Source organism: Psammomys obesus, unplaced genomic scaffold (genome assembly GCF_907164565.1).
Source record: "Psammomys obesus unplaced genomic scaffold, mPsaObe1.curated_primary_1811, whole genome shotgun sequence".
Classification (NCBI taxonomy): Eukaryota; Metazoa; Chordata; class Mammalia; order Rodentia; family Muridae; genus Psammomys; species Psammomys obesus.
Genome location: NW_026594311.1, coordinates 128,193 through 198,816, shown reverse-complemented (window position 1 = coordinate 198,816; position 70,624 = coordinate 128,193). Strand labels below are relative to the sequence as shown.

Sequence of the window (70,624 nt, the reverse complement as noted above, 5' to 3'; positions counted from 1 at the left end):
TTGTACTATTGCTTGTAGGAAGTCTAAATTCATAGCTGCTGTCAGCACTGTAGGCCCGTACGTGGCAGCACATTCTGCCCATCACACGCATAAACCAGAAATTGAATCTTTTAGCAGTATTCTACACAGAGAGCCAGGAATATGAGAAGATAATGGCTTCGTGTCCTAAAGCCCTATCTCCCATCTCCTCTTTAGCCAGAAGATTTTATAGGGAGGGAAAACAGAAGCAGCCAGTCAGTCCTCCCAGGGTTTGGCCACCTCTGTGGTCAGGTGGCCAGTCTTGTCTGTTTTTTTCTTCTCTTCTCCCTGGAGGAGGGGAAGGTTCATAAACACCGTTGAATCTTGAATTCCTCTTGAGCCAGTCATTCAGATGCCATCTAGATGAAAGGTTAAGGCAGAGCAAACAAACATCAGCAGTGTGTACTCACAGATTCCTTGTTAGGGAACAAAGTTCAAATGCATTATGTAATTTGTTGTACCCTTATCATTGTGTCTCTATCCTACCTGTTACCCTGTTGAACCAAAGACTCATAAGTCAAAGCTGAGGACTGGAGAGTTGGGCTCCCTGGTTAAAAGTGTATGCTGATGGAGATAACTTAGAACCCCTGCACAGAAGTAGCCCATGGCAGCTCAGTGTCCAAGAGGGTTCCCCAATAATAGGAACAGGGACTGTCTTTGACATGAACTCATGGGCTGGCTCTTTGATCACCTCCACCTGACGGGGGAACAGCCTTACCAGTCCACAGAGGAAGACAAAGAAGCCAGTCCTGATGAGACCTGATAGACTAGGGTCAGATAGAAGAGGAGGAAGACCTCTCCTATCATTGGACTGGGGGAGGGCATAGGAGAAGAAGAGGGAGGGAGGGTGAGATTGGGAAGGGATGGGGGAGGAGGTTACAGCTGGGATAACAAAGTGAATAAACTGTAATAAAAAAAGAAAGGCTATTTAAAAAAAAAATTGTATGCTGAGCTTCCAGAGGACCAGACTTTGATTTCCAGCACCCACTTTGGACCTCTCACAACTGTCTGTGACTCTAGCTCCAGTGTATCTGATACCCTTTTCTGGCATCTATGGGCCCATTCACACCTTCACACACACACACACACACACACAAGCACGCACGCACACACACACACACACACACACACACACGCACGCACGCACACACACACACACACACACACACACTTTAAAAAGTAGAAGCTGAGCCAGAGACTGGCAGGCAGCAGGGACTACCAGACAGGAGACTCTCATAACTGTCCTCTGAGAGGCTCCACCCAGCAGCAGATAGAAACAGATGCAGAGACCCAAAGTCGAACATTAGGCAGAGCTTGGAGAGTCTTGTGGAAAAGTTGGGCAGGGGGGAAGGACAGAGGGACCTGGAGGGACAAGAACTCCACAAGAAGATCAACAGAGTCAACTCACAGAGGACCATGGGGCCTCACAGAGACTGAACCATCAACCAACGCGGTTGAGTGGACCAAGGTCCCTTACCCATACAGCTGATGGTCACTTGGTCTTCATGAGGGTCCCCTAGCAATTAGAAAGGGGGCTGTCTCTGACATGGACTCTGTTGCCTGCTTCTGGATCACTTTACCCTAGCCGGGCTGCCTTGTTGGGCCAGGGGAAGAGGATGTACTTAATCCTAATGCAACCTGATGTGCTCCGGCAGGTTGGTGGAGGGGACTCCCCATTTCCGAGGAGAAGGGGAGGGGACAAGGGGGAAGAGGGCGGGAGGGTGGTACCTGGAGGAGAGGAGGGAGGGAGCTTCGATAGCGATGTAAAGTGAATAAATTAAAAAAACAAACAAAATAAAGTACTTTTTTAAGAGCAAAGAAAAAAAAGTAGAAGCTGAGTTTATTGTTACATGCGTGTGCATGTGTGTGCGTGCCCACGTGCCAGGATACATGTGAAGATCAGAGGATAGCTTTGTGGAGTTGGTTTTCTCCTTCCACCCTTACCTGGGGTTTGGGACTAGGACTCAGGTTGCTGAGACAGTGCAGCAAATCTCTTTACTTACTGTTTTGAAAGCTTCTGTGTTGTTCTTCTGTCTAATGATGCCAATTATTGTTGGCTTCTTTAGCGTTGAGTCGTCTTGTACATAAGCCTCCTACGATGCAAAGTTTGGTTCTGAGCAGGGCTGGCTCCCGGAAGCTTGGAGGAGACAGTAGTTGCTGCACCCCTCTCTCAGCTTCCGGCGGCCCCAGGCATTCCTCAGCTTGGACCGTATCTTTCCAGTTTCCACATCTGTTGTGGATTGAAATTTTTAAAAATAAATCGTGTGAAAATGACTAACTTCTAATAGCAACAGCATTTATGATGGGGTTATCAGAACTGACCACATACTGTAACCAGAATAACCTCACCAGAGGCGGAGGGACAAGACTGGGAACTTCAGCACAAGCTACGTTTGATATAAATAAAGACATTTCTTAGAAATTTTTATTTTTGAAATAGGGCATGTAAAGAGAATGTTAATTCAGAAAGAGAAAAAAAAAAAGGTTGAAAAAGCTCCTTTAAAAAGAAAATCATACTTTATAAAAATGGAATAAGAGATAAGTAAGTAAACTTTTCAGGACTAATTTTCAACTTAAAGGTAAAAAAATAGCCCACATTAATTATATTTAGATACTTTTTTAAATTATTTAATTATGCGTATGTGTGTGTCTGTCACCAAAATCAATAACACACGAGAGATTCTGACATATTACGAAGTTCAGCTGCCGTTTGAGATGCAGCCTTGCTCCCTTCTGGACCGCAGAGTCTGTGCTCACTCTGAGGAAATACTCCCACAAGACTGCGGTTTATCGACAAAGCCTAAGGAATTAGTTGCCCAACAGGAAGCAATGAACTGCTGTAACCTCCGGAGCCTGCCTTGTTCCCGTACCACGTGATTCCTGCTGGGAAAGGGCTGGCTGAACAGCTCTCCAGCCTCTCCCGTGCTTTTTATCTGTACTGTGCTGACTCGTGTAAGTATTTCTCTCAGAATATTAGGATATCTCCAGAGACTTGATCAGAATAGCCTGAAAAGCTGTTTTATGTGTAGGTAAGAATGGGTAACATGACACACTACAATTCTTATCCCCGCTGTGAGTTAAAATAAATTGTAGTAATCAGAGGTCTAGGCTGTTAGCCTTTCAAGGCCCTGATTTTTAATTTAGCCTCTTCCTGCATGGGAGCTCTCTTGCCAGACTGGATAGCCACAGGTATCTTTCTCAGCAGTGTCTCTCTTACCTGGTGCTGTGCTTTGCTCTGAGGCATGTAAAAAAAATAGAGGGCTTGGTGATTTTTAGCTCAGTGTATTTCTTGGTATAAAAGACCCACTTCACACTGACTTGGCAGAAAGACATACCTTGATTTTCTGCAGTGATACAAGAAAAGGAGAGTACAGATTATTGCAGTCCCTGTAATGTTATGTAGAGGATTTGTGTAAAAAAAAATCATAATTTATGATACCTGAAAATTACAAATTTGTAACATTAATTAGAGTACTAATTAAAAATAGGACTGTATAGGAGAGCTTTGAAAGGTTCTAGTTCTTTATCTGTTATAACGAAAGTTTCTTCTTACCTTTTCTTTATTATATTTTTATTATTTAAAGCAATTTCTAAATTTAAATATATTTTGATCTTATTCTCCTCCTCTCCTAAGTCCTTTCAGATCTTCTCCCCCTCCTTCCTACCCACCCAACTTTACGTTCTTTCTCAACTAATAAACAAAAAACCAATACAAGTACAAACCCTCTAAACCAAGAAAACAAAATAAACAACACCCCCCCCCCAAATAAAACACCAAACCAAAAAAAAAAAAAAACAACAAAAAAAAAAACCCCCAAAACAAAAAAAAAAAAAAAAACAACCCCCCCCCCCCAAATAAAACACCAAACTGTAAACAAATAAAGACACACACACATAAAACTACAGAGCCATTAAGTTTTAGCCAACTATGTCTGAACCTGAGACCTGACCTGGAGAGGTTGGTGTACCCAGTGTCACTCTGTTTTCGGCTTAGAAAGACAAATGGGAGGTGCATTGGACGTAGGAGAAAACAAGTAACAGGACAGGAGCCTACCACAGAGGGCCTCTGAAAGACTCTACCTAGCAGTGTATCAAAGCAGATACTAAGACTCATAACCAAACCTTCAGCAGAGTTCAGGGAATCATATGAAAGAAGGGGGAGTTAGTATGATGGGGAGAAGACAGGAGCTCCACAAGGACCAAATATCTGGGCACAGGGGTCTTTTCTGAGACTGACACTCCACCAAGGACCGTGTAAGGATATAACGAACCTCTGCTTGGATGAAGCCCATGATAGCTCAGTAACCAATTGGTTTCCCATAGTAAGGGGAACAGGGACTATTTTTGACAGGAACTCAATGGCAGGCTCTTTGACCTCCCCACCCCCCAAGGGAGGAGCAGTCCTGCTAGGCCACAGAGGAGGACTTTGCAGCCAGTCCTGAAGATACCTGATAAAACAGGGGCAGATGAAAGGGGAGGAGGTCCTCCCCAATCAGTGGACTTGAAAAGGGGCAGGGAGGAAATGAGGGAGGGAGGGCTTGGGAGGGAATGAGAGAGGGGGATACAGCTGGGATACAGAGTTAATAAAATGTAACTAATTAAAAAAAAAGAAAGAAAGCTGCTCTGAACATAGTCCTTGTGGTATGGTGGAGTATCTTCTGAGTATATGCCCAGGAGTGGTATAGCTGGGTCTTGAGGGAGAATTATATCCAGTTTTCTGAAAAACTGCCAGATTAATTTTCAAAGTGGTTGTACAAGTTTGCATTCCTACCAGCAATGGAGGAGGGTTCCCCTTGCTCCACGTCCTCGCCAGCATGTGTTGAGATTTTGATTTTAGCCACTCTGATGGGTGTAAGATGAAATCTAAGAGCAGTTTCTGTTTACATTTCCCTGATGACTAAGGATGGTGACCATTTCTTTAAGCGCTTCTTGGCCATTCAAGATTCCTCTGTTGAGTATTTTCTGTTTAGCTTTGTACCTTATTTTTTAATTGGATTATTTGGTTTGTTGGTGTTAATTCCTTCAGTTTTTTTTAAAATATAGTTTGGATATTAGTCCTCTGCCGGATACAGAGTTGGTGAAGATATTTTTTCAATCTGTAGGCTGTTGTTTTGTTCTGTTGACAATGTCCTTTGCCTCACAGAAGTTTTTCAGTTTCAGGAGGTTCCATTTATTTATTTTTATTTTTCTATTTTTTTTTTGGGGGGGGTTAGAGACAGGGGTTTTCTGTGTAGCCTTGGCTGTTCTAGACTCACTTTGTAGGCAGTGCTGGCCTTGACCTCACAGTGATCCACCTGCCTCTGCCTCCCTGAGTGCTGGGATTCCAGGCATTCGACACTACACCTGGCTCAGGAGGTCCCATTTATTAATTGTTAATCTTAGTGCCTAAGCTGTTGGTGTTCTGTTCAGGAAGCTGTCTTCTGTAACAGAAGGATACAAGGATATGGCTCACCTTTTCTTCTATTAGATTTAGGGTATCCGGTTTTATGGTGAGGTCTTTGATCCACATGGACTTGAGTTTTGTTCAGGATGCTAGATCTGGATCTATTTGCATTTTTCTACATGTAGACATCCAGTTAGACCAGCACCATCTATTGAAGATGCTTTTTTTTCTTCGTTGTATGGTTTTGGTTTCTTTGCCAAAAATCAAGTGTCCGTAGGTGTGTGGGTTTATTTCTGGGTCTTTGATTCAATTCAATTGATGGACCTGTTTGTTTTTATGCCAATACCATGTGGTTTTTATTACCATTGCTCTGTAGTACAGCTTCAAATCAGGCATGGTGATACTTCCAGGAGTTCTTTTATTGTACAGGGTTGTTTTAGTTATTCTAGGTTTTAAATTTTTCCATATGAAGTTGAGAATTGCTCTTTCCAAGTCTGTAAAAAAATTGTAATTTTGATGGGAATTGCATTGAATCTGTAGTTTGCTTTTGGTCAGATGGCCATTTTTACTATGCTAATCTTACTGATTCATGAGCATGGAGGATCTTTCCATCTTCTGATATCCTTTTCAATTTATTTCTTCAGAGACTTGAAGTTTGTGTCATACAGGTCTTTCACTTGTTTGATTAGAGTTACACCAAGATATTTTATATTATTTGTGGTTATTGTTCACGGTGCTGTTATATTATTTGTGGTTATTGTTCACGGTGCTGTTTCCTTGGTTTTTTTTTTTTTTGTTTTTGTTTTTTGTTTTGTTTTGTTTTTCTGAGCCCATTTGTTGTTTATGTACAGGAGGGTTACTGATTTTTTTTAGTCAATTTTGTATCCAGCTATGTTGCTGAACGTGTTTATCGACTGTAAGACTTTCCTGATAGACTTTGGGGGTCACTTATGTATACTATCATATCATTTATGGATAGTGATACTTTGACTTCTTCCTTTCTAATTTGTATCCCCTTGATCTACTTTAGTTGTCTTATTGCTCTAGCTAGAACTTCAAGTTCTATGTTGAATAGATAAAGAGTGGGCAGCCTTGCCTTGTTCCTGATTTCTGTGGAATTGCTTTAAGCTTATCTTCAGTTAATTTGATGTTAGATATTGGTTTGCTGTATATTGCTGTTTTTATTTTTAGGTATGCTCCGTGTATCCCTGATCTCTCCAAGACTTTTAACAAGAGGGGGTGTTGGATTTTGTGAAAGGTTTTTTTCAACATCTAATGAGATGATTATGTGGGTTTTTTTTTTTTTCAGTTTGTTTATATGGTGGGTTACATAAATGGATGTTTACATATTGAACCTGTATCCTTGGGATAAAGCTACTTATCATGGTGAATGATATTTTTGATGTGTTCTTGAATTCAGTTTGCAAGCATTTTATTGAGTATTTTTGCATCAGTGTTCACGAAAGAAATTGGTCTGAAATTCTCTTTCTTTGTTGAGTCTTTGTGTAGGTTAGGTATCAGGGTTCCTGTGGCCTCATAGAATGAATTTGGCAATGTTCCTTCTGTTTCTATTTTGAGGAATAGTTTGAGAAGTATTCATATAGCGGTTACTTGAAAGTCTGATAGAATTATGCACTAAAATCATCCGGTCTTGGGCTTTTTTTTTTTTTTTTTTTTTCCTTTGGTTGGGAGACTTTTAATGCCTGCCTCTATTTCCTTAGGGATTATAGGTCTATTTAGATTATTTATCTGATTTTGATTTAAGTTTGGCAAGTGGTATCTATCAAGGAAACTATTCATTTAATTTAAAATTTTCAATTTTGCAGAGTACAGGCTTTTTTTTTTTTAATTTTATTTTTTTCTTATCAGTTACCGAGTACAGGCTTTTGAAGTAACACCTAATGTTTCTTTTAATTTCCTCAGTGTCTGTCCCTCTTTTCATTTCTAATTTGGATACTGTCTCTCTTTCTTTTAGTTTAGCTAGGGGTTTGTCTATCTTGTTGATTTTCTCAAAGATCCAGCTCTTGGTTTTGTAGGTTCTTTGTATTGTTCTTTTTGTTTCTAATTTATTGATTTCAGCCCTGAGTTTGGTTATTTCCTCTTCCCCTCTTGGGTGTGTTTGCTTCTTTTTTTGTAGAGCTTTCAGGTGTTGCTAAGTATGAGTTCTCTTTCATTTTTTTCTGAAGACATTTAGTGCTATGAACTTTCCCTTTGGCACTGTTTTCATTGTGTCCCATAAGTTTGGTTATATTGTGCCTTCATTTTCATTGAATTTTAGAAAGTCTTTAATTTCTTTACTTCTTCTCTGACCCAGTGATCACTGAATAGAAAGTTGTTCAGTTTGCATGAGTTCATAGGCTTTCTGTTGTTTCTGTTGTTGTTAAAGTCCTGTAATGCCAGGTTCATGGGACCCTCAGAAACCACCAGGAGATGGCTGTTTCTGTGATTTCAGTTTTGTCCCGGGATATTAGCCCAGGTACAGGCTGTGATTTATTGTCTTTAGTTTCGCTTTTGTCTGAGATGGCTGGCTTTTTGTGTGTGTGTGTGTGTGTGTGTGTGTGTGTGTGACTTACTGTTTGTTGAATTGTCCTCTTTATTTCTTTTCATTTTCCTGAATTCTTCTGATGAAAAGACTGACTGACGATATGGGACAGAATACTTCCAAACCCCCTGATTTGGTTCTGACGCATTTGGGAGAAGTGAAGATTAGAGGTCACGGTCTTTCAGTTGCTGTGAGGAAAGGAAAATGATGACTTTTTGCACCTCAGAATGGCCCACCTTCAGTGTGGGCTGGCCGCCAGAAGGAACTTTCCACTTTCCCACCGTCCTTGTGGTGGAGGATAGAATCTTTCAGAAAGCATGTGGGCACCCAGACCAAGTGCCCTATATTGTAGTTTGGAAGAATCTAGTGATTCATCCATCTCCATGGATCGAGCCCTTTCTGACCCCCACTAACAATCCTCCTTCCACAGACCCTAAACCCTTCCCCCCTTTACTCTGTTTTGCAAGATGGGACTCCCATGGAAATAATTTTTCCATCTTCTCTTCCTCCCACTCCTCAGCCAGCTCCAGCCCCTTTATCCAGGTTGGAACCACCGTCTGGCCCAGCACCAAAGACCCAGAGCCCTCTGGGTAGCCTCTCCCTCTGGGGAACCAGATAACTGGAGAACTCAGAATGCCAAGTTCTCTGACAATTCTAGGGATTTGATTGATCTCTTTGAAACTGTTCTTTTTACTCGCCAGCCCACCTGGGACGATTGTCAACAGCTTTTAAGGGTTTTGTCTGCCATAGAAGAGCGCGGACGTATTATTTCAGAAATGCACAAAAATGTCTCAGACACTACAGGAGTCCCAACCACAGATCAAGCCCATACTGATGATTACTTTCCCTACAAGAGGCCCAACTGGGATTACAACATGGCTGCTGGTAGGGATTGTCTCCTAGTCTACCACCAGGCTCTGTTGGCAGGTCTCAAGGCGGCCACAAGATGGCCCACTAATTTGGCCAAGATGTATGATGTCAGACAGGGAACGGATCAAAGTCCAGCTGCCTTTCTTGATAGATCCAGAGAATCCTGGACATACTGGTATGGTTGCTTTGGCTTTCATTAATTAGTCTGCTCCAGACATAAAAAAGAAATTACAGAGAAGGGAGCGAACAGGACAAATGATGCGGCAAGATTTAGTTGAGGTAACTGAGAGAGTGTACAATAACAGGGACAGTTCTGAGGAAAAGCAGCTATGAGACTGCCCAGGTTGTGGCAAAGAAGCTGTTGAAGGACATTTTGCCCAGGTATGGCTTTCCTCACATGATAAGATCAGGTAATGGACCAGCATTTGTGCCGATGGTAAGTCAGAATGTAGCTAAGTTTATTAGGGCAGATTGGAGATTGCATTGTGCATATAGGCCCCAAAGTTCAGGACAGATAGAGAGGATGAATAGAATATTAAAAGAGACCTTGACTAAATTGACCTTGGAGACTGGCACTGACTGGGTGATGCTCCTCCCCTTTACTCTTTATAGGGTTAGGAATTCCCCTTACCACCTAGGGTTAACTCCCTTTGAGTTTATATGTGGGATGCCAGCCCCTATAGTACCCAACCTTAAGACTGTTGCTACTACTGAAATGAATAAAACAGGTTTTGAGAAAATGTTTAAGGCTTATGTGCAAGCAGACAGCTATTAAAGGGGCAACAGCAGCTTCTCAAGTAAAAAAGCTGCAAGCCTCTATGAAAATTGGATTCATGAAAATTGGATTCAGCAGATAGCAAGGTGTTCCTCCCTTGAAATTACAGCTAAAGGGAATAAAAATGAGTTTTAAAGTTTTGTCTATTTGTTTTGAATATGTAAGTTTACTATGTTCTATATATCTTGATGTCTGATTATTGATTATTAAATGTATTAAGACTTTAGATAATGTCTGTCCTGTCTTAAAAACCAGGTTTATAAAAATAATAAGGTTTGAAATGCCATTTATATAAAGTATTGAAACTGCACCTCCATGTGTTTGTATACAAGAACTTCTCTTGCTGGCAGCCAACATCAAAATAATACACTTGGTATTGATTTTAAAAGTACTGAATTTTTTGCATTGATAAAATTTGGTTTTGACTTTTAAAATTATGGTTATACTTTATGACTTCATTCCTTAAAAGGATACTTTATTTTGATATTGCAAAACAGATTTCTTTTAAAAATGAGTTTTTTTTAACCTGCAAAAACAGGTTTAAAAATATGTTTAAGGCTATGAAATATTTTAAAGTTTATCAGGTATTTTAGACAATGACCTTGGCCATTCTAACAGGGAACTTGGAACAGTTTTTCAATCCTTTGGGGGAAGACAAAAGACTTTGATATTTATTTTGTTAATTTTACCAAATGAAACCAAGCCATACTATTTGAGCCAAATAAGAAAATTGCAGTTTTTATAATGGATTATGTCAGAATGATAAAATAATGAAAAGGGTTGTGATGAAAACTTTCATATGTTCTGAAAATCAAGAAAAATGTCTGGTTAAATAAAAAAAATGGAGCTGAGAAAAGCTTAACCTGAAGGTATATAGAATGTTATAGAAGGTATGAACTGCATTTGCTTTATTTTTTCACCTGCAAGTATGATTTGAGAAAGAACTCTTCATTTAAAAGGCTGATGTTTGTTCAATGCAAAATGTTTTCTTATGCTTTTTAGCCCAGGTTTATACAGGGTTATATTTAAGTCATCGTTAATTATTATGTAAAATATATGCCTGGTTGCTAGTTCCTGTATAAATGGTTTGATGCTGTTTCTTTCTGGCCCATAGGTTTGAAATGGCCAGGGTCTATCTCCGCTAAGGTTGCTGGCTGTGTTTAGTTCTGCATTTAGTGCCAAATGAAACTTTTGTCCTTTATGCTTTTTTGCTGTTCAGTCTTAATGCAGTATGATAGGATAAGCAAGATTTGCTGGCCCATTTATGTATTGTATCTGATTGAAAGTTTTGCTTTGAGATTAGTTCAGAAAGATATTTGAAGTTGTGCTAATGATTGTGGTTACTTATAAGAATAAATTTTATCTAGTCTTTTGTTTATGTTTTTAAAGTTAAGCCTAGGATGGGTAATTATGAAGTTTGCCTATGTAGATCTATTTGAGATAAATATGGTTCTAAAACATTTATTTAAGGAATATGCCAAAAGTAGAGATTGTGACATTCTGTTTTATAGGATGCAATTTAAAATAAATAATTAAAAGAAAAATAAAGAATAATTCAGATATGCTTGTCCTCAAGCATATCAGAGATTTGATGAACCTGGCATTACAGTCCAGCTTTAATCCATGGTGGTCTGATAAGATGCAAGGGGTTATTTTATTTTTCTTGTATGTGTTGAGGCTTGCTTTATAGCCAACCATATTGTCAATGTTGGAGAATGTTCTGTGAGGTACTTAGAAGAATATATATTCTTCTGTGTTGGGTGAAATGTTCTGTAGGTATCTATTAGGTCTATTTGATTCATGACATCTGTTAGTTTCATTATTCTCTGTTTAGTTACTGCAGGGCCTTCCTGGGCACCTTCCCCAGCATGAAGGTCTTTGCTGACATGGCAGCCCACAGAGGAGATGAGGAGTTGAAGAGGGCAGCGAGAGAGTCTGGTGATGGTCAGGGGAATTTAGCAGCTCTGACTTTCTAGCAATCAAGGTGCTTCTGTGGCTCTGACTTCTAGCAACCTGGTGCGTCTTTATTTATATAAGTTTCACAGAACAAAGACAGATCAATGTGTAGGCATACATTTTAAATCTATTTTATTTTCGTTTCTTAATATCTCTTTCTCCCTTCTCCACCCCAGTCCCTTCCAACACTCCAATAACAGGGACAAGAGAAAGAAGGTTAGTGGGGACAGGGGGTGGAGTTTTCTTTAGCTACTTCTTGCTGGTTAGGGTCATTGGGTTCCTTGCAGCAAGCTTAGTACTTCCGTTCACGATATCTCCAACTTCTTCTCAATTATATCAACAGCAACCAGGAGCAGCAAGGGGGAAGCACCAGCAGCCTTCTTCATTGGAGCTCCCTTTCCTCTCTGGGCCCTGGCATTTATTTCCTTTCTAGAGTCCTCAGATTTAAATCATCGGCAGTTGGCAAAGGCCCTCTCCCAGAGCCTGCACCAGTCAAATAGTTTGCTGCTGTGGGCAATCTGAATCAGTCCTATATCCTACACCGAAACAAAACAAAAACATGTTTACATCTATAACACCAGTGATTATCCAAGTGATACAGAGTATGTGTTTGATTACATGCTCAGGATTACAAGAGCAGTCACAATTAAAAAATAAAAAAAAAATATTCTTATTATTGGTCCTATAACTCCAATTTAAAGAATCTAAAGAATGTCTCCTCCAAAAGCAAACACATATATTATACGACAGCCTGCTTTTAGGCTGGCAAAGTTTGCTGTTTGAAAGCATTGCAGACAAACAAAAAAAAATGTCTGGACCGGTCTTTTTATGAATAGCAATACTAATAACCAACTCCCTTCCCTATATGTATCATCATCTTTGCTATAAAATAGGAAAAGCTTTTAGTCAATCTGTCTTTGTTTACTGAATTCTTATTCCTCTAGGGGTGTACCCTGTATGAACCCCTGTGTTTACATTTTCAGAGAGCTCTAAGCCTATAATAAAAGACTGTGAGTCTGTAACATATTCTCCTGGTCAGTCAGTTTGTCAATTGTCTCCGTTTACCCTGCACTAGTTATGCCGTTTGAGTTATCTCAGAGACAGATATACCATGAAGATGAATGGAGTAATGGCCTCATTTATCTATGTGCATATCTGTGCTTAATGATTTCCAGGGCATACGGAAGATACCGAAGACTTCCAAGAAGTGGCCAAATAAAGCCAATTTTAGGATTTTCCTGAAAAGACTTAGACATAATATTTCTGAGGAAAAGACATAAGTTGAATGGAATGCAGAAAGTCGTCGATAATGTGACATGCTGAAACCAACACCCAGAAGTTACAGCTGATTGTAACAGGACAGTGTTTGCAGCAATCCACTCAGCTTTCCTGGAACTGTGTCAAGCAGCTCTGCTGGTCTCATGACTATTGCTGTTTTCAGAGGTATGGCTGTGCCAAGCTTCTGTCTCAATGACCTGTTCATTAGTGAGAGTGGGGTGTTGAAATTTCCCACTAGTAATGTAAGTAATGTTAGCTTTAATAATGTTTCTTTTACAAATGTGGGTACCCTTGCATTTGGAGCATATATGTTCAGAATTGAGATGTCACCTTGGTGGATTTTTCCTTTGATAAGTATGAGGTATCCTTCTCCATCCCTTTTGATTAATTTTGGTTGGAAGTCTAATTTATTAGATATTAGAATGGCTACCTTAGCTTCCTTCTTGGGTCCATTTGCTTGGGAAACATTTTCTCAGCCTTTTGCTCTGAGGTAATGTCTAGCTTTGTTGCTGAGGTGTGTTTCTTGTATGCTGTAGAATGGTGTTTCCTGTTTTTGCATCCATTCTGTTAGCTTATGTCTTTTCATTGGGGAACTGAGTCCATTGATGTTGGGAGATGTTAATGACCAATGATTGTTTATTCCTGTTATTTTGATGTTGTTGTGGTGATGATGGGGGAAAAGAGAGACACAGAGAGAGACAGAGACAGAGAAACACAGAGAGATAGAGGAGAGAGAGAGAGAGAAAATATGTCTTCTCTATCATGTTATAGTCTCATGAGAATGTGGCAAAGCTATCATCGTGATGTGTTTGTGTGTGTGTGTATGGGCATTGGAGCATCTTGGAAGAAGTCTTATATTCTCTGGAGCCTCAACTCAGGAGAGAGCCTGTGGAATAATTGACTTGATCCAGCTCAGCGGCCTCAGATTTCTGACTGCTGTCCTGCTCTCACCAGCTCTACCATCTCTCTTCTCCCTTCACACTTTAATGACCAAGATACTCATTCAAAGGTGGCCATTATTGTCCCTGAGAAGATGCAGTCTGAGTGGAAGGGAAGGAGCTTTGTAGAACACAAAGATCAGAAAGTTCCAGATGCCAGCATGGGGCACGACTCTCCCCTGTTATCTCACCCACTTTGTACATGATCATGTTTCACGTGGTACAACAGCTTTCCAGTGTGCATAGGGAGTTTCCATGATGACACATTCCTTGTAAGAACCCAGTGAAGAGGGCTCATTGACCAGAAAGTGATGAATCAGTACAGAGGACAGGGATCTAGAAATGGTGGCTGGTATTTCAAAGCTCCCCGAGCGTTTCAACAGTCACTTTCAGCAGAGAATGCTGCTCCAGCATGTCTTTGAATATTATTTGCATCCTGCTTCCTTCATTAAGAATCTATACTGAGGCCTGGAGTGATGGCTCAGTGGTTCAGAACATTTGCTGCTCTTGCAGAGGACCCAGGTTTGATTTTCAGTACCCACATGGTGGTACACAACCATCTGAACCTCCAGTTCCAGGTGATCTGAGATCCTCTTCTGACCTCAGTAGCACTGAGTACACATGTGTGGTGCACACTCATACATACTCACACAAATGAAAATGAATGAATTAAAAAAGGCAAACAACTATACTAATGACTTTCTCAGTTTACCTGACTTGATGAAGAGCCTTGAGTGTCAGCTGACTGTCTAGAGAGCTGTAGATAAGAGTGGTGTCGTGCTGTGGGTGGCTGTTGGCCCTGCTAGTGTTGATGCTACTGAACCTGAAGTTGAGGAGAAATGAAGAATCTGCCTTGGAGTCCCAGTTTCAGCCTGTTACAGCACATACTTTGATTGTGGCTTATCTCCAAGTTTCTTTTCACAGCAAATGTTTTCTGTGACAGCTATGAGAGCTTGGCTAAGACCAGTGGATGGAAGCTCCAGGGAAGTATACACGGATTCCATGGTTCACTATTCATATGGTAAAGCATAGGGGTGCCTTTCAGGGTAGGACTAAGGAGCTACCTGCTCTTCAACCTTTGACTCTAGTTATGTGTCACTTGTCTTTTGCCTAGAAGTATGAGCAGCTGCTAGACTTTAGCCAGGGAGTGGGGAGTAGGGTTTGTGTGATAGGCCTTGTTTCTAGCATGATAAGATAAGCAGAATCTCTGAGGCTACCAGCGACATCCTCTTGTCTCCTAGTTTGCCAGACACACGCACACACACATAGATAGATGGATGGATGGATAGATAGATAGATAGATAGATAGATAGATAGATAGATATGACTATGCATAGGTGAATAAGTTTTAGATATCTTTAATTATACTGCTAAAATGGCCAGAAATAGATGGAATCAGAATCTTGGAGTTGGCTGTTGTCTAACCCATGATTTTGGCCCTGGGTGACCTGCCCTTTTCCCTAGAAGGGTAACTAGCTGTCAGATTGTAGCAAGAAGTATATGGTTGGGTGTAATAGGCTATAAAATGTCTGTTGTATTATATAAACACAGGGTCATTCTGATATTGGGGTAAGGCCAATATATCCCCAAGACTGTAAATTCATTGCACTAGGGAGAAGGAAAATGATGCTGGGGATTTACTTATCCAAAGTAACTCTAACCACTTGAAGCTTTCTAGGCTAGCCTTTTCCACATCCAAGTGAGCCCCACATGGTCTTTGACAAGGGCTATGACTTCTTAGTCAGCTTAGCTCTCCCTTAGGTCTACTCTCAAACGCATCCCTCAACACACTTCCTTGTGGGGCCATGCTCATATATAAATCACTATAAAATGCCAAAGTCAGTGTATGGCTCATCATGTTCCCTAGTTCTCTGACCTGGGTGAACTGTGTTTTCGTTGGGATAAAGTGAGACTTAAATATGAATTTTCAGAAGTGGGACAAACCAAGAGAGAGGAAAAATTTTTAAAAAATTTATTGGTTCTTTGTGAATTTCACATTCCGCACCCCAGTCCCGCTCATCTCAGCATTCCCTTATATCTGCCCTTCACCCTTGCAACCTCCCCTCCAAATAAAAAACACACAAGCAAGCAAGCAAACAAAAAAAGCATAGAAAAAGCTTATCATGGAAGCTGTGGTCTGTTACAGGAGGCTACTCCTCTCCATCCTTGAGCCTCTAGTTACGTTTCTCTTCATAATGCTTAAGCTGCTCCATTTCTCATTCTCTCCCATCTGATCACCACATACTTGCACATTGTGGTGGCTCCAGCTGGCCACATGGCTGGCAGCTACCTGGGTGGCATCTTTCATCCTTGTTGTGTGGCGTGGCGGCAAGTGGGTGTCTATGGCCCACTTGCGCCGTGCCCTGGAAAGCATGTCTTTGGGTGGCATGGCAGTCCACAGATCTCCGTCTGTCTTTCTCCTCCCGTGCTGTGCTGTCTGGATTTGATTTGATTTTTATGAGTCTTAAACATAAAACGGCTTTGGCCACCAAGCAGTCATCGAGCCAAGATGAATAAGGGATTGCCGTCTGCTCTGCCCCTGACCGACATAAGAACACCACCACCAACAAGGTGTCTCTTTGCCATTTGCCAGAGAGTAAAGAAGAAACTTTTGGAGTTTCCTTCACCATATTATCTCGTTTCTCTGCCTCTGGGTAGGTTTGGCTATGCTATCTCCCCAATCTACTCTGACAGAAGGGAAAAGGAAGCCAGGTTGATAACTCACTGTTTTCTTAGTCAGGATCTACTGTTGGAGTTCCAAGTCCATCTGTGTCCTGGTTTGTCCCTGTCACCTCTGTACTCCACTCAGTCTTCGTTTTTCTGTCCATACTGAAAATTTGACTCCCACAGATTGGTTCTCTTTTATGTCCTTGCTACCTCCTTTCTGATTTGGTTGACTCATGGGGGATACCACTAGGAGGTTGAAAAGTGGAAAAAAGAAAGGGTTTGGGCCACAGTTGCCTTTTCCAGCATTATGCCTAGCAATGCAGTTCTAACCAGTTTGTGGGAACTCCATTATTGCTCCTTCATGCAATATTGTTGATGAGATTCTTGCTGTCGCTAGTTTACAGATGCCCTGTCAGAGCACATTTGATGCTGTCCAATCCCATCTACCCTTCTGAAAGGAGCCTTTTGTCAAAGATCTTCAACCAAGATACTGGTGGTGAATTCTGTGTTCTGTGGTTGCCCAGGATGATACAACTCTACATTGGAGGGAGAAACAGCAGACATTTCCTGGCAAGGTAGGTGCTTCAGCTAAGATTGTCCTTCAACAGAGCCCTTGGCTGTGGCATTCAGAGTGGCCACTGCCTTTGTGAGAAACTGGACCTTTCTCTACTCCTTACTGGGTCTGAGTGGCTCCATCCATTCAAGAAGGACTTGATGATTAATCCTCATCACCTTGAAAGTATATTCTATATTCCCGTCCAGCTTGTACTATGGGTTGGGGGGTAGCTTATCTTCCTCTGATCCTTCTGGGGCTGTAACAGTTCCTAAGGTAATCTCATCAGACAGTGGGAGCTGTCTAATGAGAAAGCACAGATGATCATATCCGGGAAACAGATATAAAGAATACATGCCTGTGATCTCTTTGGGTAGGTTAAGTGAGACAATGTGTATCAAGTCCCTTAGAAATACAAGGTCCTTGTAAAATAAAGAGGCAGTTGTTATGCTAATGACCACACCAAGAACTGCCCTCTGTTCTTTTCTCCAAGAAACCAAGATGGGGTGTTCATGGCTTGGTTTCTGTTAAGCTATGTTTTCGTGGAAGTCAGTCAGGCTCTCTCCTCTGTTGTTTATGAACTTTGAGGCAGCTATCTCCACCCTATGGCACTCAGTCCAGTTTGGGTAGCTGCAGGCTGTTGGGTGTGACAAAGGGGTGGGAACTGGCAGGGTGCCTATATCCAGAGTATAAGGCAATCCAGGGTCAGCTGGAGGCAGTTTGGAGCTCAGGCCTTGTAAGTTTAGCCATGGCGCTCAGCCTCCTCTCCCCGAGCCTGTCCCGCTTGGGTGTGTGGGCTTCCATAGTCGTCCTGATCATAGGCGTCCTCAAGCTCCTCAAGCTGCTGTTTCGGAGGCAGAAGCTGGCCAAAGCTTTGGACAACTTTCCAGGGCCTCCCACCCACTGGCTCTTTGGTCATGCTCTTGAGGTATGTGAGGATGTGGGTGAACTATGCCTAATCCCATAGAGGCTGGGATGGGAGGCCACCAGTTTGGGCAGGGGGTGATACCTGGAACTATGACTTCTAGTCAGCTTTCTCACTCCTGCCTTTCAAGCTGGCTTCAGAAGCAGCACAACCCTTCAGAGTTGGAGCTTAAGAGTACCTGATGTGCTTTCCCATTATTCTGAGGCCCAAAGTGCAAGTCTGTGTGGAGGCTTGTTCTTCCTGAGGCCTCCCAGCATGTCTGAGAGGTTGGTGCCCCAAAGCTGGGAGGCACCTTCTGTCTCTTCTTTGTGTGGCTGAGGAATTATAGCATTTTCCCCAGGCTCAGATCCTGTTTGCTTCTCCTGTTAAGGCAGCACAGTAGGAGTTTCCCTTAGCACCCAGTGTCAGGAACTCCTGTCATGGGGCTTTAGACCTTTTGAACACAAGGCAGGGGTTTGGAATCAAGAGGGAGAAGAAGTTCCCCCCTCCCCCTTTCTCCAGTATCTGGAGACTCTAATATTTTAGTTGGAACTGGGAGCCTAAGAGGAACTCTTCCAGAGTGTTTTGAGGTGCAGGAAGGTTTGGGAGCCCAGGTGTGGATTCCAGTTATGAAGTCTGAGAAAAGGGTTATAATTCTCTCTACTTCTTTATTCCTCCCTCTGGGGAATTGTCTCTCTTTTGGAATTGACACTGGAAATGAACTTGGCCTCTAATCTCACTCTTGCCCCCTACAGATAACCTGTTGGGGGTAACCTGTAAATTTACCTGTACCACTGAACATCCAGGATTAAAAACCAAGCAAAACAGACAAAAAACAAAGATGGTTTGCTGAGAGAAAACAGACACTAGAGCCTTCCCTCCTGCCAGGAGGGTGGACATGCTTCCCCAGGGGTGTACTTCTGCTCCATTCTTTTCATCTTAGCAACTTTCATCTTCTCTCCTAGTCTGAGACTTCTAGAGATTGGAGATCTAGTTTGATTTATTACTGCACCCTTAAGGTATAGTGCAAAATCATACGGATCAGGTATGTCTTAATGAATGAACACACGAGGCTAGACTGTAGGGAGAGGTTTCTGAAGAAGATGGAGAATGGTGGAGAAGGGAGGTGAGGAATCAGGAGGACTTGGAAGGGTCTCTGCCAAGTATGGAAGGTCAAGGCCACATCCTAAAGGCTCATGAGAGGTGATGAAACCTGCCGTAGGTAATTCAGGTCACAATGGAGAGAGGGGGGATTGAGAGATTACAGGTTAAAGGAAAGAGACAGGAAACTTAGGATAGATTCGAGAGGGCTATCGGTCGTTACTGAAAAAGCCCCGAATTTATTTTCCAATTCCTTTTTAAAGACAACGCAAACACAGTTCACGTTAGTCCAAGGACAGGAGTCATGAAACAGTTAAGCTTGTTTTCAGAGACCACATTCGTGTATGACAGACATGGTCCAAGGTTTAACAGACAAGGAAAAGAAACTTGCCAAAACCTCCTGCTTGTTTCTGTCTCAAGGTAAAGGCTAAAGCATATTTTTCACTGAACAATCTAGAACAAAACAAGCTCGCCAGGCAGGCAGCTGTCCACAGCTTGAGACAGCACTCTGCTTCCCACCGAGAGGCACGTGGGAAGAGTTTTAATCCCTTTCTCTGTGCCCGGTTTATGCTTTCCTACTTTCTTCAGAACTGGGGAGAGCCCTCACTCAGTGGACTTCTATGGCATGTGTTCCTTACTCTCTAACTCCGTGCCAGAGCTGGATGCTCTCTTCTGCTCAGGTGATCCACCCGCCTTTGCTTGGAAGTAATCAGAGAGCTTGGAACACAGCCTAGCTTCAGCTTCTTGATGCCAGTACAACTACCTGGAGGGCATTGGCTTGGCACAGGGAAGGACATGCCAAGTTTGGAATGGTAGCTGATCTTGAGCACTATAAACATTTCCTGAGAAACCATCACAGGCACAACACCATTGCATTTCTCCAGGGCTTGGCAGCTCTGCTGTAGTTGGAGTCATACCTAGTCCTGAGAATGTGAAGGGCAGGGTGTGGATTTGTTTCCTTAGTGTGAGTAAAGATGGGGAAGTTGAGATACACAGGGTATAAGGTCTTCAGTTAAGGGCACATAATGGTTTAGGATTCAAGTCAAGGCTAGACATTTTAATCCACACAACACATGAACCAAAAAGCAAACAGAAAAAAACAAACAAAGAGCCAAGCAACAGAAAAGTGATCCTAACACATAGTGAAAGTGGACATGGGAGGGAAATGAAGAGAGTTGGTGGGGGAAGGGCCTGTGAGGTGTGGAAGTGCCTACCAGGATTAGTTTCCCCCTTCTTGGCTATGGAGACCCTGGTGGCATCTACTTCTCATCCCATTCAGATCTCTCAGAATGAGTCCCTTTAAGGCAGGAAATATCCAGTTTCCCCAGGGGCCTCTGAGGAGCACAAGAAATACTTTGTATATAATAGATATTCTCTGTGGCCTTAAGTTTGAGGGGTTAGGCAGGAGCTGACTTACCTAACTCGTGTGTGTGTGTGTGTGTGTGTGTGTGTGTGTGTGTGTGTGTGTGTGTGTAGATGTGCACATATGAGTACAGATGCTGGCAGAGTCCAGAAGAGGGTGTCAGATTCCCAGAAGCTAGATTGCAGGAGATTATGGGCAGACCCCTGTGGGTGCTGGGGCCCGTGTCTTTCACAAGAGCAGTATATAGCTTTTAACTGCTGAGCCGTTTCTCTGGCCCCTTCTATCTTGGTTTTTGAGACAAGGTCTTTTACTAATCCTGGAGCTCTCCATCTTGGCAAGACTGGTAGGCCTCTCCCTTGATCTTTCTATTTCACCTTGGGGTTACAGATGCTAGTCACTACCTCTGCCTTTTAAGTAGGGTGCTAGGGTTTAAACTTGGGTCTGCATGCCTGGGAAGCAAAGCAAGTACTTCGTACTGAACCGTCTCCCCAAGCAGATTAATTTTGTTCTCAAGCAGTCCCCAAGAGAGCTGTGGCTGTAGCAGACTGATGAAGCAGGCAGCTTGTCCCTTGAACACTGGCCAACTGATTTTTGGTCCATTAGGGAATGGCCTGAGCAGATTTGTTAACAGGAAGGAAGCTCAGTCATGATCCCTGGCCTGCTCTGTCATGTGAGATAGTTCTGTTGGCCTTTGAATGCACTGTTCTAACCTATGAAGAGGTCATAGTTCACCTAAGCTTTCTTAACGTCCCTTCCTGATCAGAATCTCGGAGTTTAATTTACTCAGACTCTTGGAGAGCAAGACCTTCCTATTGTCCGCTTCTGCTGGGGTCAACACTGGTGCAAATGAATGGATGAGGCAGGTTGCTTGGGAGCCGAGGGCAGATGATTTTTATCTCCATGTCCTGTTTTTCTCCTGCTTCCTTCCTTTGTGAGAAAACAAGCTGTCCAAGACCTGATAACAAGTGTCCCAGCTTAGGGCATCTGAGGATAAATCTGAGGCATTTGTTGTGTAACTCAGAGAAGTTTGCCAGCAGCCACATGGCCTATAGAAGAACAATGTCTCAGCAGCCATTTTGAGGGATTGCAGCTGCAAAAGTCGGTCCAGATGCTGAGAGCTGTCCTCATTCTTACTGGGCTCCTGGGGACAATTAGGGACCATAGAAGAAGGCTGTCTCTAAGGAGGTCATGACAGTCTCTGACTGAGGCCAAGGCTCATGTTTGTTAGATGAGGGTCAGAGTCACCTTGCAACATTTGCTTAAGCAGAAAATCATAGTTATTTAGATATAACATGTCAATTATTTTTTACTTAAACCTTAATTATTTGGTTAATACGTTTGGGCATGGTGAGAGTCATGGAAATTCCAAATTTGTTGGCAAGACATGAATGACTATTGGGAAGGTAGAGGTTTGAGAATTCTCTAAGTAGATCAAAGCAGAATGAGGACAAGATGGTGTTACCTTATTCACTTTAAGAACAGACAGAAAAGAAGAAAGATGCAGCAGAAGGGAGAAGTTCAGGGATACCAGCTAGAAAGGAGGTAGGGGAACCATGAATATTATTTTTACCTATAGATAAAGATGATTGTTATCATTTCCATTCCTTGATAATGCACGCATGAGGCAACCCTTTGGGTTGAATTCAGTATTCAAAAAGATGATTCTGCAGGGAGATTACACCAAACTCTACAGAGGATTGGGAGCCAGAACTGCAGAGAGGGCATAGCTGGTGGTTGGAAATGAAAGTAGGATAATATTCGGTCTTTGAGGGCAGTGGTTTAGGTGTGACAAGAATTCCTGGACTTAGAGCATCAACTCTGGGACTGGATAGGGTATTTAGAAATGCACAGGAGAGGGAATACAGGAGGATGGAAGGAGGTTCCAGGATCTGCCTGGGCAGCATCCTTCCTTCTCTGCCAGAAATCTGGAGTCTGCTGGGGACACTGGGTTCCTGAGTGATCCTTGTCTTCTGTTATCATTTCAGATCCAGAAGTTAGGAAGCCTGGACAAGGTGGTATCCTGGTCCCAACAGTTCCCTTATGCCCACCCACTCTGGCTTGGACAATTCATTGGTTTCCTGAACATCTATGAGCCTGACTATGCCAAAGCTGTATACAGCCGTGGGGGTGAGGTGCTTTGGAGAGAGGGTGGGGTTTCCTGAGAATAACAGGCCCAGGGACCAAGTTGAGGGAGGTCATGGCCTGTGTCTAAAGTCTGGGAAAAGAATGACCATGTCCCTACCACATTCATCACTATGCCTCATTTGGGATTATCCTATTTCTTCTTGACTGATGTCCCTTTGTCCTGCAGACCCAAAGGCCCCAGATGTGTATGACTTCTTCCTCCAGTGGATCGGTAAGTGGGCATCTATCTTTCTGTGCCTTCCCTTCCCTCCCTTGTGGTAAATGACCTGCCACACTCAACTCCATCCCTCCAGTGGACTGCCTGGCTGCTGAGTTCCTGTCCTGAGCTTAGTGTCTCTGTGGGGAGGCAAGGGGACAAAAAGAGAACTCCTGCCTGTCAGGATGTAGGCGTTAGACACCTTCCCTGGCTGGACATTCATCTTCCCTCCCTTCCAAGCTGAGGCAAGGTGATGGGTACTCGAAGAGTGGCTTCCTAGAGGAGGCAACCCTAGAGTTGATCCTATAGGATAGTAAATGGTGGTGCTTTCCAGAAGAAGGGTCTCAGAAAAAGCTTAATAGTTGTAGGGCCATGGAGGCTGCAAGCTGTCTGAATGGCTGGGAGGCAGACTTTGATTAGTAGATGAGGATGGGCAGGGAAGATGGGCCAACTTTGGCTGTCAGTATGTAGACTAATGTTGAAAACAGTGTGAGTTGTTGAGTCATCTTCTTGTAACTAACTAACTAATTAACTAATGAACTAATTTTTGAGACAGAGTCTCACTATGTTGCCTTAGTTGGCCTAGAACTCTCTATGTAGAACAGACTGGCTTTGAACTCAAAGCGAGGGATCCACCTGCCTCTGACTCCTGAGTGAGTGCTGAGATGAATGGTGCATACGCACCGCACCTGGGCTTATTCTTATTTTTACTTTTTTTTTTATCTGTATGTGTGTTTGTGTGGATGTATGCCATTTGCACAGGGGCCTGTGGAGCCAGTAGAGAGCGTTGGATCTTCTAGAACTGGACTTACATGTGTGTGCTGGTGACTGAACCCAGGTCTTCTGTAAGAGCACTAAGGGCTCTTGACCCATCACTCTAGACTCCACTTGAGTCTTCTTGATCCAAGGCCATATCTGTCTCCAAAGTTCCTTTAAAAAAAACAAAAAAACAAAAACAAGAACAAAACCTTGGTAGCTTCCTGGGGGCTAAGAAAGAGGTTGTTGGTAGGATGGTAACAGCCCTGGCAGCCCGGAGTGGGGACCAGAGTTTATGCTGGGTCTAGTAGTGCACACTCCCACAGTGTTCCAGCCTTGGAAGTCTCAGAGGTTGTGTGTAGTTGATTCCAGCTCTCCTGAGTAGAGCAGGATTGCCTGGACTTCACAGCCTCCATCTCCTCTCTCTTCTCAGGGAAAGGATTGCTGGTTCTGGATGGGCCCAAATGGTTCCAGCACCGCAAGCTGCTCACACCTGGCTTCCATTATGATGTGCTGAAGCCTTATGTGGCCACATTTGCCGAGTCCACAAATGTCATGCTGGTGAGTTCCCTCTCTGTAACAGGGCCCTGGAATTGTGGGCTGTTGGACCAGCTCTGTACCCATCCCCATTTATCCTGGGTGAAGGCAAATGGTACTCTCCTGTGGAGACGGTCCTTGAGTCCCCATCCTCGTTATGCCTGCAACAATGGCGCCAAAGGCCTGCTTTGCCTTCCCCTCCCTGCTGCATGCTACTGAGGCCCCAAGCACTGACGTAGCTTAGGCTCTTGTCTCTGTAGGAGACCTAGCTCTTTCTTGTTACAGCAGTTGGTTCTGAGAAGCCATATAAGACCCCTACTGGAGCAGGGTTTGAAGGCTGCCCATGTTTCAAAGCATCAAGAATTTAGATCTTTCCAATCTGGTAGGTTACAGGTTTTTAAAGTATGTCCTCATGATTTTTCTCGATTTCCCTGGTGTCTGCTGATATTTGGCCCCCCTTCACCTCTAATTTTGTTAATTTAGATATTCTCTCTGCCGCTAGTTATTTTAGATAAGACAACATTTTCCAACCTGGGGGCCACCACCCCTTTGGGGGGTCAAACAACCCTTTCACAAGTGTCATGTATCAGACATCCTGCATATCAGTTATTTACATTACAATTCATAACAGTAGAAAAATTACAGTTAAAAAAGAAAAATCAGAGTTATTATGAAGTAGCAGTGAAATAAGTTTTTGGCTGGGGGGGGCGTCACCAAAGCATAAGGGTATTTTAAAAAATTACTTTAATTTTTAAAAATTTATTTACTTTTATTTTATGTGCATTGGTGTTTTGCCTCCATGTGTCTGTGTGAGGGTGTCAGATCCCTGGAACTAAGTTACAGACAGTTGTGAACTGCCACGTGGGTGCTGGGAATTGAACCCAGGTCCTCCGGAAAAGCAGGCAGTGCTTTTAACCTCTGAGCCATCTTTCTAGCCCCATTAACTTTATTTTTTATTGATTACAGTTTATTCACTTTGTATCCCATCTGTAGCACCCTCCCTCATTCCCTCCCAATCTCACCCCTCCTCCCTCTTCTCCCATGCCCCTCTTCCAGTCCACTGATAGGGGAGGTTCTCCTCCCCTTCCATCTGATACTAGCCTATCAGTTCTCATCAGACTGGCTGCATTGTCTTCCTCTGTGGCCTGGTAAGGCTGTTCCCCCCTCAGAGAGAGGTGATCCAAGAACCAACCACTGAGTTCATGTCAGAGACAGTCCCTGTTCTCATTACTAGCGAACCCATTTGGACACTGAACTGCCATGGGCTACATCTGTGCAGGGGTTCTAGGTTATCTCCATGCATGGTCCTTGGTTGAAGTATCAGTCTTAGAAAATACCCCTGGGCTCAGATTTCTTGGTTCTGTTGCTCTCCTTGTGGAGTTCCTGTCCCTTCCTGGTCTTACTATTTTTCCCTTCTTTCCTAAGATTCCCTGCACTCTGCCCAAAGTTTGGCTATGAGTCTCAGCCTCTGCTTTGATACCTTGTTGGGTAGAGTCTTTCAGAGGCCCTTTGTGGTAGGCTCCTGTCCTATTCCCTGTTTTCTCCCTCTTATGATGTCTGTCCCATTTGCCTTTCTGAGTAAGGGTTGATCATCTTAACAAGGGTCCTCCTTCTTGCTTAGCTTCTTTAGGTGTACAGATTTTAGTATGTTTATCCTATATTATATGTCTAAAACATAAGGGTATGAAAGGGTCCAAGCATCAGGAAGGTGGAGAACCACTGCTGTGAGTGCTTGTTGACCTTACTGATTTTCTCAAATAGCCAACTCTGTTTTCATTGATTCTATTTTTTGTTTGTTTGTATTTTGCTGATTTCAACCATGAGTTTGATTATTTCTTGCCTTCTACTGCTTCTGGGTGTGATTTCTTCATTTTGTCCTAGAACTTTCACGTGTGCTGTTAAGTTACTAGTATGACATCTCTCCAGTTTTTTAATGTAGGTACTTAGCGCTGTGAACTTGCCTCTTAGTACTGCCTTTATTGTGTCCTGTAAGTTCGGCTATGTCCTGTATTCATTTGCCTTCTAGTCTAGATTTCCCCATTCAATTCTAAAATTCATTCAGTTCAAGTATTTAATTTCTGTCTTTTTACATTTTTTTTTCATTCGATAGTTTGCAGAGAAGTTTCGACAAGTTTGTAAGCTTCCTGCTGCTGTAGCTATCCAGCTTTTGTCTGTGCTGGTCAGATAGGGTGCAGGGTGTTATTTCAATTTTCCTGTATCTGTTGAGACTTGCTTTGTATCCAGGTAGTGGTCAGCTTCGGAGAATGTGCTAAAGTCTGTTTTGTCAGATATTAAAGTGGCTACAGCAGCTTGCTTCTTGGGACTATTTGCTTGGAATATCTTTTCCATCCTTTTATCTTGAAGTGAATGTGTGATCCTTGGCTGCACCAGAAGGATGGATCCTGTTTTCAAATCCATTCTGCTAGTTTGTGTCTTCTCATTGGGAAATTGAGTCCCCGGATGTGGGGAAATGTGGATGAGCAGTGTTTGTTGATTCCTGTTATTTTATTGTTATTTTGGTGATGGTGGTGGTAGGATGTGTGTGTGTATGTTTCATCTTTTTAGTTTGGTGATCTGGGATTATTTGTTCCTTGGATTTTTCTGGGTGTAATTAACTTCCTTAGTCCGAAATTTCCCTTCTGTGGGGTATTGCTTATAATTGATTTTTATCATGGAATATCTTATTTTCTCTATTTAGTGTGATTAAAAGTTTCACTAAGTATAGTAGTTTGGGCTGGCATCTGTGGTTTCTTAGGGTTTGCAAAACATTTATTCAGGCCCTGTTGGCTTTTAGAGTCTTCACTGAGAAGTTTGGTGTTATAATAGTAGGTCTGCCTTTATATATTATTTCATCTTTTCCACTTGCAGCTGTAATATTCTTTCTTTTTTCTGTACATTTAGTATTTTGATTATGTGCTAAGGGGAACTTTTTTCCTGGTCAGTATGTTTGGTTTCTCTATGCTTTTTGTACCTTTATAGGCATCTCCTTCTTAAGGTTAGGGTCATTTTTCTCTACAATTTTGTTGAAAATATTTTCTGTGCCCTTGACCTGGGTTTCTTCTCCTTCCTTTATTCCTATTATTCTTAGATTTGTTCTTTTCATTTTGTCCCGGATTTCCTGGATGTTTTGTGCCAGGAGATCTAACATTTTCTTTGTCTGAGGTATCCATTTCTTCTATCATGTCTCAAATAACTGAGACGTCTTCTTTCATTTCTTGTACTCTGTTGGTGAGCCTTGCTTCTGAGATTCCTGTTAGAATTCCTAAAATTTTCATTTCCCAATTTCCAATAGTTTGGGTTTCCTTTATTCATTTTATTTCTACTTTTAGTACTAGAAAAGTTCTGTTCATTTTCATCAATTGTGCTTTCATAAATGTCTTTAATGGTTTTATTCATTTTCTCTTTAAGGACCCTTTATCATGTTCAGAAAGACTTTGACTTGTGTTTCAGCTACATTATAATTCTCAGAGTCTACTGTGGTAGGGTTGCTGGGCTCTAGTGGAGACATGTTGTTCTGGCTGTTATTGATTGTGTTTTTATGCTAGCTTCTATGCATCTGGGTTTGGGAAGATTGTAATTCTAGGTGATGATACTTGGTCTTGTCTTTGATGCATGGTTCTTTGGTTCTTGGTTTCTGTTGCCCTTTCTGTTTTTTTAGGAGTGTATGGTAGCTCTGTGTTGCCTAGTAGGGAATTCTTGATCTTAATAGGTGTTGCCATGGGAGGCGGGTTCCTGGTAAAATGTGTTTCTAGGTATTGGGAGCTGACACTTAGAAATGAAGATGGGCTAAGAAAGGTGAGGGGTCCACAGACGGGAGGATTAGATTTGGAGGAGAGGGAGAAGAGAGAAAAATCTGTAGTTAGCCTACCTGCTTCTCTGGACAGGCAGCCCAACTTGTTCCCACATTAACTCCTCTCTCTTTCTGGATTCCAGGACAAGTGGGAGAAAAAAGCTAGTGAAAATAAGAGCTTTGACATCTTCTGTGATGTGGGCCACATGGCGTTGGACACCCTCATGAAGTGTACCTTCGGCAAAGGAGACAGTGGCCCAGGGCACAGGTCAGGAGCACCTCAGGCTCTCAGATAAGGAATCTGGAAAGGCTCCTTATCTCTGCTTGGAGAGGAGATAAGTCCTGTCCTGATTTATCCAGACCCTACTCATGGTGGGAAACATTTTTGTTAGTGAGGAGGCTTAAGGGAGTAAGAAGAGGAGCAGGAAATGTTATTGGTAGGATTCCTAAAAGAAAGATGCTCAGGCCTCTACCCTTCCCTCCACCTTCTTCTGTATAGCGACAACAGCTACTACCTGGCAGTCAGTGACCTCACACTGCTGATGCAGCAGCGCATTGAATCCTTCCAGTACCATAATGACTTCATTTACTGGTGCACTCCACATGGCCGCCGCTTCCTGCGGGCCTGCCAGATAGCCCATGACCATACAGGTGGGCCTTTCCCTCAAGCTTCCCTGCCTCCACACCAAGTAGGAAGCCCTGGTTCTTCCTTTGGGATCCTCTGCCCCCTTCCTGATGGAGGGCCAGAGTAGGCAGTGGTGCCTATGCTCTTGGTCCAGATCAGGTCATCAGGCAGCGCAAGGCAGCCCTACAGGATGAGAAGGAGCAGAAAAAGATCCACCAGCGGAAGCATCTGGACTTCCTGGACATTCTCCTGGGTGCTCGGGTAAGTGGATGTAGTCCATTTGACAGCTGGTCCCAGGAAGGTCTTTAGACTGTCCTCCTAAGGCAGGCTCCTTGCCCAGCAAGTATTACCTACTGCTTGCCATGGCATATAACAACAAAAGTAAAATGTGGATCATGTATGTAGTGGGACTGTGACATTAGGGAACTGACAGCCCGGGCACAGCTTGAAGACATTTCTAGACTTCCAAGATCTCTTGGCATTGAATTCTCTTCACTTCCTTCCTTTTCTTCCTTTCTCCCTCCTTCCCTCCTTCTCTTTCTTTCCCCCCTCCCTCCCGCTCTCCTTCTCTTCCTCTTCCTCTCTCTCCCTCTCCCTATCCTTCCATTCCTCCATCACTTCCTTCCTTGATTCCACAAACCTCAGTGCCTGTTTTGAGTCAGTTCCTTTTCTAGGCTGTGGAGATGAGAAAGAGCTGTTACTGCCATCCATCGCAAACAGTATAGTGGCCAGGTTTGCAGGGGCAATAAGTAGACCCTGACAAAGAGTTTTCCCCTGGCAGCTGGAGACAGTGTCACCAATGGGCATTACTGGGATTGAGTAGAGTCACAAGTTAGGTGTTCAGAGGGCTCAGGGAGGGTTTCACAAATGGGAAGTATCTAGGCTGGGATTGGAAGGAACAGGGGAGTTTGGAGTCATATACCAAGTATACCAAGAAGCTTTCTTCTTCTTTTTTAAAATTTTATTTTTATATTAATTACAGTTTATTCATCTTGTATTCCAGCTGTAGCCCCCTCTTTCATTCCCTCCCAATCCCACCCTCCCTCCCTCTTCTCCCAAGCCCCTCTCCAAGTCCACTGATAGGGGAGGTCCTCCTCCCCTTCCATCTGACCGTAGCTTATCAGGTCTCATCAGGACTGGCTGCATTGTCCTCCTCTGTGGCCTGGCAAGGCTGCTCCCCCTTAAGGGGGAGGTGGTTAAAGAGCCAGCCACTGAGTTCATGTCAGAGACAGCCCCTGTTCCCATTACTAGGGAACTCACTTGGATACTGAGCTGCCATTGGCTACATCTGTGAAGGGGTTCTAAGTTATCTCCATGAATGATCCTTGGTTGGAGTATCAGTCTCTGAAAAGACCCCTGTACCCAGATATTTTGGTTCTGTTGCGCTCCTTGTGGAGCTCCTGTCCTCTCCAGGTCTTATTATTTTCTCCTTCTTTCTAAGATTTCCTGCACTCTGCCCAAAGTTTGGCTTATGAGTCTCAGCATCTGCTTTGATACACTGCTGGTTAGAGTCTTTCAGAGGCCCTCTGTGGTAGACTCCTGTCCTGTTTCCTGTTTTCTCCTTCTTCAATATCCACCCTGTTTGTCTTTCTGAGTGAGGATTGATCGTCTTACCCAGGGTCCTCCTACCAAGAAGCTTTCTTATGCCTCCTCAGATTTGCACCTGGCAGCATCTGTTGGGCATTCTTCTTATCCCTCACTCAAAGCTTTGAGCTGTTTCATTGTGCCTTCTCTCAGGATGAAAGTGGGATCAAGCTGTCAGACGCAGACCTCCGGGCTGAAGTGGACACGTTCATGTTTGAAGGTCACGACACTACCACTAGTGGTATCTCTTGGTTTCTCTACTGCATGGCCCTTTACCCTGAACACCAGCAGCGATGCAGGGAGGAGGTTCGAGAGATCCTAGGAGACCAGGACTCCTTCCAGTGGTGAGTGAACCTGAGAGTGAGTTTGGCCCATCTTGCTAAGCCCAGGGGGTGGGGTGGGGAGTTGTACCCACCCTGCTGATGCCTGCCAAGGACAATACACAGCTCTTCCGGAAATGAGGTGAGGTTGGCAGCAGCTGTTCCCCTTTTCTGTTGTTGTTTAGTCTTCTTGCTTATTTAATAAAATAGTAAAAAATAAAATGAAAAGTCATGACTGTGTGGAGAGTGACTTGGAGTCTGGGGCTGTCTTTCATGGCTGAACCTTGCATTTGGGTCTGAGCTTCCTGGTGGCCAAAGGAGTAGTGATGTGAGTTTATCAGTATTAATCCATGGACATTGGTTGTTTCCTTCAGCTAGCAAGTATCAGGCTACCATTTTTTTTTCATTCCGGGCCCACAAGGAGAGCCAAGCAGAAACTAGAAAAGTGTCGCTTGTGCAACTTCTGTAAGGCCCTGAATGACACGAAAGGGGCCTTGTCTTTGAGGGTGGGGTGCACATATATCTCCAGGATCCTGTGCCTTCTCCTTCCAGATTTCTAGGTCTGCATGGTCACCCGGTGTTACATTATGCTTAGATTATTTGGAGCCCTTGTGACTCCTCTGAAGTGAAAATGATATCCTGGTAAAGTTGGGAATGGGCTTACCTTCTCCTGGGACCGCACTGCTCCCAGTTCCCAAGCGTCCTGTGTTGCCGGCAGGGATGATCTGGCCAAGATGACCTACCTGACCATGTGTATCAAGGAGTGCTTCCGCCTCTACCCTCCCGTGCCCCAAGTGTACCGCCTGCTCAACAAGCCGGTCACCTTTGTGGATGGCCGCTCTCTACCTGCAGGTGGGTTGGGGGAACAGTGCTATCAGACAATCTTTCCATCATGCAGAGAGAGCTCAGGCTTTGTGTGCAGAGCCCCGGGCCCAAGTGCCAGCCTTACAGCATATGAGTAAACTTGCCTTTGTCCCCAAACCTCCACTCCCTCTTCTGTAAAGTAAGACTGAGGGTGTAAAGAATATAAAGGTCATTTTTCTTGTAAGTTTCAAGGTGGTTATATGGATTCATCTTTCTGTGGCTTGAAATAGGAAGAACTATTTTTTAAAATTATTTTTATTATTTTATTTTTAAAATTATTTTTATCTTCCAAAAGAATCCAACATGAGTTATTCTTTTGAGGCAGTGATTGGGAAGGTTGGGTTTTCTTTTGAGTTCTATTGACCACTAGTGCACTAGGACCCAGGCATGGCCAATCAGTGGGTATAGTTGCTGCATTGTTCCCAGGGAAAGAGGGAAAGGGTTCTTGTAAAATGAAATGTTTCTCTCTTTTAATTTTTTCTGTTATAACTATATCAAATCATTCTACTATGGTACTATTTAACAGTCAAATTATAATGATACGCATAAAATAAAAACAAATGAAAGCTGGTATCTCTTATCAATTGTGCAATAGCTTCCTGGGAGTTAGTTAATTGAAAGCCAACAGGTAGTTCCTATGTGTTCTCTTTGTGCTAGGGTGGGTTCGCTGCTCTTTGTTTTCATTCCACAGGTGTCTGGGTTAGACACTATTCTCAGTACTGAGTTAATGGAACTGTGGATGGTGATTATTAAAAAGAATGAATATGACCAGAAGCTCAGTGTCACCGGCAGGGCACAGGCTGAAGCTAGTGTCCTAGACAGGGGAACATTAGGAGATTCAGGCCTGGCTACCTCACGATCGCTTGTCACCAAACCTCTTTTCTGCTTACAGGAAGCCTGGTCTCTCTACACATCTATGCCCTCCATAGGAACAGTGCTGTGTGGCCTGAACCAGAGGTACTGTATCTCTGGGCCTGGAGGTCAGACAGGGTGTGGGCCATGGGGTTACCCTCTGCCAGGGTTTGGTGAGTATTTAAGAAAATCCCGTCTCCTTAGGTCTTTGATCCACTGCGCTTTTCTCCTGAGAACGTGACAGGACGTCACCCCTTTGCCTTCATGCCCTTTTCTGCAGGGCCCAGGTAGGGAGATGGACATTCTCAGGTCCTCAAGACTGGGAATGAAAAGTGAAGGCCATTATTGGGGAGGCATCATTAGGGAGTGCTTTGTGACAAGGGGATCTTTTTTCTATTTTTTTTCCTGTTCCTGGGAAATGGGTGGGGTAGGTGTTTGCATTCTGTGAGAGACTAAAAGCAGAACTCCCAAATGAAGCTATCCAGTGGGGCCCTTTACACGCTCCTAAAATTTGATTTTTAAGCTCAAGTCAACAAATCGATTGGCCATTATGTGTCTGAAATAGTTATTGTTTTTTATTTTTATTTTTACTTTTTGTGAGCCTCTAAGAAACTGGACTCTGTCACTCTGGACAGTCAAGAGCTTAATGCCTCTTTGTGCTGCTTGCTGTAGGAATTGTATTGGACAGCAGTTTGCCATGAATGAGATGAAGGTGGTCACAGCCCTTTGTTTGCTGCGCTTTGAATTCTCTCTGGATCCCTCAAAGGTGCCCATCAAGCTCCCCCAGCTAATCCTGCGCTCCCAAAATGGCATCCACCTCCACCTGAAGCCACTGGGATCTGGGTCCAGAAAGTAGGTCTTCAGAGAACAAGGCCTGGACAGCACAGCCTGTGGCTTTTCCTAGGACATTGCCCTCCTAGACTGAATGTGAGTCTTCATGGATACCTGCCTTTTGGAGGCTTATGGATGTGAGAGCATTGGCACCGACAGTCTCCTGGAAGACATTCCCTTGTAACCATGTGTGTCTAATGATTCAGTGCCTGGACTGTAGAACTCATTCCTTTAATCCACAAACATTTGCTGACATCTGGATGTCTTGAGAAATTTCATTTATTTCTCATAATTGTATGTCTTTCTAAAACAAACAACAAACAAAACCCAGCACTTGGGAGGGAGAAGTAGGCAGAGTTCTGTGAGTTTGAGGCCAGCATGGTCACTCTTGAGGGCAAAGTGAGTTCCAGGACACAGTGAAACCCTGTCCCAAAAAATCAAAACCAAATAAAACCAAACCAACCAACCAAATAAAGAACCCAAACCAAATAAAAAATCAGAAACATACATTTCAGCCCTTAGTGAAGACAATGGAAATGTTGCCTTGAGATTTGTCAAGGAGGGATGGCTTGGGTAGGTGGCCCTTCAGTGACATGGTTTTTTGTTTGTTTGTTTTTAACCATCTCTGTGTGTATTTAGAACCTAATGGACATAAAGAAAAATTGCTTAAACTAAATTTGTACAAAATAAACGCTAATTTTTAAAGCAAACTCTCATCACCAAAGTCAAAGAATATGAAATATGTTTTTACTGGTGTGATTTCTTTCTTGGGATGTATTTCTGGGCGTTCATGGATTTCTAGGGAAGGTGGTACAGTAGCATTAAAAGGGGACTTTCTGGGAGGAAGGAAACTCCTTTCCATAAGGGAGGCATGAAGGTGCAAAGGACTTTTTGGGTGGAGTTCAGGGGTGGGGCCTACATGACCCCTTAGAGTTCTTTCCCTCGTAGTCAACGCAGCAGCTGCTTGATGGCTCTGGGCACCTATATTTATTTCTAGGACTCAAGGTCTAAGTTCACTAGGAGTTCAAATCCAGAGATTAGCCCCATATGGACGAAAGGGCACTAGAAGCTAGGGTCAGAGGCAGGAGCCAGGAATTCAGAGATGTGGTGAAGTCTCAAGGGCAGTGATTCTCAGCCTGTGGGTCATGACCCCTTTGGGGAATAAACAACCCATTTACAGGGGCTACCTAAGAAAATCAGAAAACACGGATTATTTACATCATGATCCACAATGGTAGTCAGCTTACAGTTATGAAGTAGTAATGAAAATAAATTTGTGGTTGTGGGGGGGGTCACCATAACATGAGGAACTGTATTAGAAGATCGAGGGATTAGGAAGGTTGAGAACCACTGCTTTAGGGCATCCAGGGAAATTTGCCACCCGCATACCTCCCCTACCACCAATTCTTTCCTGCTTAGAAGAAGGCCACATCTTGGAAGATGTGCCTCAGGACACTTGCTGACCCCTATAAAGCCCTGTCAAGACCTAGACCTCTTTGTAAACTAGCAGCTGGGATGCAGAGGTCCCATTGTAGTTGTGCTTGTTTGCTGCGAGCTTTGACACACACAGATAAACTGATCTCTGAACAAATGTAGTAAGGTTTCAAGTTATCATGCGGGTCTAAACTGTCATTCTAGATCTTCTGCAGGTGCCGATTCCCCAGTCATAAGCACTGTGCATCTCTAGGTGGCATCTGAGTCTAAACTATCATTTCAGATCTTTAGCACCCTGGCACTCGTGGCATGAACAAAGTAGAGTTACCCTTCTCTGATAGGAGGAAGGTGTGACTACATTTTAATATTAAGGAAGGAACCTGAGGGACACTAGTCTAGAAGGAGCTTGAGCTGAGGCTTTCCTGACTCTGATGTCTTTTTATCAAGACACTATCATTAATATCAGCTCTTCTTTGAATGTTTGTATCAGTGGAAATAAATTCAAGGACTCTGAACTGGTGTGTGTGTGTGTGTGTGTGTGTGTGTGTGTGTACTGGAACCTCCTGGGGGAGGGAGAGTGGACATTGGAAGTTGTGGCTATCACAGATGACCACTGCTTCAGCTTTATGACTCTTCGAACACCCCCGGAGGCTCCGTCGAGGTTGGGTATGCATGTGCACATGTGCGGGTGGGATGTGCTGTGGGTGTGGAGAGTGCTTACATGAGTGTCTCTTTGTATCCTGGAGGGGGAATGTCCGTGACGGCGAACTGAGCCAAGGTCTTGCTCATTGCTTCCAGGCAGTAGAATCACTTTCTGGTTATAGAGTCACTCCACCTGGAATCCTGGGGTGAGAACACTTGTCCTCGGCTGGCTCTTATTTCCGAGGGTTCTCTCAGCATGCCTATCATGAGACTATGTATTCCTTGAACATTCTGTGCATGACAACTTGGGCTCTGTTCCTGCCCTGGCTATCCCCTTGGTCAGGTACAGAGTATCCACTCTGTCCACTTCGGCTGTTCCTCAGAACAAGCCTTTGCTAGCCGAGCACACTGGTAGGTAGAAGACTAGGAAGGCTTCTTGGTTGTAGTCATTGAATCCATGAGAAGCCCACCCCAGGAAGCCCCAGGAAGCAGAATATGGCATACCAGGAAAGGCAGAGGATGCATGATGGATCCTGATCCAGGCAGGAGCAGTTTTTTTTTTTTATTTGTTTTGGTTTTCCAATATTTATTTACACATATGCCAAGAATGGAGGTCCATGGATTGGTTGTTTGTTATATAAAGACTAAATTTTATTTTACAAATCAGCTATTCACTCTTTACATTTAGAAGTTAAACTACATATTATGCAGTGGTATAAACTATTGTGTTTGGAAAGCTTTGAAAGTCAAGAGGCTAGAAAATCTAAGACTAGTCCTTAGACATGCTAAGTTCCCTATTTGCAAATTGGAAATTCTCCTAAGCTACAATAAATTACAAGAATACATTGATCCAACAAAAATGTCACACTGATTGTGGTATGTTTGTGTGAGCAGGATCTTTTAAAGTTAATGTTTAATATAGTTATCTATTACTATCTTTAAAAAGCATATTTATTTAATCTTTTTATTTGCTAGCTTGTAGGAAATGAAAATTATACAGAATGGGTCTGTTGTAACCATGACCTACCAATTTAGTGATTCTAGGTATTTATATTCAATTTTTTTTCCTGTTAAAATGTGTTTTACTTTTTTTTTTTTAACATTTTTTTAAATTTTATTTTTTTTCTTATCAGTTACATTTTATTAACTCTGTATCCCAGCCGTGTCCCGCTCCCTCATTCCCTCATTCCCTCCCAATTCCACCCTCCCTCCTTCATCTCCACCGTGCCCCTTTCCAAGTCCACTGATGGGGGGGGGGACCTCCTCCCCATTCATCTGATCCTGTTTTATCAGGTATCTTCAGGACTGGCTGCAAAGCCCTCCTCTGTGGCCTAATAGGACTGCTCCTCCCTTGGGGGGTGGGGAGGTCAAAGAGCCAGTCATTGAGTTCCTGTTAGAAATAGTCCTTGTTCCCCTCACTATGGGAAACCAATTGGTTACTGAGCTACCACAGGCTACATCTGAGCAGAGGTTCTAGGTTATATCCATACATGGTCCTTGGTTGAATGTCAGTCTCAGAAAAGACCCTGTGCCCAGATATATTTGGTCCTTGTGGAGCTCCTATCCTTTCCCCATCATACTAACTCCCCTTCTTTCATATGATTCCCTGTACTCTGCGAAGGTTTGGTCATGAGTCTTTGTATCTGCTTTGAAAACACTGCTAGTTAGAGTCTTTCAGATGTGCTCAGTAGACTCCTGTCAATGTTCAATGCACATCCCATCTGTCTTTCTAAAGGAGGATTGATCATCTTACCCCATGTCTGCTCTCTTGATTATCTTTTTTAGGTGTATAGATTTTATTATGTTTATCATATCTTATAGGTCTATATAAGTGAGTACATACTGTGTTTGTCTTTCTCCTTCTGGGATATTTCACTCAGAATGATTTTTTCTAGATGCCACCATTTGCCTGCAAATTTCATGATTTCCTAGGCAGGAGCAGTTTTAAGCATGGGAACTTGAGTTCACAGCTATTAAGGGAAGACAAACACTTCATGTGACACTGGGAACTTTATTGCAGAAAGGAGGGGAGACAGAGAAACTTGTGTGAGGGATAGTCGGGAGGAGAGAGACGATGCAGGAGAACTTTAGACAAACATACCAGGTGACAGGCATGTGAAGACAGTGCTAGGGTGAATAATGGTGTCACAGTGATGTTTAGGCCCCGAGTTTTGGAGCCCATGAATGTTCCCTCATAATTCAAAAGGAACTTAATAGGTTAGATTGAATAAGGCATATCAAAATGGGAAAATTATCTTGGATAGTTTAGTGGACTTGATGCTGTCACAAGAGCATTTGTAAAAGGGAAGGAAATTAGAAGAGAGGTGTTGGGGAGAATGCTGGCTACAAAGCATGTTCCAGTGTCAAGGAATGATGATGTATCCCGAGGACTCTCTGGAGCACTCTTCAGAAAGAAGGTTGGTCACACCAATAACTTTTTTGCCAGTGTCTGAGCTCCAGAACTGTAAGATAACAACTTTTTGTTATTTCAGACCACCAAGGTTGTGACAGTTGATTATTGGTATCATGAAAAATTTGTAGGGAAAAGTAAGATGACAGAGGGAAGAGGCAAGGAGAGGAGGCTGGAAAAGATTCAAGATCAGGTGCACAGTCAGATGTGAATAGGAGATAGAAAACTGAACAGGGACTCTAGAGGAAGGTGAGTGAGAGATGGGCAGACAGATAGGAGGCTGGGAGGCCATGGAACAAACATGTGGGAAGAAAGATGAGCACAGGGAAAGCGAGATGGTAACAGGGACAGATGACAGGCAGATGGGATGCCGGCAGTGTGCTCATAGACTGTGGCCTTATTCCTACCAGAGTTACTAGAGCTTCTTGAGATGCAGGTAGATCCCGTCCTTGGCTTTCAACACAAGTTGTGGTAAGAGCTTGGGGACCTTGATGGGATCTGGCAGTAGCTCAAAGCGGAGCAGGGTCAGGGCCACAACCACCTTCAGCTCATTCATAGCAAATTGTTTCCCAATGCAGTTCCTGGGTCAGAAAGAGACAATAAAACTCATTAGCCTCTGACCTATTTTAAGGGATGACTCCTGAAACTCCAGAACAGCATTTAGGGCCTACTGTCACAGGTTCAGTTTAAACTCTGTCATTATAGGTCATACCTGTTTCTACCCCAGGCCTTGGCTCTCCTGACTTTTGACATAGCCTCTACATTTTTCAAGGCTGCTTTGACCCTAGTTCTCTTTTCAGAGGTATGAAATCAGTATTCTAAGGATTAGACCTCAAACTTGTGCATTATTTAGTAAGTTACTCATTGCTTAGTTTACTCTATTTAGGGAAATCTAGGATATAGGTTCCAAAGAGTAGAATCAGATGCCAGTAGAAAAGTTTCTACAGGGGAACTATGTTGGGGACCCTCAAGTGGCTTTCCCATCTATCTCTTCCTTAGGGTACCTCCACCTCCTTAATTCATCGGCATCTATAGCCTTCAAACTCTACTTCAGAAATGTCCATCGTTTCTTCTTCAGTTTTTTTTTTCTGGACTTTTCTGGTCTCCTTGACCCTCTCTCCACACTGACCTTCTATACCTCCATCAGGTAGGGCTGTATTCAGATGCCTTGTGGGAGCCATACCCTCTACTGGCAGCTGTCGTCATCCTTTTCCTGCCCATCAAACTTCCTACTTCAGATCAAGTTGTTGAGGTGTTTGAGAATTCATTTTCCCCCCAGGCTTCATATTCTCAAGGCTCAGCCCAATGATCAGCTAGCTCACATTTTCTTGTGACTGCCCGTGAGGCAACATCACTGCTATATTCAAAGACATGTCACAGTCCGGGCATGGGATGATGCCAGGAACATTCTGCAAACTGCTCAATGAACGAGCGGAAGAATATATTTTAATCACAGATATATTTGTCTTTGCAGAGTACACTTTTGAAATCTTGGAGGCAGGGATAAGATAGTTTCATTCATTCCTGTGTTTTTATCTAGCATAGCGCCTGACACCCATGGGAGCAACTTAAAAATTTATTTTACAGATAATGCTGCTACGAACATGGTTGGGCAAATGTCCTTGTATACCTGAGCATCTTTTGGACATGTGCCTATAAGTGATACAGCTGGATCTTGAGGAAGCGCTGTTCCTAATTGTCTGAGAAAGTGCCAGACTGATTTCCAAAGTAGTTGTACAAGGTTACATTCCCACCAGCAGTGGAGGAGGGTTCCCCTTTCTCCACATTCTCTCCAGCATTGTTGTCACTTGAGTTTTTGATCTTAGCCATTCTGATGGGTGTAAGGTGAAATCTTAAGGTCATTTTGATTTGCATTTCCCTGATGGCTAAGGACGTTGAACATTTCTTGAAGTGTTTCTCTGCCATTTGATATTCCTCTATTGAGAATTCTCTGTTTACAGGGACTGTCTCTGACATGAACTGATTGGCCTGCTCTTTGATCACCTCCTCCTCAGGGGGATGCAGCCTTACCAGGTCACAGAGGAAGACAATACAGCCACTCCTGATGAGACCTGATAGACTAAGATCAGAAGGAAGGAGAGGAAGACCTCTCCTATCAATGGACTGGGGGAGGGGCATGGGTAGAGAAGAGGAAGGGAGGATGGGATTGGGAGGGGAAGAGGGAGAGGGCTACAGCTGGGATACAAAGTGAATAAACTGTAATTAATAAAAAATTTACACTTTTAATAAATATTTTTGGTCTTAAAATTTAATTCATTTGGATTTAAGGAACGAAAAAAATGAAATGAAATACATTGAAGATTTAAAAAATTCTGACCAAAGCAAGGTGTGGTAACCTGTGCCTGAATCCCAGCACTTGGAAATAGAGGCAGAGGAATCATGAGCTCCAGGCAAGTCTGGTTCAGCAGCCTGGTTCATTCCAACTTAAGCTGAGTTATGCAGTACTTTCCTGTCTTCTAGTGGTGGTGACATGATTTGCAGTGAGTGGAAGCTTTCAATCCTGAAGTACACCAAGCGCTAGATAGCCTATTCCTGGAAGAACAACTTACTTAAAGCCTGTTCTGTGAAAGCTGATTTGCCACTTGAGGAATCCATGAAACATAGGCTCAAAACAAAAACAAAAACAAAAACAAACAAACAAACAAACAACCCCTGCATCTACACTACTTTTTAAAGCTTACAGTGAGTCGGGTCCAATGGGAGCCTTTGAGGATTTTCTTAGAAGCTTTGTCTGGTTCAGTAGCTATTTCAAGAGTGTTTTATATTTCACTCATCAGAAACCTTTAAAAAATCCCATGCGTTATACATAAACAGAGGGTTTAATTAAAAAACAGTTTACTTTTCTCCTTTTTAATGCCTTTTTTTCTGAAATTAAACTATACAGCCTCTAAGTATGAATTTGAGGAATACCCATTATCTGTCAAGTTTTGACCACCGGGCAAATGCAAAAGGGACATGAATGTCAACACTGATTCAAAAACTGTGTTTGGAGAGACTGCAAAGACAGAGTATATGCACAGTGGGGTAACTATTCCTTCAAAAGACGCACTGTAACACTTCACATATCTGACTTGACAGTTGTACATGGCAGACGCCCAAGCAAATTAATCACTTGCAATTAGATTCTAGAGAACTCTAAGGGTGGTGGGCCAGGCTGAGGTTTGGTAAAAGGAATGCCCCCTTAAGAATTCCAAAATTTGAAAAGCTGGACACCTGAAGTCAAATTCACATGAAAAATATCAATTTAAAGTCCCATCTTTAATGTGAGGGAAATATTAGAATACACCCAAGTGTGTGGCATCCACTGATGTAGAAATTTGGCTGGAGAATGGGGAGAACAATGGGTTAATGTCTTCATAGTGTGCCCTGAAATGCTACTCTCCTTTTGTGTACAAACACATCTTCAAGAGGCTCTCCCCCATAGCCACTAATGAGAGATGTCATATATGCAGGAGGTAAAAAAACAATATATGCTGCAAATATTCTCCACAGTACATTCCATCATCATGCACAAAATGTCTCACCTTGCTCCTCCCGAGAACGGCAGGAATGAGTGACTGTGCCGGGGAGAATCTGGTGCAAACCTGGAGGGGTTGAACACCTGCACGGAGACAGCGCCTCAGTTAGGACAGGCCGAGGTCAGGCCCCTGCTTCAAACTCACAAGGGCACAAGATGCCCTGAGGTGGGAACAATAGGAGGCAATGGTCTTGAGGTCCCCTGCCCTCTTCTGGGGCCACCTACCTCTGGGTTTGGCCACACCTTCCGGTTGTGGTGGAGTGCGTAAATGGAGAGGGTGACTGAGATACCTGTGGATCAGATGGGAACAGGAGAGAAGATGGGTTATACAGAGGGGGTGAGTCCTTTGTTCCTGAGACAGCAGGGGACGTGATTGCACAAAAGGTCTGGGTACTACAGATCATCACCTCTGGTAGATGTGGGTGAGTTGAAAATGAACTTGAGGCACAAGTAAGGAGTATGAAAATGGAGTTAAAGAAAGAGAAGCTAGAGAGATGAACCTGAGTTTTAGGAGTAAAAAGTACTTAAATTTGATGAGGAATTTCCACTAAAGATGAACATTAATTCAGTCCCCACAATGATCCTCCATTTTTTTTTCCAGGTGAGTTACTAAAATTCAGAGAGGGGTTACATATCATCACCAAAGTAGGACGTGGCAGTGCTAGGATTTTGACACAATGAGGTGTGAGATGAAAGGTGATTTCCCGACATTACATGGGTCTCGTATCTGGTCATCCGTTCATCTCTGTCATCAGCCTGAGCTGTCATCATCTCAGAGACTGCCATGGAATTACTGATCTCATTCATTTGCTTTTATGCAAAAAAGAAGCATAGTTCCCTAGCCCCTATCTGAGTCTTTACCTCTCCTGTACATCCCAGTGAATAGGATTTGAGAGATAAAGTCATAATATCATATTCAAAGGTTTCTTTGTGAAGAACTTTCTAAGAATTGAGTCACATTGTGTGTGTGGTGTGTGGTGTGTGTGTATATATATATATGTATGTATGTATGTATGTATGTATGTATGTATGTATGTATGTATGTATATAATCTTGTAAAGAAGATAAGCTTATTAGCTCACAGATTTGGAACTGAATGTTCAAACAGTATTGTATGAATTCTGGTGAAACTGCTCCTTCCACTCGGTTGCATTCTATCATGGTGAGGGCAGGTGTCTAGCTCTTAGTGGTGTCTCTTCTTCTCTTTCTAAAGCCACTATATTGAACAATGTGAGATCAATCCTAATCTCCCAGTACACTACCCAGTGGCCTTACCTCTAACCTACATAGTCAGAGTAAGCTTACCCCTCTCAGATTGGTGTGAGTAGCTCAGTGGTAGAGTACGTGCTTAACAAACAGGAGGCCTTGGGCACCACCAAAATTAATATAAATTATCAAAATTTCCACCCTTCCAACCCCATTAACATGTGACTCTGGGAATTACATAGCTGTATAATGTTTGGCACAGAACAAATATTAAGCCACAGCAAAAAGCCAGAAGAAAACAATTATGGGACTCTACTTTTAATGTTTGCTAGAGACAAATAAGTCAACCATCAAAAAGTTTGAAGAAACTCTGCTCATTATTTCCTTCATAGACATACAGATAGACACACTGAAGATGTCAAGGAGTTCTGCAAGGAAAAGAAAAAAACTCACCCTGTTTTGTTTACCTTTGACTATTTTTTTTAATTTTGAAAACTCCTCTCTCTATCTCTGTCTCTCTCTCTGTGTTCTGTGTATGTATAAATGTAAAGTTATCAGTGAAACAAGCTTGAAGAAAACCATATTTAATATTTGGGTTAAGGATTAGGGCTAGCAGTTGAGCACCAGGTGATTTTATCTGTGATTGATGATGTTGTGTCTTAAGCAGTAGGGTCTTACCATCAGTGTAGCCTAGGCAAGAGTCTGGAATCACATTGTATTTACTTATCTATATGTAAATAACAGATCTTTATAAAAAATTTACACATTATATCAAATGTAGAGTATGATAAAAAGATGTGATAATTGGGGATGGAGAGACGGATAAACTGGTAAAGTGCTTGTACAAGCATGAAGACCCAAGCTTGATCTGCAAAACTCATATAAAAAATTCTGTGTGTGGTGGCACCTGTTTGTCATCCCACTGCTCGTAAGGTTTGGGCAGGCAGGTCCTGATGGCTCACTGTCCAGCCAGCCTAGACTAATAGGTGAGTTATAGGTCAGTGAGAGACCTCCTGGACTAAAGAAAAATCAAGGCTAATGGTATCTGTGGAATGACAAATGTTGACTTCTGGCTTGACAAATGTTGACCTCTGGCTTCCATTTGGATGTGCAAACATAAGCCTGTGTTCCCAACCCCAACATAAACACACGCACACTGGACAGTGATGACATATGAAGAAAAGTGTGGCTATGAATTACGTAGTGTTGGTACTTGGAATCGAGCTTGGATTTTAATAACCAAAGAATGTCAAGTGTTCCCAAACTGGAATGGAGCATCATGATAAGACTACATATTCAAAAGAAGAAGGACTTCTATTTGATAAATGAGATGCTTATAATGCTATTCATGCAACACAACAGATTTGGGCATGATTTACCTTTATAGGAGGTCATTTAAGCTTATTTCCCACACTAAAAAATGTACTTTATAAGTAAGAAGCATTTATTTACTGAAAAGAAAATAGACATCCAGAGGAATTCATAACTGTTGAAGCTCACACTTCTGATCCTCCATTATCTTTAGAATGAGTTTAGGTGAACAGGCCTAAAGAACTCACACCTTTGGGTAGAGAGCGTCCATCAGGAAAGGTGACAGGTGTGTTGAGCTCTCTGACAATGCCTGGAACAGGTGGGTAGAGTCTTAGGGCCTCCTTGATGCACATGGTGGTATAGGGCATCTCATCCAAGTGGTCCCTGAAACAACATTCATCTTGAAGGTCAGGTAGACTGGAGACCAGAGGGTCCTCCCTACCCAAAGAACTCTTACCAGGTGATGGAAGATCCATTCCCCAGGAGGTTCTGAAGTTCCTCTCTGCATCTTTGTTGATGCTCAGGGTGGGTGGCCAGAGCATAGAAGATCCAGGAGACTCCACTGGCTGTGGTATCATGGCCCTCAAACATGAATGTGTCCACCTTGGCACGCAGGTCCTCATCAGATAAGCTGTCCCCATTCTCCATCTGAGGGAGGCAACGGGTGTCATCAGAGCTGTGCTTGTTCCTTTTGTGTTCCCAGAAGACTCTCAGGCTTATGTTATACACACTCACTCTGGCAAATAAGAGGATGTCCAGAAAATCCAAACGTCTCTTCTTCTTGACCTTCTCCAGCTCTCCCTCATCCTTCAGCTGCTCCTTTCTCAGCTTGATCACTCTGTCTGTTTCAGAACACCAGTTAGCACACAGACCCCAGAACTATGGCAATCCCATACATCTCCTTTCCCAAACTATGTGTTCTCTATAGGACAGCAAGTAAAAAGTGGGTGAGTTTAGAAGACCAGTGCCATGTGGTACAGGTCAGACATCCTCTCAGGACCATGGACAACAGACTCTGTTTGAGCTGCAGGGTCAGGTCTCACTAAATATTACCAATATGATGGTACACCCACATAGTTCCTAGCATTCTGATGGCCCAACTCCCAACACTTACAGTGTGAAAGTATCCAGCGTGTGTGTGACTCAGGTTCTAAAGGGACACTGATAGGCCTGGATCTACCTCAGAAGTCATCAATAACTCCTTTGAGCTGATTCTGGGAAAGGAGGGCAGACAGGAGGTACAAATGGAACCTGTGTGATCATGGGCCAGTTGAGAAGCACTGTTGGCCAAGCGGCCATTGGAAGACAGACTATAGATGGTGTCATTCTGATGGAAGACATTCCTCACACGGCAATAAAATAGGTTATTCAGGTCCCCAATGGCCTTGATGTAGCCCTTGTAATTGCTGAGGAAGAAGATACAGAACAGATTAGACTGTGGAGAGATAATGACCCACAGATAGAATGGACTCTGGAGAGAAATTTTCTATGTGGTAGGAACAGACAGTATTGAGGCACACATTGATTCTGTCTTATAACCCTGGTAATTTTCAATCCTGTAAAAGGTTGCATGAATTATCTAGGCATCCAACTCAGCTAGGGATCAGTGTCCTGAGGTTGGGGTAGGGTTAGATTGGGTCAGAAACTGACCTGGGCCTGGGGTCAGACTATTGATTGAGTATCCAAGATGTCTCACCTGCATCTCAGATAAGTCCATACCAGTTGGTAAGGCCAAAGGCCCTGAAGTTGCAGGGTTGTCTCTTACCTGTCCACCTGGACACTGCCCTTGTGGCTGAAGGCACACTTCATGACAGTGTCTAGGGTCATCAAGGAGACATGTTGAAAGATCTCTATTGAGTCCTGACCAGCCAGCTGTTCCCATTTGTCCTGCAGTAGGAGGGGAGCATTGGCCTAATTTTCCCAGAAGACTTGTGCTCAATAGTCTGGATACTTTCTCTATATTTCTAGATACTGTGTTATAAGTTCTTTAATTTGGATAATAGATGTTCTATAGATTGCAAAACAAATCTTTGTGAAAAAACACTTACATTCTTGTAAACTACTTCAAAATTAAATGTTGAAACCCATAAGATAGGAAACGAGTTTCAAATGTTTGCAACTAGTTAAGATGTTTTATTTGACAAGCAATGCTGTTTTCAAGGGGTAAAGAAGAGGATGCATCAGTGTTTGGAGGGCTGATCTCAACCTGAGAGGATGGTAGCACTTTCATGTATTGAGCATTAAAAAAAAAAACAAAAAAAAAACAAACAAACAAACACCCAAGTAGCTACTACGGGTATTTCTAATGGCAGTCACTAGTAACTTCAATTACTATGTATTCATCAAAACCTTGCTGAGAAGAACTGAGTCAGTGTGAACAAATGAAAATCTGAATTGTTTTGAATGAAAATGGCCTTCATTGGCCCATAGAGAGTGGTACTATTAGGATGTGTAGCCATGTTGGAGTAGGTGGGGCTTTGTTGGAAGAAATGGTCACTAGGGGCTGGCTTTGGTGTCTCAGATGTTCAAGGCACACCCAGTGTCTCACTCTGCTCCTGCTGTCTTTGGACCAGGATGTAGAAATCTCAGTTACTTCTCCAGCACCATGTATGTGTGCTTCCATGTTTTCTACCATGATGATGATGGACTACATCTCTGAATTGTAAGCCAGTTCCAGTTAATTAAGACAATCAGAATCCAAAGTCTTTTTGAAAGGTGGTGGTATGGCAGTTTTGGCTATGATAACGTGGATGTGGAGCTCATTTCTCTGATGATCACTCAAGTCTATGCAGAAGCACTGAGACACAAGGGAACCCTGACTAAGTATCATTCTGGGAAGTCCCTCTGAAGTTGAAGTTTTGAAGAGGTATTTGAGTATCTATCTACTATGATGCTCTTTGTCTTAGACAATGAGCAAGTTTGGCTGTATCCTGGCTGGTACCTGGAAGGTTCTTCAAATGAAGAACCTGTATTTATAGTAGAATGTACACACAGAGCTTGTTGTTGTACACTCTGAGTAGGTGAAGAAAGAGTTTGGGAGAGAAAGAGAGATAAGAATATAAGGAGTAAGAAGAAAAGGAGGAGAAAGAAGATGCTGCTGCTGAAGCTGTGGCAGTAGCAGCAGTAGCAGAATCAGCAGCTGAAGCAGAAAGGACAGTGGAGCTGAGGGGAGCAGAGGAGAAGAAAGTCAAATGAACTCACTAGCATCAATCGGATGGAGTCGGCCATGTTTTTCACATAGGGTTTCAGAATGTCATAGTGGAAGGCTGGGGTTAGCATCCGCCGGTGCTGAAACCATGGTTGTCCATTCAGCAAGAGCAAACCATACCCTGGGCCAGAGGTGGGTGTGTTTATGTGTGGGATCGAATCAGAGAGACCATTAGATAAACTGGGATGGTGGTGGTATGAAGTGGAAGACAACTCTGAAGAATGGTACAGTTCAGAACATAAATTTCCTAGCTAGAGGAACTGGCATACATGCTGTGATTATGACAGCTGTGAGACAAACATTGCAAAAGAGTTGGAAGGAGGTAGATCAAGCTGATGTTCACATAGGGCTATTTGGAGAAGTGAAGGGTCAGAAGTAGAGCTTTGGGGATAGATCACTACAGTGCTATCCTGTCACATTTCATATTCTATGAACCAGACACAGCACTTGGAAAGTCTAATCGGGAGTAGATCACATTCCCAATTTAGACATACATACCAATCCAAGGAGCCAGCAATCTGTAGGCATCATTATCCTTTGGATCTGAAAGGGAAATAATGGCTTAACAAGAAATGGGATAAATCAGGCAATTCCGAGGCAGCTGGGGTTGAAACCCTGGGCTTCTGTGATCTTTTGAGTGCTGACGATTGGCAAACTATCCTGTATCTCTGTCCATTTCCTCATATTCCTTTCAAACTTTGTCCTAACAGTCAGGTTTAGGAAGGTAGGATTCATGTAATAGTAGCTGGACTCCTCTGGGGCTGGGATGGTGAGAAACAGTCCATGTGCTCAAAGTCAAAGACTAGGACAAATATGACGAGTGGTGTGTGTGTGTGTGTGTGTGTGTGTGTGTGTGTGTGTAATTACAGTGGATGGTGGCTTAGTTATCCTATGATTCCAGGCGGATAAAAATTAGGGATTTCAAACTCAAGCCAATTGTTTTTTCAGATCTGGAATAAACTACATGACTTACCATCTTAATCTGATTAAATTACAAAGAAAGATAAAGACTCTTGGCTGAGGGGTTTGAATCTTCCATACTGAGTGTTGGTGCTCATGTGCTGGGTGGTGGCCCGGAAGAATGGTAGCTCAAGAGTGCAGGGCTACACGATTCTGGAATTTGACAGTCTAGGACAGGTACCAAAGAGAAAGGTGCTTATGTGTCCACAGTGAAATGTCACTCTCACCTGATCGCCCCAGAATCACCTTCATATAGTCGGGGTCGTAGATAGTAAAGTAAGCTTTGCTCCCCCAGAACCAGCGAGGAAAGCCACCTGGGAAGGTCTCTATACATGCCAAAATGTTTGGTAGTTCATTGTTGCCGTGGAACTGCTGTTGGGGGAAGACAAGGTCAGAGGGCTCTTGTTTAGTTTTTGGGTTGGAGACAAGAGCAGAACAAGCACAGGAACATAATTTTAGGTTTTTCAGAAGTTGCCAGGAATGTGGAGCATTTTGAGGGACTATCTGCGCTATCACTCGTAGCTTTGCTATACAGGAGGATGGCTGGTCCTGAGCTGGAGAGAGCTTCTCAGAGGAGCCACAGGGTCAGATCCTGAGCGCAGCACACAAGCACCACACCCACGTGCCCTTCCAGGAGCACCTACTGCACATTACTTTGTTGAAAGCCTTTCCATGTACCCTCCTTGATGCTTATTTCCTGGGGTGACAGTGCAAGGGGTCAGTACCGTTCCTTCCTAGCTTACAGACTGCTATACAATCTCCTTTCTGGGTGATTTCACACACCTGTGCCTGGCTCTTGAGCTGAGCACTGTGGTCCAGGAAAGTGAGTGTGTGTTTGAATCCAAGTAGCTCACGGTGCAGGGTACATGGAAGGGGAATGGAGAGCTAATTGGACCCTGAGGAAAACTACATTAGCCTTTTCCTTTAATGTGCTGTGACTTTAGGATTTCATCTTGCAATTCACCTATCCTGAAAACTCTCCTACTCTGGGGCAGCCACCCACTGCAGCAGTGTGAACTCTTCTGTGCTAAGAGCTTCTCAGATGTGTGCTATTGCCACACCAACAATCCCATGGAGCAAGATTTCTATTTCACTGATGTTTGTGTTCCCAGGCAAGCTCCAAGCTTGGGGAGAGAATAGCCATGAGTGACTAGGCAAGGAGCCACCGAGAAGTTGTTTGAGAACAGCAAATGCTATTAAAGGTGCTCAGCCAGAAGAGGAGGAGGCTAGGTAGGACCAACCACAGCCTTCCAGATACAGGGCTATCAGTACAGAGTTGAGCAACAGCCATACTTGTTGAGCAACTATTGATAGAATGCATATGAGCCTGAGCTGGGTATCTCATGAAGCACTTGGACATCTTACACAGCAGGCTTTGTCCTGTGAGCTTGATGGTCAGTCTCTGAGACACCCATCCTCTCTGCCCTCCCACCCTCCCTTATCTTTTCTTCATACCTTGTGCCCAAAGAACCAGTGAGCAGGTGGGGACGGGAACTGCTGGAAAGCCTTGAGTAGCCATTGCCTGTGCAGGTAGAACTGGGCAGCTTTGAACAGCAGTAGAAGGAGGCCAAGCACGGCGGCCACTTGGAGCAAGCCAGAGACACTGCCCACAAATCTGGTGGGGCTCAGAGCAGAGGTACTCATGGTGCAGCCACTCTTCACTCTCAGCAATCTTTTCAACCTCCTGCCTAAATGCTTTAAGGATTGCCCACCTACTTGTGGGAGGGAAAAGGGTGGGAGGAAGAAAGGAGGGAGGGATAAGGGAGGGAGGCAGAAAGGTGAGAGGAGGAAAGGTGGGAGGGAAGAGGGCTAAGGCAGTCTTGATCTCAAGGTCCAGTTATGGAGTCAGAGAAACGATTTTTCAGCTGACAGTGGCTACTGGCCAGACCTGCACTCCCTTTCCTCTCTTTGTGCTAGTCAAAAAACATTTATTTGTTTGCCTTTTGTTTTTCTTTTCATCATATTTTTTTGTATACATTTATGGGATACAGTGTGATATTTCAACACATGGCTACTGCACATTTTAGTTAAGCAGAATAATTATACTTCCTTAAATATTCGTCCATTTATTTTTCATCTTTTCTTGCAGAGTGCGCAACCATGTTTGTAGCAGCTCTATTTGTAATAGCCAGAAGCTGGAAATAGCCCAGATGCCCCTCAGTTGAGGAATGGATACAGAGATTGTGGTACATCTACACAATGGAATATTACTCAGTGATAAAAAACAAAACAAAACAAGGAAATCATGAAATTTGTAGGTAAATGGTGGGAACTGGAAAAGATCATTCTGAGTGAGGTATCCCAGAAGCAGAAAGATACACAGGGTATATATACTCACTCATAAGTGGATATTAGACATACTATAGGATAAACATACTAAAATCTGTACACCTAAGGAAGCTATCAGGAAAGAGGACTCTGGCTAAGATGCTCAGTCCTCATTCAGAAAGGCAAAGAGGATGGACATCGGAGGAGGGAGAAAACAGGGAACAGGAGCCTACCACAGAGGGCATCTAAAAGGCTTTACCCTGTAGGGTATTGAGGCAGATGCTGAGACTCATAGCCAAACTGGGCAGAGTGCAGGGAATCTTAGGGAAGAAGTGGGAGATACTAAGACCTGGAGAGGACAGGAGCTCCACAAGGACAGTGACAGATCCTAAAAGTCCAGGCACAGGGGTCTTTTCTGAAACTGATACTCCAGCCAAGGACCACTCATGGCGATGGCCTGGAACCCCTGCACAGAGGTAGCGTATGGCTGTTCAGTATCCAAGTGGCCTCCATAGTAATGGGGACAGGGACTGTCTCTGACATGAACTGATTGGCCTGCTGTTTGATCCCCCTCCCCCCACAAGGAGGGTGCAGCCTTACCAGGCCACAGAAGAAGACAATGCAGCCACTCCTGAAGAGACCTGATAGACTAGGATCAGAGGGAAGGGGAGGAGGACTTCCCTTATCAGTAGACTGGGAGAGGCTCAAGGGAGGGGAAAAGGTGTTGGGAGCAAAGCCCTGGGACCCTTCCTAAGGGCCTGACATGCCAGATAAGCACCGGGTGCCAGCAGGCCATAGCTTCTTACAACCCATTGTTCCCCAAACTGTTTGCTTTGGGACACATCCGTGACCACCGATGTGACCACCGATATTATCTTCGGGCCTTGTAACTCTTTAACCCACCTTCTTAGCCTTGGGAACTTCCCACCAAGGGCCTTGGTATTTTTCCACTACTACTCCCCTTTTCTCGCCCCTCTCCCCCGCCCTGCCAAAACCACGTTTTAAAAGAAACACCAAAGTTCAATAAAAGAGACACTTGACCGGCAACCATCTGCTTGTGTCCTTTCTCTCTCTCCCCCATCTTTTTCAGGATTGACCCTCTTCGCCCCCACGAATAACTAAGTCCGGGGCGGGACAGAGTGGCGCCCAACGTGAGGGCTCGAAGTACGGGTCTCTCCGGACGGACCCTGAAGCGAAGACCTCGGCCAAGGCAAGATTAGAGGCTCCCGTTCCATCACCCGTGGGACAACAAGAGTCTGGTAAGTAAATGCTTTACATTTCCGTCTAAATTCAAGATGGGGCAATCATTCGTTAAAGAATTAAAGACTTCCCTCAGAGAGAGAGGAATTCGGGTTAAGAAAAAAAAAGACTTAATTAAGTTCTTGGTTTTTGTGTCAGACATTTGTCCATGGTTTGTTATTGATGGGCCAGAGATATGCCAAAAAGTGGGATCAGGTTGGAGCCTGCCCTCTCGAGGACCTTAGAGAAAGAGGTCGAGATAAGATAATAATTGTCCCCCTGTTACTACTGTTAATTCCTTAGCTTTCCCCGTTTTTCCCAAAGAAGGCCCCTAAGTGGGCTGGGGCAAAGGGCATGGATCGGAGCCGGAGCCGGAGCCGTAGCACGGTGAGCAGGAGGAACTGGGACTCTACTTATCTCCTTCCCACTCCCCTACCAAGGGCCAGGCTTTCAGAGAACTGGGTGGATGAGAACGCCTAAACCCTCAGAGGCCTAAGACCTGCCTCTGCCAGCTGCAGAGCTCAGCAGGACTGCAATTTACTCAGCCCCCTCCCGGCTTCAGCCAGTGTCAGCTTCAGCCAGCTCTCAAACAGAAACCAGAAAGATGGAGCCACTTCTAGTTTTAAAGATTAAATTGTGTTCACTGATAAATTCTGAATTTCTCTAGTTCTGACTTAAAATCATGGTTATGCTCTGTATATATATTTAAATGTTTAAAAAGCAGGTACCGCGGTTGTTTTTTGTCCTTGTCTTGTGTTTTGTTTTTGTATGCCAGCCGTGTCTAAATGTTTCTGTGCAATGTTTGTGCGTGTAGTACCTTCTGTTCTCTGTTCTAAAAATTCCTCAGAGCTCGAGGTGCCTGTATCTGGGTAGCAAGACGTGATCGAGGTGGTCACAGTTCAGGGGGATGCCCCTAACTTCATCAGTATTTTCAATAAATTTGGCCAGCTGGTTAATGTTTCTTTTTGTCTCAATGTCTCTGTGCAGTATTCGTACCTTCTGCTTTCTGTTCTGAAAGGCCTCACAAAACTTGTTTAAAATGTGTGCCTATGTGTTCATTAGATCTATGAACGCATGGGTTACCACGTGGTATATGAGGTACCTCAGTGCCTTACCGCCATCTTGACTTTAACATGTGGGTTATAATTTAACCGCCATCTTGATATGGGTTAAAAAAAAAAAAAAAAAAAAAAAACCTTGGTCAAATAATTCTCATTTCCTTCTAGGTTAAAAGAATGAGTTATTTTAAATTGGCATTGGTTTTAAAAATTAAGTTGTTTACATTGGTAAATTCTGGTTTTGTTAGGGTTATGATTATGCCTTGTGACTTCTCTCCTACAAAAGGGGTATTTTGTTTTGATATTACAAAAACGGGTTTTAAAAAAATGTTTAAATGTTTAAGGCTATAAAATGCTTAAAGTTTATCAGGCATTTGGGTATGACAATGATTTTGGATATTTATTTTATCAATTTTACTAAATGAAACCCTGCCGTATTGTTTGTGTTGTCTAAAAAGCAAGAGAAAAAGAGCAAAAAAGTAAGAATGTCTAGTTAAGCCAGAAAAAGAAAGCTAGGAACCTGAAGGTATACAGAATGTTGCAAAAGGTTAGTAAATGTATTATAAAAAGCCAGAGAGTTAGATTGTGGATGCTCCACAGTGTTTGCTGTATCATCATCAGCATCTAATGGCTATGTTTGGTATTGTCAGTCGCAGCCTGTGCTAACACGTGGCTAGCTGCCATGATGGTTCAGCAATAGAGAGAGCGTGGAGCTGTAGTTTTGCCGCCATATTCGTTTGGGGCTTACAGCTGAGTTCAGTTACACATGGCCAGCCACCATGCTGGTCCGGAGATAAAGAGGGTGGAGCTATGAGTTTTCCACCATTTTGTTTAGGTCTCTGAGTTATGTTCAGTCATCTGATTAGTGCTAAATGCAAAGCTTTTTACTGTTCAATTTTAATGCAAGCGGTAGGAGCAGCAAGATTTGCTAGCTTCTCTATGAACTGTATCTGACTAAAAGGTTTGCTTTAATTTTAGTTCAAAAAGAGCAGATTTAAAGTTATGCTAACAACTACAGTTGGTTAAGATGTTAAGCTATACCTAGTGTCTTTGTTTAGTTTTTTTTTACACAGTTTAGAGCAGATGATAAAGATAAAGAGTAACTCAGATATGCTGGCCCTCAAGCTTGTCAGAGATCTAATAAATATGGCATTTTAACATACGTAAGCTTATTATGACAAAGTCCAACCTGTTGATGCATCTTTTCAAGTGTCTAGCACATCTGTGCAAATAACAGTTACCTGCAGTATTGGCTGTGTTTTAAAGTTTTAATAAACAGTCTTTAAACATTTTTACAGATAGTGCCTATGTAGCTTAGTCTTTGCCTAGGTTAGAGACTGCAAATTAAATTTAAACATCTTCTCCTGCTAAAATTATTTTTACAAATTCAAAATTTAATACAAAAAAAAAACTTTTCCTTTTACATTGGACATTTACAAGCTCATTCTAACCTTCCAGGACCTTTAACTAAGGTAATTATAAAGCTGACTTGTTTAAACAATGTCCTTCTTGTGTTGTCCTTTTACCTACTTCCCATCTTGGGGTCAATCCCTGTGGCCTTGTACCTAATGTTATTTGGCAAGTGGATGTTACACATATTCCTAAATTTGGTAATTTAAAATATGTTCATGTTTTTGTTGACACTTGTAGTGGGTTTATATTTTCCACACTCCAAACTGGTAAAGCTGGAAAAAATGTTATTGCTCATACGCTGTCAGCAATTGCTATATTAAAACTTCCAACACAACGTAAAACAGATAATAGCCCTGGCTATGTTGGAAATATGTTTTTAAAAATTTTAAGAGTGGGCCCCCAGAGACATAAGCCTCAGGTTGTTAGGAGATGAGGCACAGGGAAGTTCAGGGGTTGCCGTCCTGGCTACTCATAATTGGATGAAGGATTAGGTAGCTGACTTTCAGGTCTGGTCAGTTCTGGCCAGACACCTGAGGAATATCTGATCTTTAATTCACGTTCAGAACCTCCTGCTAGTGGGGATGTGGCTACAGCCAAAGATGAAAGAGCAATTAGCTTCAACCTGTGTCTTCTCTGAGGAGCGAGCCTGAGAGAAGGTCAGGGGCTCTTCAGAAGAATTGAGTCCATTTGGGTTGATTGCTAGGTGCTGTTATCTCTCAAGCATAGATCTGGTCATTCTTTGCAGAGTGGAGGTCTTTGCTTGCTCACTTCCTTATCTCTGCCCAAGCAGAGGACCAGAGTCCGGGGCGGTTACTTTCTTCCGTACTCTGGAAAAGTACTGTGAGGCTTTAATTAACACTTTAATTAACAAGGGCCAGAAACTCGAAAATATGGACATTCAGCTGTGGAATGTTTCTGGCATATGGATACAGAAAGAGAGTTTGCTACTGTCCTATGGAAAGATCCTTTGGACAACAAATGGCATGGTCCAGATCCTGTCCTGATACAGGGCAGAGAAGCAGTTTGCATCAATCCTAAAGAGATAGATGCAGCCAGATGGTTGCCAGAATGATTAGTAAAGCATATAGATAATAATAATAACACTCATCAGTCCAGGGTAAAAGAATTACCCTGAGAACATATTCCTTTTATATCTCTTTACAGAAATGATGAAGAAAAAAACAACTGTGATCCTTTGCCTCCAGCTGATATAGGTTCATGGTGGACTTAAGCAGCACAGGAATGGGCTCCTTCCCTATCTCCTTCCTTTCCTTGGTCCCCTGCTTATCTTATTGATAATTCTTTCAATAGGACCTGTTCTTTTCAATACAATTATGGCCTTGTAAAAATAAAATAAAGGGGGACCTTCTGGCACCTTGCTGCCCCCTAAATTTGGCATCTGGCTTGACCGGACTACTGCCCAGATACAATAGTGCATTCCTGGCTGACCTGGAGCTTTCGATAAGATCATCTTCCTGAAATACCTTAAATCCTAATCTCCCTCAGGGCTCCCTAAGTAACTCTTCTGAGGAACTTTCCAAATTATCATTATTAACACATCTTGGTGGGCCATCCTGTGATTTCTAGTCACTTAGTAACCCTGCCAAAGTCAATTACATTCCTTCTGCTTCTGCCCTTCAATGAAGAGGCCATACATCAAATTAACGCCACTGATTTTCAGGAATGCTGGGTGTGTTACTCACCACGGCCACCCTTCTACAAGGGTATAGCCTTACCCTTAGAAGTAATTACAACTAATAATTCTAATGCCTTACAGTGGCAGCACCCAGAGGGAATCAGCCTTACAGTCACACAGGTGTCCGGAATTGGAACGTGCCTATCGGGACCTTCTATGCTTCCCCCGGTGGCTTTACATATATTGCTGCACCTAATGGCACCTATTTTGCCTGCTCCACTGGTCTTACTCCTAATCTTGTAAGCTCCACCTTTTTAGTCCATAGAGATTACTGCATCCTTGTACAGCTTTTCCCAAGGCTGACTATACATTCTAAGGATGAGTTCCTTCGGTTTTGGGAAAAAGGGGTACGTCCATCTCAAGTTAAAACGTGAGCCCTTAACTGCCATTACTCTAACTGTAATTCTAGGGCTTGGAGCCGCTGGAGCTGGTACAGGCATAGCCTCCCTAATTACCTCCCAGGAACAATTTAATCAACTCTCCCTAGCAGTGGACAAAGACCTACAAGATTTGCAAAAAGGCTTACAGGACCTAAAAGATTCTATGGTGTCCTTATCTGAGGTAGTTTTACAAAACAGGCGCGGTCTAGATTTGGTTTTTCTCCAGGAAGGCAGACTCTGCGCTGCGCTCAAGGAAGAATGCTGCTTTTACACTGACAAAACAGGTTTAGTGCAAAGCAGTATTGATAAGGTTCGCTCCAGTTTGGAGGGACGAAAATGAAACAGAGAGATACAAGAGTCCTGGTATCAAAATTGGTTTTCCACATCCCCATGGCTAACCACTCTGCTTCCCAGTCTGCTAGGACCTTTTGTAGGTATCCTTTTGCTTCTCTCTTTTGGCCCTTGGGCCTTTAATCGTCTCTCAGACTTTGTTAAGAACCAGGTGAGCTCCGCAATCAAGCCTGTTGGAGTCCACTACCATCGTCTGGCTGGGGAAGAAGAATCTGCATCCGAAGGCTGGTCTCGCTGATTCTTGGGAAGCGGGGTCTCCCCGTCTAGAGAGGCTCTAGCCAGAGTCTTTCATTTGGAGGCCCCAGCGAGATCTGAGACCCCCTGCCCAAGGACCACCGACTCCATCGGGAGGTAAGCTGGCCAGCAGAGTGTCTTTTATTGTCTTCATTCCGTCACGTGTTTGCCTGTTCTATCTCTCAAAATTTGTACGATTCAGCTGAGTCGCTCCGTATTAGGTGGAAAGAGAAGAGGCTGACGAGCCTAAACTTCTCTCCCGCAACTCTGGAAGACATTCCACGAGTGTCTGGGGCCCGATTTTTCGGAGCCCGCCTGTCTGAGAACACGTCCCAATCTGGACTTTTCGGGGCGAAGCCCTTGTCCGAGGGCTACGTGGTTCTCCTGGGGGACGAGGGATCCGGACCCTCTTCGCAGTCCCCATCTGAAGTTTTGCTTTCGGTTTGGCGCCAGAGTCGTGCCGCGCGCTGCGTTTGTGTTACTGTCTGTCTATTGTTCGTCGGATTCGTGTTTGGTGTTAGTCTTTTTGAAACCATGGGACAGTCTCTAACTACCCCCTTAAGCCTCACTCTACAGCACTGGAAGGATACCCGAGACATCGCTCATAACCACTCTGTAGAGATCCGGAAGAGAAAGTGGGACACCTTCTGCTCCTCAGAATGGCCGACATTTAATGTCGGCTGGCCAGGAGATGGCACCTTTAACCTAGACATTATTTTGCAGGTTAAGGCGAAAGTCATGGATTCAGGGCTGCACGGCCACCCGGACCAGATACCCTACATTGTTACTTGGGAAGCCCTGGCCCGGGAACCACCCTCATGGGTCAAGCCGTTTGTCACTCCCAGCCCCCCTGCTGTTCCCCCTGCAGTTCCCTCTGCCCCTGCCCTACCTCCTCCGTTGGTCCCCACACCCTCTAAGTCTGCCCTCTATCCAGCTGTAACAAAGCAGGCCCAAGGACGTAATCCGGGGGGCAAAAAGATGCCGACGACCCCGGTACTGCCAGCAGACGACGGCTCCTTGTTGGATCTGCTGACTGAAGAACCTCCCCCCTATAGGGACCCAGACCCCGACCAAGAGCCGGGAGAAGCCGCCGCGGCCGGACCTCAGGAGGAACCAGCTCCTTCCCCGGTGGCAGGGCGATTGAGAGGGCGCCGAGAGGCCCCTCCAGATTCCACATCTCAGGCTCTCCCATTACGAGCGGGGCCTAACGGCCAGCTCCAATACTGGCCTTTTTCCGCTTCGGATCTATATAACTGGAAAAATAATAATCCCCCTTTCTCTAGGGACCCTTCTAGACTCACCGCTTTAATCGAGTCCATTTTAGTAACCCACCAGCCCACCTGGGACGATTGTCAGCAGCTGTTACAGGCCCTCCTGACCACCGAGGAAAAGCAACGAGTCCTTTTGGAAGCCCGTAAGAACGTCCCGGGGGCTAACGGGCAGCCTACTCAGTTGCCAAACGAGATCAACGATGCCTTCCCCTTGGAGCGACCTGAATGGGACTTCGCCATGGAGGACGGTAGGAATCACTTACGTCTCTATCGCCAGTTGCTGATAGCGGGTCTCCATGGGGCAGCAAAGCGCCCCACTAATTTGGCTCAGGTTAAGTTAGTGACCCAAGGGTCAGAGGAGTCTCCCTCCGCCTTCCTCGAACGACTAAAGGAAGCCTATCGTGTGTACACCCCCTATGATCCGGAGGACCCTAACCAGGCTACCAATATGGCCATGTCCTTCATCTGGCAGTCTGCCCCGGATATCAGAAAAAAATTAGAGAGGCTCGAAAACTTAAGGGAAAGTACGATCCAGGATTTGCTAAAGGAGGCGGAGCGGATTTTCAACAAGAGAGAGACTCAAGAAGAGAGAGACGAAAGGTTAAAAAGAGAGGCAGAGGAGAGAGAAAACGTTAGAGACCGCAAGAGAAATAGGGAATTTAGCAAATTGCTGGCCACTGTAGTGACAGGGCAGAGGCAGAATAGACAGGACCTGGGAGACTGGAGGGGTCCTCGGATAGACAGAGATCAATGCGCCTACTGCAAGGGAAAAGGGCACTGGGTTCGAGACTGCCCAAAAAGACCAAAAGGGCCACGGAAGCCTAAGCCCCAGGCCACCCTGCTAAACCTGGAGGATTAGGGGAGTCGGGGTCAGGAGCCTCCCCCTGAACCCAGGATAACCCTTAATGTGGGGGGGGCAACCCGTCACCTTCCTGGTGGACACCGGAGCCCAACATTCGGTGCTCACTACCACACCGGGACCCCTGACTGACAAATCGGCGTGGGTTCAAGGAGCCACCGGAGGGAAAAGATACCGTTGGACAACTGAAAGAAGAGTACAGCTCGCCACCGGTAAGGTGACTCACTCTTTTTTACACATTCCTGATTGCCCTTATCCTCTGTTGGGGAGAGATCTATTAATGAAACTCAGGGCACAAATCCACTTTGAAGGGACTAAGGCCCACATTACTGGGCCTCAGGGACAGCCTTTACATGTGTTAACCATAGATCTGGAGGACGAATACCGGCTTCACGAATCTGAAAGGCCTCGGCCGCAAGAAATAACTGTTTGGTTAGAAAAATTCCCTTTAACCTGGGCGGAAACAGGGGGAGTGGGTCTCGCAACCCACCAACCGCCCCTGGTAATCACTCTAAAGGCATCGGCAACTCCTGTTTCCATTAAGCAATACCCGATGTCACATGAAGCTTACCAAGGAATTAGGCCCCACATTCGGAGGCTTTTAAATCAGGGCATCCTGGTGCCTTGTCAATCCCCCTGGAATACGCCTCTCCTTCCGGTCAAAAAGCCAGGGACAGGAGACTACCGCCCAGTGCAGGACTTGAGAGAAGTCAATAAAAGGGTGGAGGATATACACCCTACAGTTCCTAACCCGTACAATTTGTTGACTGGGCTTCCTCCGACGTACACCTGGTATACGGTATTAGACCTTAAGGATGCATTCTTCTGCTTGAGGCTCCGCCCTCAGAGTCAGCCTATCTTTGCCTTCGAGTGGAAGGACCCAGAATTGGGAGTATCGGGTCAGCTCACTTGGACTAGACTCCCACAGGGGTTCAAAAACAGCCCCACCCTATTTGACGAGGCGTTGCACCGGGACCTGGCCGATTTTAGAGTTCACTACCCTGCTTTAATCTTGCTCCAATATGTTGATGACCTCCTCCTGGCTGTGGAAACTGAGGAAAAATGTCTGGAGGGAACAAAGGCCCTCTTGAGGACTTTAGGAACTCTAGGATACCGGGCCTCAGCCAAAAAGGCCCAATTATGCCAGAGGCGGGTTACATACCTGGGTTACCAAATCAGAGATGGACAAAGATGGTTGACAGAGGCGCGGAAACAGACAATCCTAAAAATTCCAGTGCCCAAAAGCCCGAAACAACTAAGAGAGTTCCTGGGTACGGCGGGGTTCTGTCGCCTCTGGATTCCAGGGTTCGCAGAAATGGCTGCGCCACTTTACCCACTCAACAAGCAAGGGACTCTCTTTACGTGGGGAGATGAGCAGCAGAGAGCCTATGCAGCCATAAAAGAGGCCCTGCTAACCTCCCCCGCGTTGGGGCTTCCGGACTTAAACAAGCCCTTTGAGCTGTTTGTAGACGAAAAACAGGGATATGCTAAAGGAGTCCTGGCTCAAAAACTGGGACCATGGAGGCGTCCGATAGCCTACCTGTCCAAGAAACTTGACCCGGTAGCCTTGGGATGGCCACCCTGCCTGAGGATGGTGGCAGCAATTGCCCTCTTGATTAAAGACTCTGGCAAGCTGACTATGGGACAGCCAATAACAATTTTGGCTCCTCATGCAGTGGAAGCCCTGGTCAAACAACCTCCGGGCCGATGGCTTTCCAATGCCCACATGACCCACTACCAGGCCCTACTACTGGACACTGATCGAGTATACTTTGGCCCTATAGTAGCTCTCAACCCGGCATCACTGCTTCCCCTACTGGAGGGTCCAGAAACTCATGACTGTCTCCAGATACTCGCAGAGGTACATGGTACCCGATCCTACCTGACCGACCAGCCCCTCCCCGACGCCGACTTCACCTGGTACACCGACTGGAGCAGCTTTCTGGACAACGGAGAGCAGAGAGCGGGGGCCGCAGTCACCACCGAGACTGAGGTAATTTGGGCTGAGGCCCTACCACCTGGCACTTCGGCACAGCGGGCTGAGCTCGTCACCCTAACTCAGGCCCTCCGGATGGCAGAAGGTAGGAAGCTCAATGTTTATACCGATAGCCGCTATGCCTTTGACACTGCTCACATCCATGGGGAAATATATCGGAGAAGAGGGTTGCTTACCTCGGAAGGAAAGCAGATCAAAAATAAAGCTGAAATATTGGCCCTGCTTAAGGCTTTGTTTTTACCCTCAAAACTGAGTATCATCCATTGCCCCGGCCACCAAAAGGGAGACAGCCGAGAAGCCAGGGGCAACCGCTTGGCGGACGCAACTGCCCGAGAAGCGGTGAGACAAGAAAGCTCAGATACCTCCCAGCTCCTGGCTATAGAGCCGGCCGAGGCAGAGGTCCCCTCCATTCAGGAACCCCCCTTCCACTATAGTGAGGAAGATAGGGACCTCCTAAAAGAAATGGGGGCCACTTACAATCCCACGCTAAGACTCTGGACTTTCAAAGAAAAACCTGTGTGGCCCCTGCAACAGACTCGTAACCTGATTGAATACCTCCACAGACTGACTCACCTTAGCTCCAGAAAAATGAAAACCCTCCTAGAAAGGGAGGAAAGCTCCCACTATTTGCTGGGGAGGGATAAAATTCTACAGCAAGTGGCTAAAGAGTGCACAGCATGCGCCCAAGTGAATGCAGGATGCCATAGGATAGGCCCAGGGACCAGGATCCGGGGACATCGCCCCGGCACCCACTGGGAGATTGACTTCACAGAGGTAAAACCTGGACTATATGGATATCGGTTCTTGCTGGTATTTGTGGACACCTTCCCGGGATGGGTAGAAGCCTACCCCACCAAACATGAAACTGCCAAAGTAGTCGCCAAAAAGCTTCTGGAAGAAATCTTCCCCAGGTATGGCATGCCCCAGGCGTTGGGCTCTGACAATGGCCCTGCCTTCTTCTCCCAGGTAAGTCAGTTAGTGGCCAAACTATTGGGGATCAATTGGAAATTACATTGTGCATACTGTCCCCAGAGCTCAGGGCAGGTAGAACGAATAAATAGAACTATCAAGGAGACCTTATCCAAATTAACGCTGGCAACTGGCTCTAGAGACTGGGTGGTCCTCCTCCCATTGGCCCTATATCGGGCCCGGAACACCCCGGGCCCCCATGGACTCACTCCTTTCGAGATCCTGTATGGAGCCCCACCACCGATCGTTAACTTCTTTGATCCCTGTATAGCTTCATTTGCTGATAGCCCCTCTCTAAAAGCCCATTTGCAGGCACTACAGATTGTCCAGAAAGAAGTCTGGAAACCCATCGCCTCTGCATACCAGGAACAACTGAACCGACCGGTGGTGCCACATCCGTTCCAGATTGGAGACACAGTTTGGGTCCGTCGACATCAAACCAGAAACTTGGAACCCCGCTGGAAAGGACCCTATACTGTGTTGCTAACAACCCCGACGGCGCTCAAGGTCGATGGTATCACAGCGTGGGTACACGCCTCCCATGTCAAGGCGGCCCATCACGACGCAGAACAAGATCAGACTCCAGCCTCCTCATGGAAACTCCGTCGCACCCAAAATCCACTAAAGATAAGACTCACCCGGGTTTGATATTCTTTCTCTTCCTGTTCACTCTGTCACTCTCCAGTCCCCACATCCCTGTAAATTCGACTTGGGTCCTGCTAGATGGATTTGGTGTCCTTCTTAACAAAACTTCCAAAATAGCTCCCCCGTACACTTGGTTCCCTGAACTAAGTTTTGATCTAGCTCAGGCCATGCCACCCGGGTCCTACGCCAGGCGCATCGTAGATGACCAAAAAACACATTTCTACATGTGCCCTTCCCCGGGGAGTAGCCCCTGGCGACTGCAGAATTGTGGAACTAGGAACGACTTATATTGCGCCGCGTGGGGATGTGAGGACTTCGCCACCAGCTGGCTACCAACCTCAATCGGACTCCTCCAGCTCACCAGGGACCCCAAGTATGATAGATGTGGGTATGCACTCAATGTTGATGACCCCCGTCCTGTACCCAAACCCTGTAATCAGCTCATCCTTACCTTTACCGATAAGGGCAAAAAGTATAAAGAGGGATGGTTGCGTGGAAAAGAATTCGGGTTGCGCCTCTGGAAAACAGGCCGCGTAGGAGGAATAATGCGCCTCCAGCTGACTCTTGATAAACCCAAGGTGCCTGTCGGGCCTAACTCGGTGTTACCAAACTTAAGAGTCCCCTCCTCCCAACCTAAAAAATTACCCATTCCGCCTACAACCATGCCCCCTAACAAAACTCTGGGCCCAGCCAGTCTAGGCATTCCCACACCACGATTTCTCCGATCGAGTACAGGTGATAGACTGTTTGGTCTAATACAGGGAGCCTTCCAGACGCTTAATTATACTGATCCTAGCAAAACCCGAGAATGCTGGCTATGCCTGGTCCCAACTCCCCCTTACTACGAAGGGGTTGCAATAACGGGGAACTTTGTAAATTACACCACACCCCCAACATATTGTACTTCGACCACCCAACATAGGCTAACTCTATCTGAAGTGTCTGGCCGGGGAACCTGTATCGGGTCAGTCCCCAAAACCCACCAAAAAATTTGCAACTCAACCTCCAGGATCCACCCGGGCTCCTATTACCTAACGGGCCCCAATGGGACCTATTGGGCTTGCAGCTCCGGCTTAGCACCCTGCGTATCTGCACTAATTCTCAACCAGAACTCTGACTTTTGTGTCCTCATTGAGCTCTGGCCTAAAGTTGTCTACCATGAACCTAAATACGTCTACAAACATTTTGAGGGGATCATCCGGTATTCTAGGGAGCCTGTATCTTTGACTTTGGCCTTAATACTAGGGGGACTCACAGTCGGGGGTATCACAGCAGGAATAGGGACTGGTTCTGCTGCCCTGGTAGAAACTACTCAGTTCCAACAACTACAACAGGCCATGCATACCGACTTGCAAGCGTTAGAAGAATCAGTCAGTGCTCTGGAAAAATCCTTGACCTCCCTTTCAGAAGTAGTCTTGCAGAATAGAAGGGGGCTAGATATCCTCTTCTTACAAGAAGGAGGACTATGTGCAACTTTAAAGGAAGAATGCTGCTTTTATGCTGACCATACTGGATTGGTAAGGGATAACATGGCTAAACTCAGAGAAAGACTCAGACAGAGACAGCAATTCTTTGAGTCAGGACAAAGCTGGTACGAGAGATGGTTTAGTCGGTCCCCCTGGATTACCACCCTGATCTCCTCCATTATGGGTCCCCTAATCATAATTCTCCTGATTCTACTAGTTGGGCCTTGTATCCTAAATCGGCTAGTTCAGTTTATAAAGGACCGGCTCTCCGTCATACAGACGTTAGTGCTAACCCAGCAGTACCATCAACTCAAGCAGCTAGAGACGGAGATTGACTCACTAGACCGATAGAATGAAGGATTCCATTCTAGGCTAGAAGAGAAATGGGGGAATGGAAAAATAAAAAGCCCTAGCATAATGCTGGCAACACTATTTTACAAGCAATACAGGGTCAGAGGCAGGGCAGGACAGGTGTCCAACCACAGGGTATCTGCGGTTGGGCGCCTAAAACAATCGGGACACCCAAGATAAGAACCGGGAGCCTTTCCCGCCTTCTCTGAATCGGCTACGTGACTTAGCCCACATCTGCTTTCCCGCCTTCCCTGCTCCAAATACGTAACCTAACTATGGCTTTGTTCAAATCCCCCAATCAGATCCCCGTAACTATGCTTCTCGCTTCTGTAAATGTGCTTCTTGCTCCCAAGCCCTATAAAAACCCGTTACCCCAACCGAGGGGCGCGCAGGTCTTCCGAAAGGCTTTGTCGCCCCGGGTACCCGTGTATCGAAATAAACCTCTTGCGGCTTGCATCCGAAGGCTGGTCTCGCTGATTCTTGGGAAGCGGGGTCTCCCCGTCTAGAGAGGCTCTAGCCAGAGTCTTTCAGTGACAAATAATTTTTCTCACATAATCAAGACGGCTAATATACCTAGGGCCTTGCACTCGGAGGTATTCTTCCCATTGCACCAGAAATGGCCTAGGTCTGCCTACGATTGCAGTGAGACCTGAGTCACCGAACCTTTGTAAACGTGAGTCCCCGGACCTATAAAATTCCCAAACTGTTTATAAAATCGCTGAGAGTCCTAAGAGGCCTCCTCCTCCTCTTTTAAAAGACAAATAGGGAGGAGATGTTGGGAGCAAAGCCCTGGGACCCTTCCTAAGGGCCTGACCTGCCAGATAAGCACCGGGCGCCAGCAGGCCATAGCTTCTTACAACCCATTGTTCCCCAAACTGTTCGCTTTGGGACACATCCGTGACCACCGATGTGACCACCGATATTATCTTCGGGCCTTGTAACTCTTTAACCCACCTTCTTAGCCTTGGGAACTTCCCACCAAGGGCCTTGGTATTTTTCCACTACTACTCTCCTTTTCTCGCCCCTCTCCCCCGCCCTGCCAAAACCACGTTTTAAAAGAAACACCAAAGTTCAATAAAAGAGACACTTGACCGGCAACCATCTGCTTGTGTCCTTTCTCTCTCTCCCCCATCTTTTTCAGGATTGACCCCCTTCGCCCCCACGAATAACTAAGTCCCGTGGGGCGGGACAAAAAGGGAGGGTGGGACTGGGAGGGGAGGAGGGAGAGAGGTACAAGGGAGATACAAAGTGAACAAACTGTTATTTTATTAATAAAAATAAAAATAAAAAATCAAACAAGGCTGTCATATAAAAATAACTATCTTGCTGAAGTAGTGTGTTAGTGTGTGATGTGGGGGTCCCCACACAGTCACAGCTCTTTCCCAGGCTCCATAGCTTAAGTCTGTGGCTTTATTTGTTGCTCTTGGGAGTTCCTGGGGTTTACACAGCAACCCAGCACCTACATAGCTTCTTTTGAATTACCCATTCCAAGTGGATGGTGAGTGGTTGCCAATTCAGACTGGAGAGCATCTGGGCCCTGCTTCCCTTCTCTCTCTAGGTAGGTCAGTGTCATGGGCAATCCATGCCTTATGATGCCCAAGATTCTGGTGAATGTCTTGTATTGCTCCTGAGGCATTCATCCACTTCCTGAAAGAGACTGAGCACAGCTTACAGCTCCCATTTCTTTTCACATGACAAATCTGAGCTTCAGCTCATGGGGCTTTGCCTGGAGCTCATCCTTTCCCCCAAACATAACAGCACATTCCCCCTCCCATGTTGGTCATTATGGCTAGCAGGGTCTTCAGTGATGTTTGAGATTCTATTATTTCTTTTGTTTCAGCTCTGTTGGGAGCGGTGCCTCTGGCAGCTGCTTTGATATTTAAATCTCAGCGGAGAGACTGCTTTTACTGGACCTTCTCTAAAGGCAGGGAAGAATTTGCAAGTCCATCTCCTTTTGTTTGTGACAGCAAGTAGGATAGCTTGTGAGGATCACACCTCTTCCTCAGACTCCTCGTGGAAATTAACCATTGTTCTGAGATGTTTCTACTCTGGCTCAGAAACTCTACAATAAAAAGACAGGCCGACAGTTACTGCAGAAGAAGGCTGGAGGCAGAGGAGGAGGCAGAGACTTGCTGCTTACTGCAGCAGCCTGCCTTTTGCTGTGGCTGTCGAGTCCGGACCTTTAAAAAGTTTCCTGTGTGCTGTGTGTTTATTTTATTAATATTAATCCTCACTCCCCACTCAAGAACCGTTCGACTCTGCAGGCTGGCCCCAGCACAGCTCAATCTGGGTTTTATTTCTTTGGAGCAATAGAAGATGTGGACATGGTTTTTCTTGACATTGTGGTGGTTTTGTTTGTTTGTTTTTGATTGTGGACTCTTTTTGACCAAACTTCTGTCATTAATGATAAGGGAGTCAGGCCTGGCAGGGACATGAGCGCCTTTTTAGCAACATGGACTGAGGATCTCCCTTCCTCATTCTACTCTTGTTTTGCTTGTCTGGAGCCAGTGAGTTTCTTCTGTTCTTTGGCACCTTTCTGTGAGGTTTGTAGAAAGCAAACAGTTGCATTTCATATTAAAGAATATATTCAGCCAACCTAACTTGTTTAATTGGAGAGTTTAATCCATTTGTGAAAAGTTTCTGTAGCAGACTCTAATTTTAGTTGACTAGGGCCTTGCTTAAATAGGCCTTGGCATATTACTCTTGCTTTTAAGAATTTCTTGTCTTGGACTTTTGGGAGCTTGAATATAGTTTGTCTTTAACATGACCATATCAGTTGAATCTAAATGGGGTCCTTTGAGTTTACTGTACTTGGCTGTCCATGCATTTCCCAATATTTAGAAGGCTTTTTAGCTATTGTTTAGCTAAATTGTTTTGTTTATGTGTTTATTTATGATTTATTTGTATGCATGAATGCAATAGTGTATGTGTGGAGGTCAGAGGACAGTTGGAGGCATCAGCTTTCTCCTGGAGCTCAGGTTATCAACGTGGTAGCAAGCACCTCTCAGGTATGATGTTGGGTACGTAGGTACCTGTCAGTGTCTGGGGACTGTGGGCCAGGCTTCTCCAGATTTGTTGTTGTTGTTGTTGTTATTTTTTTGTTTTTTTGAGACAGGGTCTTTGTGTAGCCCTGGCTGTCCTGAAACACACTTTGTAGATCAGGCTGGCCTCAAACTCACATAGATCCATTTATCTCTGCCTCCCAAGTGCTTGAGACTAAAGGCATGTGCTGCTACTGCCAGGCCTCTGGAAGTTTTGATCAGGCAGAACACTGCAAGCCTGGCAACAGGAATGTGGTACTATTCAGTTTCTACTCCGTCCTGGTGTGGTTCCAGAGACATACTGGCATGGTGAGGGAATAAAGAAATGACAAACATATACACAGAAACATTGGACACACAGAAAAAGCTGGCACTGAGTGGACTGGGGTCTCTGATGTAGAAGCAGAAATTTCCCTCTCTGAGTTTAGTGTGTTTATACAGCTGAACAGAGAGGCAGAGTTTTTGCACACAGCTGAATCAAGTGGGCCGGTTAAGTTAACGGTGGTAGTTGCAGTTTCTGTAGGGGAAGCGTTCTTCAGGCTCTCCAGGGGGAGAAAGCCATGGTGGACACTTTCCACACACACTAACAATATCTGCACATGTCTTTGTATCCCTGTAATCCTCACCCCAGGGAAGTAAAGCTTTGCCGTTTTCCCACGAGTTTGAGGCTAAGGTCTTTGATATGGCCGTGCCCACATCAACAGCACACACTCACTCTAGGCTTCATCTATTTGTGTTTTTTCCACTCCCCATGACTGTCTCGGGATCACACATGGGCTGAGGTATAAATAGTAAGCTCAGGTAGGAGGCCTGCACACTGTGTCATCTTGCTCACTGAATTGATCAAAGTGGGCTGCCCAGTTGTTCCTAGGTCTTCTGGTGAGAGGGAAGGGCCCCTCAGCTGTTTTCTGTGGCCTTGGTAGGCTGAGATGCTTAGGGCAGGCTATCTGCCTGCTTTGTGGAGATTTAGGACGTGGTGCTGACTGGATACATCTGGGAATCTGGGTTAAGGGTGGGGCTCAAGACAGTGCCTGAAAAACTCAAGTTGTGGCTGGGCCTGAGTTGATGCTGACAGTGCTGCAGGGCTCTGGGGTGGTGCTTCTCTAAGGGCAAATATCACAGATATTCTAGCCCGTGGGTTGAATAGGAGCCGTTGGACACCTCCCATATAGGCATTGTTTAGGTTTGATTTCATGCGGGAAACTGTAAAGTAGACGTTATATTCTCCGTTTCCCTCTGTACAACGACATTCTGGGTCTCTGGGCTCCGTGTAATATTTGTAACTACCTTCAAACACTGTTCCAGTGGAATAATACTTGCTCTTTTTTTTTTTTTTGCCCCTTGTTATGTCTAGTCAGGAGGGAAACAGGCCAGATATGTCTAGTCAGCTGTTTTGCTGGTGACAGTCCACTGAGCACGTACTGTGTGCCAGGAAGGCTGTGGCAGGGGGTTTGCACAGCAGCAAGAAAAACAGATGCAAACCTTGACTTAAAAGAACTCGATCTAGTTTATCAATGGTCAATGATAATGGTTGGTTGTACCCTTACCCTTATTATGGGATAAGAAACTGATAACAGAGCGGTCAATTGCTGGTGCTGGTAACCTTCCCTATTGGACTACAAGTCTGCCTCCCCCAGAACCTGCTGATCTGTTCCCAAATGCCTTTTCCTCTGCCTCTTCTAACGACAGGGGGTTCATTTCTCAACCCACAGGGCCAAAGTTCTTTTCTTTCTCTTCTAAATCCTGTGCTCTGTCAAAAACTAGAGCAAAGGCGAATGCAACAATTTACACTCCATCTCCCTGAACTTTACCCCAGTTTCATGCCTACCTTTTGTATCTACATTGTGCTCCTCTCTGACCTGGGACTCTTGGACTGTGGCCGTTCCCCTCTTTTTCCCCAAGAACCCACTTTTCTCATCCATAAAATGAGGAAATACATTGGAAAGAGTTCTGGAGTTTGAACCTGTCAGTTACAATTACGTGTCTTTTTCATAAATTTTTTTCTGTAAAAATTACCTATGAGTTCTTTGAGAATTTTATGCAACGTATTTTGATCATATTCCTCTTCTCTCCCAATTTCTTCCAGATCCCCTCCCCATTTTTTACATTTCTCAACTCTTCTTCCTCCCCACCCCAAACCCATCAAGTCCAATTTGTGCTGCTCATATACTCCTGGGTGTGTGGCTGGCCATGGAGCATGGTCAACCTACCAGAGGCTGGCCCTTTCCCTACACCCTTGCTAGAATATGCTGTCGGTTGTTTTCTTGATCTTAGCCATTCTGTCTGGCATAAAATGAGATCTCAAAATTAGCACTTAGCCAATTTCTAGGAATGTTGAACACTCTTAAAGATATCTTCTAGCCATTTTTATTTCTTTTTCTAAGATCTCTCTGTTCATATCCATAGCTTATTTTTTTTATTTTTGAGATTATAATACAATTACATAAATTCCCTCTTTCTTTTCCTCCTTTCCACCAATCTCCTTACTCTCATGTAAGAGGCTCATGGCCTCTTTTTCTATAATTGTTCTTACGTGTGTGTGTGTGTGTGTGTGTGTGTGTGTGTGTTTGTTTGTAAAGACATCAATACAACCTGATCAGTCCGTGTAATGTTACTTGTATTTATCTTTCGGGGGCTGACTATTTGTTATTGCATAATCAATGGATGCTCTCTTTCCTGGGGAAGATTATTTCTCTCAGAATTCCTAGCTGCCTGTAGTTTTATGTATAGGGTTGAATCCTCGTGAACGTTCCCCCTTCCACGTTAGCACTTTGGTGCCGTCCTCAGAGAACTTATTACTTCCATTTTCCTAAAATAATATAATTTATAACTGTATTATAAACACTTATTTTTATACCGACAGACAAATTTCACTCTCACCTCATCAAGGAAACAACTTCTTCTACTCTGGTCAAAATGCAGAGACTAAGTGACCATGGGATGCTCAGCCCCAGGAGTACATCTACAACACGACCTCTATACCTAAGGCTTAGAGAACACTAGAGACATGGTGGTGGTGAAAAGACAGAGTCAGAAACCAGGATCCTGCTGCTAGAAATCTAGACATGATAAGGAAGGTGTATCCACGAAACTTAACAATACAGTTACCTAAACAAGACCTGCATGATCACCATACCAGTTCACATGCCAACATGGATGGGGAAAATGGCACAAGAATTCATCCCTAGAGCTTTAGGCAATAAATGGTTGCTGAGAAGGGGAGAATTAGTTTCATCCAGGGGCGAGCCCTTTGATAGGTGAAGTCATCAGCCCTAAGTGAATCTACATACTCAATATATAATTAAAGTATAGCTTGAGTTTAGGAGAGACTATGATGGGGGATATGGAGGGGTTGGAGAGTGAGGAAGAGGTGTGGAAATGATATAAGCACTGTTGGGAATGGCTCCTGGCAGGGGATGCTACCGATAGCAACCAGTGACTAGGGAATAGAAAGGAGGAGAAAAAGACCACACACATACACACACACACACACACACACACACACACACACACACACGCACACATACATGATAGATGGCAAGACAAGCTACAATGAACAAATTCTAACAAGCGTCTTCAACTGTTTATTACGTGGATGGAGCAAACTTCAAAGAGCAAGCTCCAACAACTGCACTATATATACATTTTGTGGATGGAACAAACTCCAAAGAGTGAGCTCTAAACATTTTACATATATAATACATACATATATACATGTTTGGTGGATAGAGCAAATTCCAAAGGCTCCAAAAACTTCATTTTTTTCCTCCTACAGCTTGTAATATATATATGTGTATATATATATAATGTGTATATATATATATATATAT

The 70,624-nt window shown here is 44.3% G+C and overlaps 3 protein-coding genes across 3 annotated transcripts; 2 read left to right on the top strand and 1 right to left on the bottom strand.

The window, feature by feature from the left end:
- Window positions 1–17,685: 17,685 nt before the first annotated feature.
- On the top strand, window positions 17,686–33,588 carry LOC129685127 (cytochrome P450 4B1). The gene is made up of 12 exons (XM_055618522.1): window positions 17,686–17,908; window positions 22,334–22,475; window positions 22,660–22,704; window positions 23,879–24,006; window positions 27,916–28,040; window positions 28,272–28,423; window positions 28,552–28,658; window positions 30,135–30,325; window positions 31,020–31,153; window positions 32,058–32,122; window positions 32,222–32,304; window positions 32,690–33,588. Exons 1-12 carry the CDS (start codon window positions 17,729–17,731, stop codon window positions 32,871–32,873), a joined length of 1,536 nt encoding a protein of 511 aa, XP_055474497.1. The 5' UTR covers window positions 17,686–17,728; the 3' UTR covers window positions 32,874–33,588.
- Window positions 33,589–37,359: 3,771 nt separating this feature from the next.
- Window positions 37,360–49,201, bottom strand: LOC129685083 (cytochrome P450 4A10). The gene is made up of 13 exons (XM_055618450.1): window positions 49,013–49,201; window positions 47,785–47,929; window positions 47,096–47,140; window positions 46,591–46,718; window positions 45,155–45,276; window positions 44,641–44,795; window positions 44,125–44,231; window positions 43,847–44,037; window positions 43,640–43,773; window positions 41,098–41,162; window positions 40,880–40,956; window positions 37,742–37,915; window positions 37,360–37,386 (listed from the first exon to the last, which is right to left on the bottom strand). The coding sequence occupies exons 1-12, from the start codon at window positions 49,199–49,201 to the stop codon at window positions 37,750–37,752; spliced, it is 1,524 nt and encodes a 507-aa protein (XP_055474425.1). The 3' UTR covers window positions 37,360–37,386; window positions 37,742–37,749.
- Window positions 49,202–56,730: 7,529 nt separating this feature from the next.
- On the top strand, window positions 56,731–58,326 carry LOC129685089 (uncharacterized). Its single transcript, XM_055618464.1, has 2 exons — window positions 56,731–58,098; window positions 58,234–58,326. The coding sequence occupies exons 1-2, from the start codon at window positions 56,731–56,733 to the stop codon at window positions 58,324–58,326; spliced, it is 1,461 nt and encodes a 486-aa protein (XP_055474439.1).
- The last annotated feature ends 12,298 nt before the right edge of the window (window positions 58,327–70,624 follow it).

What these genes read in the sequence shown, in the direction of transcription:
- LOC129685083 (XM_055618450.1), bottom strand. Translation starts at nt 49,201, where the DNA reads ATGAGTACCTCTGCTCTGAGCCCCACCAGATTTGTGGGCAGTGTCTCT. An exon ending in ATTGCTGGCTCCTTGGATTG is followed by an intron (nt 46,719 to 47,095) that starts GTATGTATGTCT and finishes CCTCTGGCCCAG; the next exon opens with GGTATGGTTTGCTCTTGCTG. An exon ending in TGGACGCTCTCTACCCAAAG is followed by an intron (nt 41,163 to 43,639) that starts GTGTGAGTTCTT and finishes TCTGATCCACAG; the next exon opens with GTATCTCAGTCACCCTCTCC.
- LOC129685089 (XM_055618464.1), top strand. Translation starts at nt 56,731, where the DNA reads ATGGGACAGTCTCTAACTACCCCCTTAAGCCTCACTCTACAGCACTGG. An exon ending in AGGCAGAGGAGAGAGAAAAC is followed by an intron (nt 58,099 to 58,233) that starts GTTAGAGACCGC and finishes GCCTACTGCAAG; the next exon opens with GGAAAAGGGCACTGGGTTCG.
- LOC129685127 (XM_055618522.1), top strand. Translation starts at nt 17,729, where the DNA reads ATGGCGCTCAGCCTCCTCTCCCCGAGCCTGTCCCGCTTGGGTGTGTGG. An exon ending in AGTCCACAAATGTCATGCTG is followed by an intron (nt 24,007 to 27,915) that starts GTGAGTTCCCTC and finishes TCTGGATTCCAG; the next exon opens with GACAAGTGGGAGAAAAAAGC. An exon ending in ACATTCTCCTGGGTGCTCGG is followed by an intron (nt 28,659 to 30,134) that starts GTAAGTGGATGT and finishes GCCTTCTCTCAG; the next exon opens with GATGAAAGTGGGATCAAGCT.